Consider the following 72,089-nt stretch of genomic DNA (forward strand, 5'->3'; position numbering starts at 1 on the left):
GAAGGTCATTCTAATTACAAAAAGATAGCAATGACACTTGATAGGCTTCAAGAGCTATGATTTCTATTCTTAACTTGCTTATGATTAATGTATGTATATTAATGGATCCGCATATTTGAAGGTAGTTTAAATATGTTACAAAAATTTTGTTGTACACTAGGCCAACCCCACCACATTTCCGATGCGTATTAGGAATCCCGTTCCTAATATTTTGATCATTCCATCACATGTGTAACCCTTTCCTACAAAAGTGTCCAATTTAGTCAAAGTGAGTTTACCGAATTCAAACTCCATTTTGATACCGTAATTACTCAATAAACTTCCAATCATAATGTTTCCAGTCATATCGGGAACATATAAAACATTAATTAGGGTCAATTTCTTTCCATTTGTGAAGAACACATCAATGCAGTCCCTTCCAAGTACCTTGGATCTCTTTTCATTTACCATTTGGACTTCAAGTCTCACCTTTGTACTTTCAAAGGTTACAAAAAGAGTTTTATCATAGGATGCATGAATGGTAGCACAAGTATCATACCACCATCCTTGTACCTTTCCTTGGGTTGCATTAACTTCACTCAAGGTTGCAATGATCTCAACATCAATTGCATTAATATGTTCACCTTCTCTTAAGGTTGCAGTAGTCTCATCACTACATGCATGAACCGTGTCAATTCTCTTTAGGGTTATCATACATTCCTCATCGAATGCATTAAATTCAATTAAGGTCACAAAGATCTCATCATCAATTGTATTGACCTCAATCTCATTATGGTTAATTTTACAATTTCCATATCTAATATGATGATCAATGAATTTACAAACAAAATAAGTACATAAATAACCCTTGAATTGTTTATTAACATTCACCATTGTACTCTTAATATAAACAATAATCTCAAACTCACAAAAATATGGCAGCAAACACATTTCTTTCAAATTCTTGAAATCTACACATTTAGAAATAAGGAACTTGATAATGCCAATCTCCTTAAGCATGTAATCCCATTGAGTTGTCTCATCCTTTGTTGATGAAGACTTTGAATCCATATCCACATTCATGTAGAGCATTTCCAAATAGAACTTTCTTTGATCTTTCATGATTATGTGTCCAACACAAACCAAATCTTGAAACAAGGATTTGAAGGTTGTAGAGGATGAACCAATTTTCCTCATTGTTGATTATGCAAAACACAAAATGAAAGTAATTGGAATAGAGATTTTGATTGTTGGGAATATATGGATTTACTCTTTACAAATCAACAATGAATAATGATAATAATGCAATATTCCAAACCCTAGATGTTAATCAAGACTCAAATTTAAAGTATGAGTGCAATTCTTGATAATCAAATAAACATGTTCATGATATGAATATTGATCTTGAATATAACAAACTAAATGATTAAATGATGATAAGATGAACTTAGATATAGTTAGTCATCTATACTAACAATGAATAACAAAATACAAGATTAGGGTTAGAGAGACACAACATTTGTATTGAGCAACTTGAATCTTCAAACTTGGGGAACTTCTAATGCTTATACACAATATGAATATTGTTGTCCAAAATCTCTATTCCAAGCCTTCCCAATTGCTTGAAGCTTCAACTAAGTAGAATGAGATTTGGGATTTAACAAGTCTTGAAACTCATGCAAGTCAAGCAAGCTTAATGAGTTTCTTGGAGATACTTTGGTCTTGAGAGCTAGAGAGAGAATGAGTTTTAGAGAGAGAGTTAGAAAGTGTGATCAAGGCTTTTCAACTCTAATAACCCATATATATAGCGTAGGCATCATCATTAGTCTAACCAATAGGATTAGAGCATTTAAAACACATCATTTGGAGCATTTTACGTAAGTTGTACGACCCTAAAAGACCGACCAGGCGATGCATCGCCTGCATGTAGGAGATGTATCACCTCATAGGCGATACATTGCCTACTAGCAGGCGATGCATCGCCTGCTAGGGCTTTTGAAGCCTTTTGCATTTAGGTGATGCTACGACACTTAGGGAGCAATGTATCTCCACCCTCTCTAACTTTGTACCACTCCAATGGTCCTAAAATTGATCCAAATGCTACCAAATTTTTTGGGAATGTTTGGATACCTCATTGTATCACTTTAGATCTATAAAAGTGACTTTTAGATGCCTTCTACACAATCTCATGTTTTCACTTCTCTTTAAGTGAAAACCGTTAAGTGTTTTGCACCTCAACGTGGAAACAACTTAATCATTATATTTAACTAATATCAACATAACTTGCTTCACCCAAATCCTTCATCTGGAATTGAATGTTCAGCCAATTCTTCACATCTCATAATTTCATAACATTGTTTCCAATGAGTAAGATATCATCTACATAAAGAACCAAGAATACCATTATTTGATTTGCCTTCAGTTGGTAAACACAAGGCTCATCAAAATTTTGTTCAATGCCATAGGTTTTGATTATTTCATAAAACCTGAAGTTCTAGGAACGAGAAGCTTGCTTAAGTCCATAAATGGACCTATTCAACTTGCAAACTTTTCCTTCTTGTCCAGCTACTTTAAATCCTTTTGGTTGATCCATATAAATGGCTTAGTCAAACTTCCCGTTAAGAAAAGTTATTTTGACATCCATTTGTAAGATCTCATAGTCAAGAGCAGTTGTTATGGATAAGACGATGCGAATGGACTTGATCATGGCTACCGGACTAAAAGTTTCCTCATAGTGCACACCTTCTCTATGGGTATAACCCTTTGCCACTAATCGAGCTTTATAAGTTTCGATATTTCCATCAACACCTCATTTCTTCTTATAGATCCACTTGCACCCAATGACCCTAAAATCACTAGGTGCTTCCACAAGATCCCAGACAGAATTTGAGTACATGGACTCTATTTCCTGTTTCATGGCTTCAAGCCATAGTTTCTTTTTAGGGCTAGCCATTGCCTATTTGAAAGACAACAAATCATCGTCACTAGTGTCACCATCCAAACCTTAGCAAACTGGGTTCTTAGAAACCATATCACTACGTCGAGGCTCTGTGACTATTTGCTCAGGAACAGTGATACTTTATTCATCGACTTGCGTCGGTTGGACATGAAGAGTGGGAATTTCATCATACTCTTGCGTTGGTGATGATGGAATATTGTTTGTAGTCAATTCTTTAGCCATCTCCTCTAAAACTATTTTGCTGCGAGTTTGAAGTTTTGGACATAGTCATTTTCCATAAGTAAACACTTTCTTTTTTGAATGACTATAGAAAATTCCACCAAGAGTGCCTATAGGATAGCAAATAAACATACAGACTTTGGTTCGCGGTTCTAGCTTTCCTACCTTTTTCCTCAGGACGTGGGCGGGACACCCCATATTCTATAATGACGTAAAATAGGTTCACAACCATTCCAGCATTCTAAAGGTGTTTTGGGGATTGATTTTGACGGAACGACATTTAAAATTTCATTCACAGTATCAATTTCATGTCCCCGGAATGAAGTTGGCAGAGTTGAGTAACTAAGCATGCATCTAACCATTTCTAATAAAGTTTTGTTCGGGCATTCCGCTACACCATTTTGTTGCGGAGTACTCAGAGCAATAAGTTGTGATAAAATCCCAAGTTCAGTTAAATGATATTGGAACTGCATATCCAAATATTCTCCACCCCTATTAGATTGCAAGATCTTTAACGTTTGACCTAATTGGTTCTGAGGCATAGCTAGTTGTTCCTGAAACTTTGAAAATGTTTTTGATTTCCCATGCATTAGGTAAAGACATGAGTATCTAGAGTTATCACCAATGAAAGTGGCGAAATACTCAAAACCACCCCTGGCTTGTACATTCAAAGGTCCACAAACATCTTAATGAACAAGTCCAAGTGGTTCTTTAGCCCTATCACCCTTTGCAAAGAATGGACGCTAGGTCAATTTGCCTTCTAGACAAGATTCACATACAGGTAATTCACCTAAGGTGAGTTCCTTCAAAGACCCGTCCTTTGTAATTCTTTGAATTCTATCATAGCCAATGTGACTTAGTCTCAAATGTCATAAATACGTCATGTTATCGTTGTCGGTATTTTGTCGTTTATTGGTCCTAGGTTTAGCTACTTTGAATAAATCATTGTTAAGAGTAAGGGGTTCATTAGGTCGCAGAATACAAAACCCGTTTTCTAAACATACAATTCACAATTGTGATCCATTGAAAGAAATAGATATATTAGAACTTGTGAAATTCATAACAAATTGTTCTAATTGCAACATGGAAACTGAAATTAAATTTCTACTAAAATCTGGAATAAAAAATACATCTTTCAAAATTAAATATTTATTTCAGAACTTCAGGCGAGCTCTTCCTCTAGCTCGGACCGTAACGAACGCTCCGTTCCCAACTCTAAGCTTTAAGCCGCCTTCATCCACTTCCTCCCATGATCCAAGAAGTTGTAAAGAGTTACAAACATGGTTAGTAGATCCAGAATTAATAATCCAAACATATGTGTTCTAAGATAAATGAACTATAATCATTACATTTTTTTTTCACTGCTAGAAACTTGGAGCAATCTTGTTTCCAATGCCTCTTCTCTTTGCAGTGAAAACACTTACCTTTACCTTTCTTGTTTTGTATGTTTCTTCCCCTTAGGCGTCTGTGCACTGGGTTGTGCACTTGTCTTTGCAACCTTTGCAAACAGACATGTTATAATTGGATGGGCCTAATCATGTTACTATATGAGCAAGTCTATGAATTTATGCAAAAATACCACAATTTATTTCATTTGAAAAAATACCACAATTAATTTTCTAGAATTTATCCAAAATTTAAATTAATTAAATTTTGCAAAAATAAATAAGTCAATTTAAATTAAATTTATCAACAATTAACTAAAGTTAATTTAAACTTCATTTATCAACAATCAACTTAGTTTAGGTCATTTTGAAAAACATTAATTTAATTTAAATATGATTTATCAACAATTAACCAAAGTTAATTTAAATCTCATTTATTAAAAATATTTTATTAATTGGTTTGAAAAACGTGATATTTTAAAAAATTTAACCAGTTATAAATTTTTAAAACAAATATCATCTACTGTTTTTGAAAAAATATCTTAAATTCAAATATCTATAAAAATATCTAGTCAACAAATTTTCAAATTTCAAATTATTTAAATATTAAAATCCATAGAATAATCAGATATTATTATTTTCAAATATAAGATTTCAAAAATATCTTTAATATATGATAACTTAATTCTAATATTTTAATATATTAAATTATTTAAAATTAATTAGTTAACCTATTTTTAAATTTAAATTTGAATCTTTGTAGAAAATATCTATTTTTAAAAGATCAAACAACAAAAATATCGTATTTCAAAAAGATATTTTTTAATAATAGAAAAAATATGATATTTTTGTATTAACCCATTAAAAAATACATTCAAAATTCAAATTTTAAGAAAAAAATTATCGCAGGTCGCGGCCAGTGAAAGTGAGTGGCCGTGGCCATGGGACGATCTGCGCAAAAAAACGCGTGTTGGCTGCGACCAGGGGTTGATGGTGGTCGCTAACACTAGCCGCTGTTACATAGGCCATGGCCATAGCCTGAAAGAAAAAAAATTAATAAAATTTGTGTAATTTTCAACCCAAAAATATTCTAAATAATTTTTACCATGTTTTATATCAAATAAAACATTTATGAAAATTATTTGCAAATGAAATACAACAAAAGAACCCAAATTTGCTAATAATCATATAAGAATCAATATGCTTCATAAAAACATGAAATCCATCCAATTACTCAAGACATCAAATAATTCAATTTTTACAATGTTCATGCCTGAAAATAAAGATTAACAAAGGCTCTCAGGCCAGTTGTTGGGAACTTATACAGGATCTTAATTATTTTCATGTAAATCATATATTAAACACATTAATATAAGACAACCTAGAACATGTTTCTATAATTGAATTTAAATAGAGATAATGATAAGAACACTTACATTATACGTAGAAGAATGTATTAGTCATTCATTCAATTTCTCTAACCCTTGAATCCTTTTTGTCGCAGGATATCACCAAGAAACTGAACCGACCTTCAATTTTCGTCACAGTTTTCCAAAGTATCCTTAGAATCACCTAGACTAGAGTGGGTTATTCTCAACGCATGAGACAAGTACAAAGAGAAGAAGAATAGAAGAGAATATTGAGGCTTAGAAAATGACTTATGGTGCAGAGATAATCTAAAACCTAGAGCATCAAGAATAGATCTTCCGATCTTCTCAAAAACCAAGTATTTCAAAAATGTTATTTCAACTCTCACTTAGCATTCCTTTTATAGGCTCAATTATGTCATTTATTTTAATTAAAAATCAATAAAATAATATATTATATCAGCTATTAGGTTGTAATTATCATGGGCTTTAGGCCCGTGAAATTTCCCACTTAGTTATAAGCCCATTGGACATAAAATCAAGGTTTGTATTATTTTCTATTAATTTAATTAATTAAATAATTATTTAAATACTTTATCAAGTTAATTATTTATAATTTGAACATTAATTTAAACTTATTTATTGATTTAGACACCAATTTGTCTTAATTAATAAATCTGCCCTAAAATCTCTTTTCTTCTTTAAGTTGTATAATTCTGTGAAACTATCCGAAATTGACTTGGTCAACTTTGATAAATCTAATTGATAATTAAATTAATTAATTGAGACTATCTAGATGATTTTATCCAAGGTACAGTGGGGACCATGGGCCTATGAAATCAAGCTCAAATAAGTTATCATAAATTTAACAAATAAATTTACTAACTTATTAATTCCTCTTGACTCCACTAAAGACTCAGAATTCCACTCTTGAATTCATAGAAGGCTCTATAACAAATATAGATACTTTATTAATTTTCCATTGTTACAACCATAATTGTCACTCAATCCTCTATAGACGATCTACAATGAGATGAGACTAAAATACTGTTTTACCCTTGTAACGACCCAAAATCACTAATAAGGCTTAAGGGCCTTGATTAGTTTGCCAGGAAGGCATAAATGGCTTATGTGTAAATTTATTAACTTAATGCATGATTATATGATAAGCATGTTAGTATGGTTATATGAATGTAAATGTGAATATATGCTATAATTGTGAGAACCACATTATTATGTGGGTAAATTTGCAGCATGCGACTTGAGGCGATCCTAGGGAGCTAGTTAGCGGGGAAGTCACAACGAGGCTAAATACTTGACTTGGGGCAAGTCAAGGGATATTTCAGGTTTTGTATGGTCATTTAGGTTATCGGGTTATGGAAATAAATAATTGGAGACATATTTGAGGTTAGGAAGCTTAGGTGGGAATACTGGGGAATTTTACCATTTTTCCCTCAGGGACGTTTCCAGCACCCCAAGCCTCGGGATTAACTTAATTGCTTAAGGATATACTAAAGAAACTTTAGAAAATAGTAGAACACAAGTTAAACCGACCCTTCCCTCTTTCTCTCTTTCTCTCTCAATGAAAATCATTGAAAACTAAGAAGATTTGGCTGGGAATCCAGTGCATAGAGCTGAGGATTTGGAGGATTAACACAGTGGAAGATATGGAATCTAACTAGAAACTAAGGTAAGCATTGAATTACAATTTTTAATCAGTTGATTATGAAGTTTTGGGGCTGAATTTTAAGAGTTCTTAGGTTCTTAACTTCAAGGTTAAATTAAGGCATCAAGCTTGGGAATTAGCTCAGAATTTGCTTAGAGGAGTGGTTCTGCAGTGAAGGTAAGCTTGAATTTATGATTTAATGTTTGAATTCTAGTGTTTTCTTGACTGATTTTAGAGTTCTTGAGTGAGTGGATTTCAGAAATCAAAGTGGTGTTTTGATGAGTTTTTGGATTAGGTTTCTGTTGGCTTAAGATTTTGAAATCATGCATGAATGGTTGTGATAGTTGTGGTATATAATTGGGATGGTTTTGAGTGAGGTTTGAGAGTTAAAAATGGAGGTTTTTCTGGGTTCAAAGGGGTCGGGCCGCGACATAGTTCTTGGTGAGTCGCGGCCCTCTGAAGCTGGTGGGTGTTGGAGATGGAGGGCGGGTTGCGGCATGGTCTATGTAGGGCCGCGGCCCGTGTCTGGTTTTGAGCTTGGATGGGCTCTGTTTAGGGGCCATGTCGCGGCATGGGGGGCTTGAGCCACGGCCCTTAAGGGAATTTGGGATTTGGGGATTTTAAGCATGGGAATTTAACCTAGGGTGCTCGGGATTGAATCTACTATCGTGTTTGGTGGAATTCGATGTTCCGGAGACTGGAACCTTATTTAGAATCCCTTTTACAATTATTAATGGTATCCCTTATCTTGGTTGTGACTAGGTGTAAGCTAGGGGCCCGGGAAACGGATCGTGCTCAAGAGGCATCTCGCGTAACCAGTACACTTGGAAACTAAAGTTAAGAAAACTGCACCCTGTTGTGGATTTGTAATGGGACTAAGGGTATCCTGTTTTGTATGCTTTGTGAAGGATGGTATCATGCCATGTAAATAGTAAACAAACGGTCTAAGAGTGCTGAAGTTTACACTAGGGCACATGGCGTGGTTCGGCCACTGGTAACTGAGGACAGCTTATTATGTACTGAGCTCGGTTTAAGCGGGCCGGAGTCAGTAGGGTAAACAAAGGGTGAGACCTAATGTGTCGACCTTGATTATCATGCGATTTGATTGTTATTATTGATTGATGGATTTGTCATGCTGAATAGCCGAGTGTTGATTGGCTGAATCTTTGGTTGTATCTACGTGCTATGTGATTAATGTGGTATGTTAAGTGTATGATCATGCTTAAAGGGTTATTCAATTGTTGTCTCTGTTTGTTATATAATGTTATGTTTTCTTGCTGGGTCTTGGCTCACGGGTGCTACGTGGTGCAGGTAAAGGCAAGGGCAAGCTTGATCAACCCTAATTCAAAGAGCTCTGAGAGCAGAATATACATGATCAGCTTCTCAGCCACCACGGTTGAGGGGGAGACAGGAACAGGAAAACCATAAACGTCTGTTTTTCCCTTAGAGTGGCTAGTGGTTGTTTGTACTTTGGAAATTTTGTAAACTGACTTTTAAACGCTGTTCCTTTTGGGATCCCATGTGTAAAAATATTTAGTTATATGAAACGTATCTTTCAAGACCAAAATCTTTTAACCCTAGCACATTGATAGTTTCAGTGACACGATTTTAACTAAATGGCTTGATTAGCAAGTCCTGCACCTTTATAAGCACACAGTGTAGCAGTCTTGGCTATCCAGGGCGTTACAACCCCTCATTGTGTTTTATCCTTAAAGCACTTAGTTCCTTGTAAATGATATTTCAGTAAACTAATATTAATTACTGAAATGAGATCTCTATCATTTAGCACCTTGAACCAAACTAAAAGGAAACCATCATTTTACTTCTTCATCAGAAGCTATAGATGTTCATATCTATGATTAACACTCTCACTCAATTATACTACCGAGTTCTCAAGATGTAAGTATGGGCTAGTCCGTAGGGTAAGCTAGTAACGAACAAGTCAAAGGACTCAAATAATACAATCAGTTAGAATACTAACCACTCAGAATTGAGATTGAATTGACATATGATCAACTATATGATATGACTGGAATAGATAATAACAGTATGTTTACTTAGTCTATCTACTGTCAATATCGGTCCTATCTGATGTAACAAATACATCCGATCTTATGTTCTTTGCTAATGTTCTGGAAAGAACGTAACACTGCAATGTGTAAGTAGATTATATCGTAGATTGGCAAGTCAGCGTAAATCTTGTGCATTGACTAATCTTAGGACTAACTTATTTTGAACATATAATCATATTTATATTCCACTGTGATTATGTCACTATAAATACAATTAACTATATGCTCGGGATTTAATAGAAGTTTATATTAAACAAATAATCATAAAAATAAAACATGTGAGCAAAGTGATTGACCGAGTCAAAAAATGATTTCTATTCTTTTATTGATAATAAAATGAGATTACAAAGAAATTTGGTTTTAATTAGGGCATAAAACCCTAACAGAGGTGGCGCCTGAGATTGGGTGTTTTGAGAGGGCTAACTAGAGGATTACCCTGCCCCCTCAATTTATGGCCCAATCCTCACTCATAATCACGCCTCCCTCCCAGTACTTTTTGTAGGACAACTAAGGAAGAAACCATTCTCGTTCGATGCAGTAGTAGATGTCTGCTGACTTTGTGACATAAAATCAGCATTCAATTTTTCCTATTTTATTGAATTGTTAGTAGTATTAAAAATAAAAACTTCTAAGAATAACACAAATATAATTAGGTAAACTTACATAACACTACAATTAATTCGTCATTTACCTACCAATTTTATTTGTGGGTAAAAATGGTGCATTGGTAGGTAAATCCCTTTACCTACCAATTTTGACCAATAACTTATTGGTAGGTAATAGTTAGTCGAGAAATGTATTATTACCAACGATTAGTATATTGGTAGGTAAAAATCATGTGGACCCCAAAAAAAATGAGCCAACATCATTGGCCTAGTGTTTGACGTGGCAATTATGTATCCGGAAAGATGACATGGCGAATGATGTGTCTTCCGCCGTGACATGTGGCACGACAGATGATGTGGCACGTGCAGTAGCTTATTGGGCCACGTGGCAGTGTATTAGGTTCTGACATTTACCTACACTTAAATATGTGTAGGCAATAATATAATTTATTGGTAGGTATTACATATGGCAATAGCTTATTGGGCCACGTGGCAGTGTATTAGGTTCTCACATTTACCTACACTTAAATATGTGTAGGCAATAATATAATTTATTGGTAGGTATTATTGAATTATTATTTTGGAAAATATTTAAAATTAATTATTTATAGATGATAAATTAATTTAATTAATTAAAAAACAGACAACTATTATAAAATAAAATAAACATATATTATAAAATATTCAAACAAATAAACATAAAAGATAAAATGTCCATAATAATTTATCTTTAAAGTTTTGAATTAAAAACATAAAAAAAAACTGCGAATTATCGTGTTCCTCTAGAATTGAAGGGATGGGAGAATTTCCGACATTTGCATCAGAACATTGATCTGACGGAGGCGGTGGCATCATATTGTTTTTCCTTAGTCTTTCCAAAACAATACTTAGTTGGTCATTTGTAGAATCAAGTCAGTTGTTTGCTTCTTCAAGGCATTGGGCTAGCTCCCCATATGTTGGCTTATTTGACTCAGTTGGATTGCGTTGGAAAGTAGAAGTTGTACTTGAAAAAGATCGACCCCAACCTTTCAAGTGTGCAGAAGAGCGTCCAAGAATACACTCCATAATGTCTTTATCAGACATTTCTTTTGGAGTGTGTTGAGCCTTTAACGCCATCATTTTATCCTATATACTAATTTTATTTTCTAATTAATAATGATAATTATAAATAAGTTAAAAACTTACCATTTTGAAGTTACATTTTAAAATCAAATGAGTTGATCATTGAGAAAAAATTAAAAATTATAAAACATTAATATTTTATTTGATTACTTCATAAAAGCTTTTTTAATTGAAAAAAATATGAGTACATTAACTCCCAATTATTTTTATAAGAATGGAAAAACTAGCAAAATAAATAACTAAGTACCTAAAAAATTACTAACTGAATAGACAAAGATACAAAATTTATACAAGTATAAATAAATGTTCAAAATTTTATTCAAAAACAATAAACCAGATTTATATACACAAAGTAAGGTAAAAAACATTTCTCATCAAAATAAGAAATCATAGGGGAACTCTCTGAGCATAAACAAAACCCCAACACAAATTACATTTCAAAGATTAAGGACAATTAAAAAATTGAACCAGAATATAACAATGAAAACATAAACCAAATTACAGCAATGACACATAACTGAAAAGCTCTACACAAAATCACAGCTAAATAGCAATGAAACAATTCAGACCCGAAACACAGTAATCATCAAAACAGAATTTTCTCAAAGCATAACAATGAAAACATAAACCAGATTACAACAATGACACATAACTGAAAAACTCTAAACAAAATCACAACTAAATAACAGTGAAATAACTCAGACCTGAAACACAGCAATCATCAAAATAAAATTTTCTCAAAGCATAACAATCACAAAGCCTCAAAACAACAATAACAAAGCCTCAGAAAAATGAATCATCATTAATCTTTCAGATCAGTGGGGATTTAATAAAAAAAATCATAGATTTATACCTCAAAGCCACCAAGTCAATTTGTCTGAAACTCAAAGCCACCAAAAACCAAACTTCCAAAAAATTTACAACCACCAATCCAACGTAAAAGCCACCAGAAAAATCTCAAAGCCAGGACAATCCACCTAGAAATAATCACAACCTCTAAAGAAACTAAAACCAAATCTTAAACAAAAAATTAGAGACATTAATATCAGCAATCACAACCACTACAAGAAATATTGGTTTTAGAGGTGACACTATTAGGGGCGACTATATGTCGCCCCTAATATTCTAGAAATCAGGGGAGACACATCATTAGTCGCCCTTGATATTGGTATAAGTCGCCCCTGATGTTGAGAAATTTTCGCCATTTGTGAAAAATTTTAGGGGCGACACGTTGTCGCCCCTAATATCTAGAAATCAGGGGCGACACATCATTAGTCGCCCCTGATATTGGTAGAAGTCACCCCTGATGTTGATAAATTTTCGCCATTTTGTGAAAATTATTAGGGGCGATACGTCGCCCCTAATATTCTAGAAATCAAGGGCGACACATCATTAGTCGCCCCTGATATTGGTATAAAGTCGCCCCTGATGTTGAGAAATTTTCGCTATGTTGTGAAATTTATTAGGGGCGACACGTCGCCCCTAATATTCTAGAAATCAGGGGCGACACATCCTTAGTCACCCCTGATATTGGTATAAAGTCTCCCCTGATGTTGAGAAATTTTCGCCATTTGTGAAAATTATTAAGGGCGACACGTCGCCCCTAATATTCTAGAAATCAGGGGTGACACATCATTAGTCGCCCCTGATATTGGTATAAGTCGCCCCTTATGTTGAGAAATTTTTGCCATTTGTGAAAATTATTAGGGGCGACACGTCACCCCTAATATTCTAGAAATCAGGGGCGACACATCATTAGTCGCCCCTGATATTGGTATAAATCGCCCCTGATGTTGAGAAATTTTCCCCATTTCTGAAAATTATTAGGGGCGACGTGTCGCCCCTAATATTATAGAATGTCTCTCCTGATACATTTTATCATTTTCCTCCACTGTATAAAACCTAATTACACAGCCGCAGACCCTCATTTTCCTCTTTGCCTTATAGTTTCGATTTATTTATTGCCGCAGACCTCACCCTCACCCTCACTCTCACTCTCACTCTCGATCTCAGCCTCACCACCGCCGCTGCACCCTCACCCTCACTCTCGATCTCAGCCTCACCGCCACCGTCGCTGCACCCTCACCCTCACTATCACTCTCACTCTCGATCTCAGCCTCACCACCGCCGCACCGCCGCTGCACCCTCACCCTCACTCTCAATCTCAGCCTCACCGCCACCGTCGCCGCTGCACCCTCACCCTCACCCTCACCCTCACTATCACTCTCACTCTTGATCTCAGCCTCACCGCCGCAGCACCGCCGCTGCACCCTCACCCTCACCCTCACTCTCGATGTCAGCCTCACCACTACCGTCACCGCACCCTCACCCTCACTCTCGATCTCAGCCAGCTGATTTTAGCCGCACCGCCACTGTCCCCGCACCCTCACTCTCACTCACTACTACAAAACTGGGCTTTCCCGACACCCAACCACGACAGTCAACTCTGTTGACTGTCATAGTTGCTTAGTGTGACTCTACGCCGACAGTTAAAAATTGTAGGCATAGAGACCAACGCCGACAGCTAATAACTATCACCGTTGCTTTTGACTGTCGCTATTGACCCCAACGCCGACAGTTAATTCGAGACCAATGCCGACAGTTAAAATGTGTCGCTATTGACCCCAACGCCGACAGTTAATTCTAGACCAATGCTAATACTAGATTAAAATTAAAAAGGGGTTTTAGTTTTAATAGCTTAAAACATAAAATGAAATAAATATCAATGGTTGAATAACTAAGGATATAACGATATTAAAGAAATAGTCAAGAATTACTCTCCACCTTCAACAATCAATCTATCAACAATGATGAATAATATTTCCTATTCCCAATTAAACTATTAACCCCGCAGATAACACTTAAGCAGTCAATTATCCCAGTTTGCCTAATATAATTAATTAAAGCTAAGCACTCTTAATTAACCCTTTTTACCCAGCAATAAACCCATTAAGCATGAAATCTATTTAACCTAGTAAAAGCATTACACTTTGTGGAAACAGGTTAATCTAGGCAACAAATTCATTAAGCATGCAATTCATTTAACCTAGGTTCTATTTCTCATCACAATTAGAATACCCGTCACAATACCTTAATTGCAATTTATCACTTGTAATGCCCTGGATAGCCAAGACCGTTACACTGTGTGTTAATAAAGTGCCATAATTTCTAATCAAGTCAATAAATTGAAAGCGTGTCATCGAAACTATAAAAGAACTAGGGTTTAAAATGTTTTGGTCTCAAAAAGCCACATTTTCATTAAGAAACATTATTTGTTTACACGGGATCCCAAAAATATTAGTTTAAAGACCATTTACAAAAGTTATAAGGTTCAGATACAGTAACCAGCCATACAAAGGCAAAACAAGCAGTTAGGTAATCCCTGTCCTGACCCACTCCTCGACCATGGTGATCGAACAGCTGGCTATGTACATTCAACCCCGCAACTCTCCACCTCAGGATTGGTCCAGCTTGCCCTTGCCTTTAACTGCACCACGTAGCACCCGTGAGCCAAGGCCCAGCAAGAAAACACAACAACAACAGAGCATAAACAATTAGCAGACAAGTCAACATCTCACATTGCATCACATAATCTCAGCCATATAACTATTCAGTTTAATCAAGTATTCCACATATTACGCATGTCAACTCATATCATTTACAGTTCATAAATGATAACTAGGGCTAGCGCCCTCAGGCTGCCCCCTCCGTTATCCCACTGACCCCGGCCCGCTTAAACCGGGCTCAGTGATTACTAAGCTGTCCTCGGCTACCAGTGGCCAAGCCGCGCCCTGTGCGCTGATATTATGTACGGTACTCTTAGGCCGCTTTAACATGTCCCATGGCGTAATACCATCATTGACACGATACAATTCTCGGGAGCACTTAGTCTCATCACAACATATAGTCGGGTGCAGTTTTCTTACTTGTATCCCGAGCTTCCGATGCCCCAATGTCGCGAGCATGGTCCTCTACCCCGAGCCTCTCCAAAGACCTAGTCACAACACACATGAAACATCCTTTATCACTAACCAACCCAAAACTACTTCCCGGGACCAATCCCACACTCTCGGAATCCCCCAAATCCCTAAAACAATGCACCGAAGACATCCACCGAACCCCCGGAGCAAAGGCTCAAAATTGCAAAATCCCGTGCTCTGAAATTTATCTAGCGCCGCGGCGCTGCCCTAGAGGGCTGCGGCGCCCAGCAAGTCAGAGAGCTTGCCCTGCCCAGAATCAGCCTCGCGCCGCGGCTCCCAAGAACAGGGCTGCGGCGCTCCTTCGCGAGCCCAGAAATCTGGGGTTTTCCTTGCGTTTTTCCCGAGCCTAAACCATTCCAAATCATCCCAAACAAGTACCTAAGCCCAAAAAATCAATTCAAAACCCCAAATGAACCCTTTAACAACCTATAAACATCATAAACAACCCCAATCACACAAGCACAACCAAGATCCTATCTTGAGTTTCAAATTCCTAAAACTTAAACCATGGCTTCCAAAACTATAAATCATGCCTCTAGAGTCTTAAACCACACCAATTACGAAAATTAAACATGATAAACTCTTACCTCAGTCAAGAACCCAGCTTGAATTCTCCTCAACTCTAGCCTCAAGTCACCTTCCTTTTGATTATCCCAACTCTGAATTCCATGCAAAACCAGCCACTATCTTCTTTCAATTCATGCTTATTCTCTAAAAACCAGACTTGAAACTTAAACAAATCATAGAAAAATCCTTACCTCTGAGTAATCTTGGTTTATGCTCAACTTAGTTGCCTTGAACCATCAAAACTCTCCTCTTAGGTCTCCCAACTTCAGCTTTCCTCTTCTTCTCTTTTCTTCTAGATTTTCCTCAAATTTCAGCATGAATCAATTTCCAACTAAGTGTTATACGTGACCACCTTTTTCTTTCAGCTGAAGCTTATCTATCCTCAACCAATTGACCACTCTACCCTTCCTTTAATATCCCTTTCCTAACTAAACCTCAAAGGCCCTTTTGTCATTTCCTATCCATTACAATTCTACCATTTCTCCATCTAAACCTGTTACTCTCTATGGTTACTAACAATTACACAAGTTACCAAATTACCAGTTACCATTATCTCACAAGAACTAAATTACAAAATCCCCAAAATACCCTTAAGCTCCACCCCCACTAGGTATAAAATCCCGTTGTGACTTTTGAGTTATCTAGCTCTCTAGGACCGTCTCGGCACGTGCATCACATTGATATCACCACACCCACGTGGTACAAATCACATAACATAATTATCACGTTTATGCTCTCAACGGGCTAAAATTATCACATAACACAATACACATAGTCATGCATCTCAAATACTCAAATAGTCATATAACATGCTTTAAATCATAATCATGCATCTTAATCATTAAAACCACACATAATTCCCATCATGCCCTCCAAGCACACTAATCAAGACCCTTAAGCCTTATTAGCAAATTTGGGTCGTTACATCACTTTACTTAGAATCCTAAACTGTAACGCCCTACTTCCTTAGAGCCGTTACCAAGTGAGTTTTAAAAAAAACTTTGTGCAATTAACTCGCTAACCGAGGTTTTTAAAACAAAAGTGTGACTAAGCAAAAGTTAAGGCTGTAATCTTTTGAAAATGCTTTACTTCGTTGAAAACTTCAAGTATCTATCATTTGGGATCCCAAAATAAGGTTTGCAAAATATTTACAAGTTAAAATAAGTTTACAGCTGATTGACTATCAAAATTACAGGTTAATACAGACATTTTTAAAAATGCCCCCAACCAAAGCAGTCGGGCAGGCCAAACATGTACGCGTCGCTTCATGCTCTCCGTACTCATGGCTGGTTGACTTTATCTTTGCCCTTACCTGCAACATAGAGCACCCGTGAGCCGAAGCCCAGCAAGAAAACTCAAACAGCACATAGCATATGCATAATATATATAATCAACTTATCAGATAATGCACAGATAACCAAGTAGTCTATCAGACTAAACAAACACGGCCATGCCGTTCTAGAAGCATTACCCAAGTCTGGTATCTCGGTCCTCACCGTAAGGATATCCCGTGTATCCATTGGGGTCCCACCCTGACTATAAGCATTCCACGTGCTAAGTGTTACTTCCGGCCCTGCTGCCGTTCTCGGCCTTTCGCCGTTCTCGGCTCCGTTGCTGTTCTCGGCTTCTTGCCGTTCTCGGCTCCTTGCCGTTTTTGAATCCTTTGCCATTCTCGGCTCCTTTGCTGTTCTCGACACCTTTGCCGTTCTCGGCACCTTTGCCGTTCTCGACTCATTTTCCGTTCTCTTTACTATAATCACATATAGTACAATTCAAATAACATTCAAATATAAAACAATTCAATCAAAACTATACCATAACATGTAATATAATTTAGGGTCGTGCCCTGCATTAACACTATGGGTCCATGCCCTGTCCTACGGGTGCTACAGTTTTCTTACCTGTATCCCGAGCTTCACAGTGCACCAAAGTCAAGAACACAGTCCTCTAACTTGAGCCTCACCGAAACCCTAGTCACAACACATATAAAACACTCTTTAATACTAACCAATTCCAAAACCACTTTCCGGTACCAATCTCGTACTCTCGGGACCTCCAAACTCCTAAAACAATGCATCGGAAACATCCCCCGAGCCCCCGGAACAAATGCCCAAAAATGCAAAATTTCCCATCCTGAAAATAACCTAGCGCCGCGGCGCTACCCGCAAGGGCCACGGCGCCCAGAGAAGTCAGAAAGTTCCCCCCCCCCCCCCCCTTACTCAGCCTCGCGTCGCGGCGCCGAAGAACAGGGCCGCGACGCCCCTATGCGAACCCGGAAATTCTGGGTTTTTCTCCTGCAATTCCATCATCCAAAACACCTCTAAACCAACCCAAACACATATCTAAACCCCAAAACCAATTTGAAACCTCAAATGAACCATCTAACAACCTATACACACTAGCATCAAGATCATACACACAATCATACTCAAAATCCACCCATTTGATTTCAACTTCAGAAATTTAAACCCATAAACCAAAAACTTAAACCATGTTTCAAATTTCTTAAACCACAACAGGAAAAAATCTTAAAATTTCATAGAATCCTTACCTCAAGTGGAGAATTCACCCTTAAGCTTCCTTGATTCATCTCCTAAGTCTCCAAATTTCAGCTCCTTCTACTCCTCTTCTTCTTCTTCTTCTTCTTGCCCTAGGTTTCCTTCTAACTTTTCTTCTCTCAATTTTTAACAAAACCACCAAATGGCTAAGTGCTAAACTGTGCACCCCTTTTTCCCAGCTGAAAATTATCTAATCCCCTGCCAAATGACCATTTTACCCCTCATAGAAAACCTTTCCTAACTAAACCTTAAAGGGCACTCTAGTCCTTTCTCCTATATTACAATTTTACCATTTTTCATCTAAACTTGTTACTCACAGCAGTTACAAATGGTTACACAGGTTACTGAATCACCAATAACTATAACCACTAGTTCTTAACTCAACCATGAAATTCCCAAAGTACCCCCCTAGGCTCCTCCCGAGTTGGGTATAAAAAATCTTGTTGTGACTTTAAAGTTAACTAGCTCTCTAGGACTGTCTCGGCGCGTGCATCACAATAATATCACCACACTCACGTGGTACAAATCACATAATACAATTATCACATTTATGCCCTCAGTGGGCTACAATTACCAATTTACCCCTATCATACAAACGGGGTTAACATGCATATTTATTTCACCTAAACATGCATTCAAACCACATATTCATTAAATTCACATAAATTAATGCAGTATAACAATTATTGCCCTCCAGGCACACTAATCAAGGCTCCAAGCCTTATTAGCAAATTAGGTCGTTACATAAACTATTAGGTGAATAGAAATCCTAAGATGATAGTAGAACAATGCAAAACCTTAATCAGTGGCCATCTAAACAAGATTTTACAAGATCCATGACATTCAAATAGAAAAATAGAAGCAATTTAATATAAGGGAATAAAAAAAAAAAATTCATCAATGCATTCAACATATCATGTCTAGGGTTTTGAAATAATCCTTAACTATAAAGAAAACTACTCCATAATCATATTCATATTCATAAACATAAATATTCAATGAAAATAAAAGTGTTTTGAGAAGAAAGAAAAACTAGATTGAAGAATATAGATGATGATGTTTTTTCCTCCTCCTCTGCTGCTCTAGCCTCTAAAAATCGCAATCCAAAGTTATGATAAAAGTTAACCCTAATACCTTTTATAGCCCCCAATAATTACATTTAAAATTTAAATTTTAAAGAAAAATTTGTCGCACGGCCGCGGCCAGTGATTCTTGATGGCCGCGGCCACGGGTCATATTCTGGGCCATGTTCGCGCGGAGGCCGCGGCCAGGAGATCATGTTGGCCGTGGCCAATACTCCTTGTCTCCCAGGCCATGGCCAGTAAATGCTGGTGGCCGCGGCCACTGATCATTTTCTGCTCCTATATTTTTTTCTTCATAATCTCCAACTTAGGCTCAATCATCGGGTTTAGGGACTTCGAAAACACTTCAATCTCGCTCAAAACTTCATTTTCTCGAGTCATATCATTGCACTTTCATTTTTAACCACAAAATTGTATCAAATTCATCAATAATACCTTATAAAATATTTTATGACTTAAAAATAAAAAAACTCGTAAAACAAAGCTAAGAACACCTAAAAACACTTTAAAGGAACATTATCTAAATGCCAAAGGATAAAATATATAAAATCCAAAATACCCTTATCAAATTCCCCCACACTTGTAAGAAACATTGTCCTCAATGCAAATAAAATGAAAGAAAAGAAAGAAAAAGATAAAGAAAAACTCCCTCAACCGAAGTGAATGTTTATTAATTAGGCATCTCCTTGATCATCTTCAGCTTCCTCCTGATTTTCATCATCTTGCATCATGGAAATAGGTGGTGGATATGGTTGAATCCACTGTGGTGCAGGTGGGTAGTTTGTCATGTCCAAGCCAAGGTGTATGGCATTCATCCTGAAACAAACATCTTGATAACTAGCCCACTCAATCATGCGCTGCTGATGTGCTTGGAATTCAGTATGGTGAGCATGTAACTCTTGAGATGTAGTGTACAGAGATTCCTCCACAAGTGTCATACGGTCTACCAAGGTCATATTTTTTATAGATGGCGGTGGTCTAGTCTGAGTATGAGAAGATGAGCTAGCCCCTGCAGTGTCAGTGACCTTAAAGCGAGTAATGGAGGATTTATTCAGTATATGCATGGGTTGCAGCAAAGGATCTAAGGGATCCCATTTCACGCCAGCTTAAGCACACATAGCAGTAATGAGATGGGGATGATAGAACCCCTTAGAAACATTTCTGAAACTGCTCTGAATGGAAGACTTAATAATGCGTCCCACATCAATTGTTTTCCCCTTCAAGATAGCATATAGAAGTATAGCAGTATCCACACTCACATCACTAACATGTTTAGTGGGAAATAATTTTGCATTAATAAACTTATGCCATGCTTTCTCAATAACTCCCATCGCCTCTCTCTTAAATTTAATAGGATGACCTGTTTCAGTTAACTTCCATTGGGTATTTGGCTTACACAGAAATTTGATAATCTCATTCAAGTCAGGATTATCAACGATTTGGCTGTACTCATCATTGTCAATGCTAGGAAGCCCATAAAATTGATTTATGGCTGCACTTGAGAAGTTCACATTAACTCCTCGCACTGTAGCCATGGCTGTAAATTGAGAAATTCCATTAGCATAGAACTCTCTAACAATAGGGATTACTGCAGCATCTGGTTGTGAACAAAATTTCGTCCAATGTCTTTTCTCAATCTGTTCTACAGTAGATGGATACCCATGACGAATCTCTATATTGAACCCCCTTTCTTCAATCATCGTTTTCTGTTTCACTACCGCATCTTGAGAGCGTTTGAATGCCTCCTCAGAAATAAATTTGGTGGCATCAAACTCAACCTCAGATGAGGAAACACCTTTAGCATTCTTTCGAAATCTCTTTGGAGCCATTCGTCAGTTCAAGACTCAAAGATAACCTTCGTTAAACACAAATAATTAAGCACTAAAAGAATAATTCAAAATACCCCAAAATATAAATTCAAAATCCTCTAATTATTCCCAACAAACTTCTGTTAAACCAATAAACACTTCCTCTTCAAAAATATTGCATTAATTCCCCTTAAAACTGAAACATACTCCTCTAAGAACTTTCATCAAACACTTAGTGGGCAAAGACTAACCAATAGTGAAAAAGTATGTTATAGTGTTTCAATCTTCCCAAAATTTGAATTATTACTAATATAACAACATAATCACTTAATCTAAGCCAATTATTACAATATATAAATATTTCATCCACCAAAAACCAATTAATACAAAATACCCAAAATCATATTCTTGAATACTCAAAACCCAATAATCAAAGAATCAAGAAAATGTACTTACTTGTAATTGACTATAGATTTTGAAAGGAAATTTGTGTAGACAATGAGGATTTTGATGATAATGTGTGAAAAGTTGTAAAAAGATTGAAGATTGATGATAGGATTTAATGATTTTTTTTTTGGAAATAATTGGAGTAAAAATGAGAGAGAAATGATGAAATGATATGAAAAATATGAGAGTGATTTTTCGGTTTTGGGTCTTTGTGTGGGGAGTGAATTTTTAAATTTTTTTTTTCTGAAAACGTGAAGTGGCCGCGGCCACTACTCTCGGATCTCCAGGCCGCGGCCAGTGATTCTTGATGGCCGCGGCCACGGGTCATATTCTGGGCCATGTTCGCGCGGAGGCCGCGGCCATCAAGAATCACTGGCCGCGGCCTGGAGATCCGAGAGTAGTGGCCGCGGCCACCAATAAGCTCAGGTCGCAACCACTGATCATTTCTGCTCCTATATTTTCTGTTACGCACGAAACCAAAATAAAAACCCCCCAATTTTTTTTTCCTCAAACCTGAAACCTCTCTCTTCTCTTCTCTCAGACCCATACCCCAAACCCCAATCTCTCATCTCTTCTCTCAGACCCATACCCCAAACCTCAATGCAAGCTTCCACTCAACCTCTCCCTTAGATCTCACTCTCTCCTCCAGGTAAGTAAGAGACCTGTCTTTTTTTTTTCTTTCTGTTTTCTTCTTTCTCCAAATGTATTTCAAACCCCAAACCCCAATCTCTCAATCATGAAATTCATAAAAATGCTCTTCCCTAAAAACGTTTTCTGGCTTTTCTAATTTTATTTTTAAGAACCCTAAAAATGCTCTTCCCTTTCAAGTAGCAGCCGAGCACTCCAATCTCTACCACTCCATTGCAGAGTACCTCATAGACAACCACGCTATTGCCGATATCCATCTGAGTAAGCTCTTTCTCTTTCTCTCTGTTCTACATTTGATTTTTTTTTTCTTGGAATGTTTGGTTGTAAAGACTTGGACTTTGAATATTTCTGCTCTTGGTTTGAGTTTGAATGATTGAATATTGAAAGAGAAATAAATTTTGAATGCATCTGAGTTTGAATGTTTTTGCTCTTGATTTTAGTTTATTCACTTGCTCTGTCCATGGTTTACTAGCTCAGTTTGGATACGTGAGAAAATTATAGTAGGAGATTGAGAAAAACTGTATATAGATATATGAATGTATGTATATATGTGAGACCCATTGCCTCTGTGTGAACTCATTGAGATCCTTCTTCCCTCATAACCAATTTTTTTGTCTGGGTTTAAGTTAATTGACCTCAACAACTCTATTTATAGTTTTGAGTTGACTGACCTCAAGAGGGCTTGTTATGTTGTGATTGAAAATAAAAATGAAATATCAACTGGAAATTGATTGTGATTAGAATTAATTATCCTTTGTTATGAGCGTTCTTGCACTAGTTTTGGGTGCCCCTGCGCTATGCAGGGGATTTTTTGAGGGGCCTCTGCCTAGTTGGGCGCCCTTTCCCTATGGTCAATTCAATCATGTCATTTTTAGGGTTTGGGAAGAGCATGAGGGCTCTTGGGGACGATTCCACCACCCTGTTTGGTGGAGTTGGAGGTCCCAAGAGCATGGGATTGGTCCCGAACTCAGTATTTGGATTTAATTCTTAACGGGATTACTGTTTATGGTTGTGACTAGGTTTACCGCAAGGCTCGGGGGAAAAAGGATTGCGCTCGGGGTCGTACCATTATTCGCACAGGACTTGAGGTAAGAAAACTAGTATATGCACATAGAGCTAATCGGTTGGTATGCTCATTAGCATTGAATTATCTGTGAATATGTGGTATAATCTCTATGTACTTGTTTAATTATTATTCTATTAGAAAATGAAATTGGCAGCTAGCTTATTGCATTTTAGTATCATTTCTTTTTATATCTTTTATGTATCGTTTATATATTTTTTTTATTAGTAATGGACAATTCATAATTTTTTCTATAATTTGATTTGTTTGTTTTGTAATCTGTTTTCTCGGCATGCATTAAATATTTTTAGTATCTACAACTACAACTACAACCATCTTTCTTTCTCTATACATAAAACCACTACGTGTATATGTTGTAGAAATTAATGTTGCTAGACTTTTAACTTGCTAAAATATAATAATATTATTATTAGTTTGATTATACAAACACTATAAGCCAATTCCTCCCCTTCTGATACTTATTAATACCCAAAATTTAGTTGATGATATTAGTTATTTATAGATTTTATTGTTTGGCAAAAAAGTCGTGTTGAAATTAATCAACTACTCATCACTCTATTTGTTTGTTTTATTGTTAATATTGTAAACTTAATTTTATATATATATATATATTGTTTTGTGAGCAGTGTAGTCTCGGCTAGACGCATAGACTGTGATTTTGTCTAGATCTTTGGCGTATTTTACCATTGTACTCAGAGTGCTTCAGTGTATGGGGTAAGTCAGTGTTTTGAGAACTGAATAAGTTCTTGTATGAGCTAATTGGTTCTTGTATAAGTTTTTTCTGTTTGCTTTAAGTTTTTCTTGATGGTTTTGTCCTCTTGATTGTTCTGTTTTGTGTGGTAATCTTAATATCAGGATTAAAAAATATATGCTTTTACTGTTTGCTCTGTGTTTTCTGTTAAGTGTTCCGAATCTTGAGCTTATTTTATAGCAATCAAAGAATAGCTTAAGCTCTGTTTTTTCTGTGAAATCTCTGAATCTCATTAGTTGTTTTTTTTATGCAATCAATATTTATGGACTTTGTATCTTGAGGTATTCTTTTGGTTCTTTTATATGTTTAGGATTAATTAGGTGCCCATTTTGTTATTAGTTTGTGTATATGTGTGTTTAAATCAATTTCTTATCCTGTTTAGAGTATGATTTATGGTTTATTTTAAAGAGTGTTATTAGTTGGTGTGTTGAAATTTTTAGTTAGAAATTTATACTTGTTTGAACTTTTTGAGTTGTCCTTAGTTTTTGAGTTGTGATTCATTACTTTGATTCACAATCATATCTTTTTCATAAGGAGATTGATTAACTCTGTATGTTTGGGCTTTGGCTATAGTCAAATATATTTTCTGGAATATCTTTCTGTTTGATGCTCAATTCTTTGCTTGTACTGCTTTGTTAGATCATAATTTGCTTTAGTTCAAAGTTTTGAATACTTTTTGTTAAAAGAAATTGGATTTTGATTTTTTTGCTTTTAGACATTATTGGTGTTTTTGAGAGTTATATTCTTATTTATGTATAGAGTACTCTCGATCTCTCTGTCGTCGCACCCTCACCTCGCCCTCACTCTCGGTCTGCTCTCCGATCTCTCCCCGATCTCTCAGACGCCGAAGCCCAGGTAAGCTGAAACCCAACTCAGAATATATATATATAGTTGCTTTTATATATATTTATATATATATATATTAAGTTGATTTAATTTTGTTTAAATTTAATTATTTGGGTTGATTTTGTGTAGAAATTGAAGGAGTATCTCTTGGAAATTCGGTCACTGGTATAATATAATTTTGTGGCATCAAGGTATTTATTTTTTAATTATGTTATTGGTTTAATTAATATAATTAATATGTGAATGTGTGTACAAAGTGAGATGTGTTTAGTGATATATTTATATATGTGTATAAAATTGTAGTATGTGTTAGTATTTAAATTTGATTAATAATATGTATATTGTGAATGTTCTAGGAATTTTCTGAGTGTTTTTTGTAGGGTTTTAAATTTTTGGGATATGTTATAATGGAGATGTTATGCTGTCAAAATTTTGGTAGAGTTAGAGGACTAAATAAATAATAATATAATAAATAAGACATTAAATACTTAGAATTAACAAAATAAATTAAAATATTAGATAAATAATTTAATTTAATATTAACAATTTAATAATTTTAAAATAAAGTGAAAAATTATAATTTAATATTAACAAATTTAGTAATTTAAAAATAAATTAAATAATTAAATATATAATTTAAAAATAAATTAAAAGTTAGATAAATAATTTAAAAATAAATTACAAAATTATAATTTAATTTAATATCAACAAATTTAGTAATTTAAAAATAAATTAAAAGTTAGATAAATAATTTCAAAATAAATTACAAATTTAGATAAATGAATTAAAAAATTATAATTTTATTTAATATTAACAAATTTAGTAATTTAAAAATAAATTAAAAGTTAGATAAATAATTTCAAAATAAATTACAAAATTATAATTTAATATCATAAGATTTTATAAGACATCATAAAACATCTAGTGTTAAAAAATATTTCTTTTTTTGTTGCTTTTCTTTGGTGATAAAATTTGATCACCAAAGATTGGATAGACGTTTTATATATTATCACTTAGTTATAATGTTTTATTAATTATTTTCAATCACGAAAAGCCTTAGACCCGTTCGGTGAAGCTGAGTCAGTAAGAACTCTTAAATATGCTTCTCCAAATTATCCAGGACGGTATGTGTCCGCATGGATAGTTTGGATTTGTTGTGTACCTATAATTTGATCTAGTACTCATTTTATTGTTTCGTTAATAGAGATTTCAATATGTGTCTCCTTATTTGTTCTCGTAAGTGGGCAAACTTAATTTTAGTCTGCCCACTTATGAGAACTATAGGGGGGTGCTGCCGAAATTTTTACATAAACGAAACAATTTTAAGAGTGTAGATTAAATTATATGTATACTACAAATCTGAATGGGATAGGTTCTTTACCCTTATAGAAGTGGAGTGAAAAAGTGGATTAGGGCACACACACATAGTCAATAAGTTTTAATTATTGTTTATTCTTGTATCGTAGATGCCGATCGATAAGAGTTGGACGGCATTAAGGAAGCGTAACTGTGATGCTTATTGGAACGGTCTCCAAGCCTTCTTGAGAATGGCAAAATAACACGTAGACTGCGACAGGAGAATTTTATGCCCGTGTGTGAGGTGCCTGAATGTTAAACTACAAACTATAGATACAGTGAAGGCTCATGTCTTTGACAAGGGTTTTCAACAGAGTTATCAAAAGTGGGTTTACCACGGTGAGGTGGAAGCTAGTGTCGCCAATGAGGTAGTTGAGGAGAATGAAGATGTAGACGAGATGGTTGACGCCGTTGATGATTTCCTCTTACCGAAAAATGCAGAGGAAGCAGATCGTGTGTCTGGCAGTCGAATGGGACAGTATTATGACGAGTTGTTCGACGAGATTGAAGCTAAGTTGTATCCGGGTTGTGATTGGATATCATCCTTAAACTTTTTGGCGAAGTTGATGCATTTGAAAGTTAGAGGGAAGTGGCCAAATAACTCTTTCGATGAATTGTTGAAGTTACTAAAATTTGCATTTCCGAAAGATAATAAAATTCCCCCAACACACTATGAGGCAAAAAAGAAGCTGAGTAAGTTAGGGTTGGGATATCAATCAATCCATGTGTGTAAATATGATTGTTCGTTATTTTATAATGAGCATGCAAGCAAAGATTCATGTCATGTGTGTGGGAGTAACCGATGGGTCAATGAAAAGAAGAAGGGGAAAAAGGTTCCACACAAGGTGATGCGTTAATTTCCGTTGACTCCCAGATTAAAGCGAATGTACAGTTCAAGACATACAGCTAATGACATGTTATGGCATCATACTGGGAGATCAATAGAAGATGGGGTGATGCGTCATCCGGTTGACGGGTTTGCATGGAAAGACTTTGATGCCACCCATCCTGATTTTGCAAAAGATCCTAGAAATGTTCGTCTAGGCTTGGCTGCTGATGGGTTTAATCCTTTTGGCAACATGAGCTTATCATACAGCATGTGGCCTGTGATTTTGACGAACTACAATCTCCCCCCTTGGCTATGTATGAAGGAAGAGTATTTTATGCTAACTCTACTTATTCCTGGGGCAAAATCACCGGGTAAAGACATGGATGTATTTCTAAGACCCTTGGTGGATGAGTTAAAACAATTGTGGATTAACGGGGTCGACACAAGAGATGGCACAAGGAATGAATTGTTCAAGATGCGTGCAGCCCTTCTGTGGACAATTAACGATTTCCCTGCTCATAGTAGCTTGTCTGGTTGGAGTGGGCAAGGGTATAAAGCATGTCCAACGTGTAATGAAGACACCACTTCCATTCGAGTGATTGGTAAGACATCGTATGTCGGTCATAGGCGATTCTTGAGGAGTAATCATAAGTATAGAAGGGACAAGGAATTTGATGGCAAAGTTGAGAAAAGAAATCCTCCACAATAGTTTACTTTTCAACAAGTTTTAGATCAAGTCAATGCTTTACCGCTTCAAGTGTCTGGTAAACATGACAGATTTGGGGGGGTGAAGTGCAAGCGAGGTGCAGGGGAAAGTAATTGGAGGAAAAAAAGTATTTTCTATGAACTTGATTACTGGAGTTCAAATCAGTTAAAACACAACCTAGATGTGATGCATGTTGAGAAGAATGTGTGCGATAGTATCCTTGGGACTTTGTTAGATAATGATAAATCTAAGGACACAACTAATGCAAGACATGATTTAAAGAATATGGGGGTTAGGAAATCGTTGTGGATTTACGAGGATGCCAATAAAAGGTTAATGAAACCGCATGCTCCATACGTGTTCACTTCTGAACACAGGCGAGATTTTTGTCAATTTTTGAAAGGAGTGAAGTTGCCCGATGGTTTTTGTTCTAATCTAAAGAAAAAAGTCACAGACAATGACTCAAACATTTTTGGGTTGAAGTCCCATGATTGTCATGTGATAATGCAACGATTACTTGCAGTAGGTGTTCGCAAGTTTTTACCAGAATCTATATCCACTACCATCACTGAATTGTGTAATTTCTTCAAACAATTGTGCTCTAGGACACTGAACGTTTTTGATATGGAGAAAGCTAAGGATGACTTAATTGTTTTTTTATGCAAGATGGAGTTGATTTTCCCTCCAGCATTCTTTGACATAATGATCCATCTGGTTTTGCACTTGCCTAATGAAGCAATATTGGGAGGACCTGTATTTATGAGGTGGATGTATCCTTTTGAAAGATACATGAAAAAATTAAAAAACTATGTCAGGAATAAAGCTCGTCCTGAAGGATCTATAGCAAAAGGATATGTTGCAGATGAGGCTTTGACATTTTGTTCAATGTATTTCAAAGGCGTGGAAACAAAATTTAATTAGCCTGATCGTAACGAAGATGCACCGTATGTGAATTGACACCTCACAGTGTTTGAATCTCAATGTCGTCCTCTTAGTAAGGGAATTCCCGTGCCCCTCGATGAAAATACTCGGAATAAAGCTGAGTGGTTCATTTTGGATAATTCTCAAGAAACTGAAGTGTATTTAGAGTAAGTACATAATTAATATTCATTTTATTCTTTGTTCAATCTACTCTTTAATTAACAATATTGACATTGTTAATTAATTAACAGGGAACACCTAACTGAGGTGCAACAAAGAGATATGGCTGCCAATCATAAATTGATACATAAGAAAGAGTTTTGTTCATGGTTTCATAAGAAGGTAACTTGTATTTAGCAAATTGCATACTACAAATTACATTCTCATTCTAATATATTTCATTATTATTAGATATATGAGTTGCACCAGCTTGGGTCATTAGAGCATGCTGATGAATTACTAGCGTTAGCATCTAGGTCAGATCTATTGGCTTACTCCTACCAAGCATGTATAGAGAACGGAGTTCGATTTGTCTCATACAATCGAGATCAGAATCGAATTACACAAAATAGTGGAGTGTGTGTTGCTGGAACAGAAGGTTTTAACTATTACGGGCAACTTGAAGAAATACTCCAACTGTCTTTTACTGGTTCTTATTCGGTGGTATTATTTCGATGTAAATGGTTCAATACAGATCCGAAAAAAAAAGAAAACCATCACTGTAAATATTATTACTAGTATCAATGTTAGCGGTGAATGGTATAAAGATGAACCGTTCATACTAGCTAGTCAAGCAAAACAAGTATTCTACATCGATGATCTCGTTAGAGGACGAGATTGGAAAGTTGTCCAAGAAGTGAATCATCGGCAAGTTTGGGACTTTCCAGATTCTTCAGATATGATTGCTGATGTTGATGTTGTACATGACACCAACTCATCAAATTTTGTTTTGACTGTGGATCTCGGAGAGTTGGTTGTTCAGCAATCTGATGTACCAGCGACTCAAGTCAACACGACCCATCGACCTTCTTTAGTTGTTCAAGAAGATGATGGATTTATTAATGAGAATGAAGATGATATGGAAGACAGTGTAGAAGAAGCAGAAGATGAGGATGAATTAATTGTCGACCTTAGTGATGATAATACTGATGATGTGTGCCCGATAGATGTTGATGTAATTAGTGAGGATAGTGACTATTCTACTTAGTTTTGTATCTAGTGTTCAATGTATTATACATATTGAGAAATAAAAAGTTCGTTTCCAAATAGCATGTTTCAAATTACCTAATCAATTGAAATAATACTCAATAAATTAATTATAAATAATAATTAAATATTAAAATAGATAGGTTAAATTACTGTCGTGTTAGTAGATGTTAGCAGATGTGGCTAGAGCTCACGGTGGAGACGCTGGCGGTGATCCTCCACCGGATCCTACTAGGATCCCGACTACATGCGACTCAGGTAATTTTTTTGTTATTTTATTTACTCACATATGTTTATTATGTATATACTAATATTCTATGTATTATTAATAAAAAAAAAATACAGGAATCACAACTAAGAAAAAGGGTCGTGGCGCAGCTATTGGAAAAGATCTAGAGGAGAGGCAGCGTAAAAATGGAAAACCACTGGAAGTAACGTTTTTCCCACGAACGTACAAGGTTGTTGGGGGCGAGCACGCTGCTTTTGTCCGCCTTGTGGTAACCCAAATTAAAATGAAAGTTCCCGGACATTACGGTTCATGGGAATTAGTGCCTAAACAATACAAGGATCAGGTCCTTGGCATAATTCAGGTAAAAATAGTATTAAATATATTTGTTAAAAATATGTCTTTAATATAGTACATATATTATTAATATGTTTAATTTTCAATTTAGTACTATTATCAAATAGCGGGCCGCGAGGATTTCTTAAAGTGTTTAGATGGTATCGATCGAGAGATGAAAGACCGATACCGTAATAGGAAAATACTAAGACACGAACACTTTGAGAAACACTACAATGGACCGGAGGATTGGGATAAGGTTCTAAACAACCCAACCAATGATGTTAACAAGGAGGAGTGGAAACAGATCTGTCAGTTATTTACAAGTTCACAATTTATTGCGCGCTCCGTAAAGAATAAGGAAAATCGGAAGAAACAAAAGTATTCTACAACGCAGGGTACAAAATCGCTGGCAGCCATCCGTTTTGAAAAGGTAAGTAAAAGATAAAATATTATCAAAATTATGTTCTTTTAAATTATATGTTCTTTAACATTTGGGTTATATTTTTTAGACGAACCCGGACCTCATTGAGTCATGGAAGGATTATCATTGGAAGAAAGCAACAAATGATTTCGTGAACGATGATGCTCGCCAAGATTATGTAAGTTTGAATTATATTTTTTAATATTAATAAATTTATATTTAATGTTAGTGTCTAACATTTTTTGAAAACAGGAAAAACTGAAGGCTGATTTTGAGTTACAAACTCAGCAAACATCCATTGATGCTTCTAATAATGATAGTCTGTCATCAGTTGATCAGGTGGAGGTGTTACAAAAAGTATTAGGCAAAAGGCGTGGACATGTGCGAGGAGTGGGCCGCAAATTGAAGGGGTCGGGGTCATCATCTACCCAACACTCTCACTTCAGCGAGTCTCAAGTTCCTCCTCATCATTCAAGAGAATATATAGAAAAATTGGAGAATAATCTATAGAAATTGACTGATCAAGTTAATTTCTTAACTCAATATTTTGTACCTTCATTTCGTCCACCAAACGTTCAGATGCCGCCTGTGCCTGATAGTGACAATATTTATAGGGCTTCGTCTTCTCAACCTCCAGCTCCAACTCATCCTTCTATGTACGAGGCAGCGCCGTCTCAACATATGGTACCTCCATATATGTACGGAGCAACACCTTATCCGTGTCCGATTCCACCGTCCTCCCAGCCATCGTATCCCTACATGTATGGAGCTGGATCATCCACATTACCTCCCCAATATCGTTGGTCGATGCCGTCACCGCAGCAATCACAACCACAGCCACCACAATAACCACAACAAGAAGACAATAGGGAGGAGGACGATGCAGCTGATTTAGGAGACTAGGTTTATTTTATTATTAATTATTGTTAAATTTTATGAACAATATGAATATTTGCTATGTTAATGTATTATGAATATGTACAATTGTTATTTTAATAAACTAATTTGAATATTTAATATAATACTTTTATTTTTAATATATTTATTTTCAATTATTTAAATTTTAAATAATAATTTCGATAAATAATTAATTAAAATTGTATTTAATTAATTAATTTTATTATTTTTTTATAAATAAAATAGTATCTGGGGCGACAATGTCGCCCCTGATAATATGCCACGTGCAACCATTTGGGGCGACATAGTATAGTATTAGGGGCGACACGCCGCCCCTAATAATTGAGTATTAGGGGCTACTAATGGAGTATCAGGGGCGACATATCGACAAAAATAATTCAAAATTTTCAAATTTTTTAGGCGACATTTCAAGTTTTAGGGGCGACTGTGTTGCCCCTGATAATATGCCACGTGCAACCATTTGGGGCGACATAGTATAGTATTAGGGGCGACACGTCACCCCTAATAATTAAGTATTAGGGGCGACTAATGGAGTATCAAGGGCGACATATCGACAAAAATAATTCAAAATTTTCAAATTTTTTAGGCGACATTTCAAGTGTTAGGGGCGACTATGTCGCCTCTAATATTTGAATATCAGGAGCGACCCTCGAGTCGCCCCTAATGTACCCTTCAGGGACATTTTTCCACGGGCGACTAATCAGGGGCGACTTTTCGAGTTATTAGGGGCGACATGCGTCGCCCCTAAAGCTCATTTTTGTTGTAGTGAACACAATATACACAGATTTGAAATTAAAAATTACCCAAAAAAACTGAACAACAATGGGTGAGGCATAGAGATGGAGGCGGCTAAGAACTCAAGAAGAATGGCAGCGGTCCAGAAATGAACACAATGGTGTGAAGGACGATGGTGGCGGCTCAGAAATTCGAAGAAAATTGACAGCAGCTCTGGGATTCGGAGGCGATGGTGGAAGCTCGAAGATTTGAAGAAAAATGGCATCGCCTCAGAGATTGAAGCAATCATACACCACAGAAACTGGTTTGAAATGGGAGAGCTATTGAGAAGGAGCCTGAAAAAGAGAGCTTTCTAGGGAGAAGCGGTCTGAAAATGGGAGTAACCTATTGAGAGGGAATCGGAAATGGGGAAGACGAGAGCAGAGTGGGGGAGGCAGCTCATGAGAGTTAGATAGGTTAGTGATGTTATGGTTATTAGAGTTAGGTTTATATAAATATATATTAATTTAATAATAATTCAATTAAAATTAATTTTAATTTATACAATTTTTTTTAAATATAATGTTAGTGCCACGTGTCACTTAGTAATATGTCCACTTGTATTACTTACTTGACATGTCACTATATTTCTCACATATAAGCAGCCACATTTTTTTTATTATGCAAAAAACAGAGGGAAAAATAAGCAAGAATCAACAAAATATTTCCCTCCAAACATAATCGTAGGTAAATCTTTTACCTACAAATACTAATGGTAGGTAATAATAAAATTGATAGCCCATCCCTTTTTATTGGAGAATCTCCTACCAATAGTCACTACGAAAATATAATCGTAGCTAAAAGAACTCTTTAGCTACCAATAAATATATGCAGGTAAAAATTTAGTAGGTAAATGCTGAATTTCTTGTAGTGACTCTATGTGATTTTAAGGATACTTTGGAAGACTATGAAGAAAATTGAAGATCGATCCAGTTTCTTGGTGATACCCTGTTACAGAAAGGATTCAAGGGTTACAGAAACTGAAGGAATGACTAATACATTCCGCTGCATATAATGTAAGTGTTCTTATCATTATCTCTGTTTAAATTCAATTATAGAAACATGTTATAGGTTGTCTTATATTAATGTGTTTAATATATGATTTACATGAAAATAATTAAGATCATGTATAAGTTTTCCCACCATCATCAACAATCACCTTGTGAATACGAGGCAATACTCTTGTATTAAATATTATTATAATAATGATATTTTATAATATTTAAATTTATATTAATATAATTAATAAATATCTATTTTTTAATAACTTTTAAAGATATATTTTATTAAATATTTGTAATATTTCGTTAAAGTTAACAAAAAAAAATCCATTAAAATTAAGAATTTCATGTGTAAACACTTTTTATATAGGGAGAGATAGAAGAGATATATACACACATTTTTCCAACTCGAGAGCTAGTTAATCAAAGAAAACTCACGCCACTGCTAATTACTATATGTTATGTGGTAATTAATTACGAAACAAAAGTACAGATGATACATGATGATCCATTTTAATAAGATTGGATTATTAGATAGTTAGAAATATATTTATTATATGTAATATTGATTGTATCTATATATATAGACTTAGAAATATAATAATTACTCTCCATGTATACTCAACAATCTTTTAGATTGTTATTTAATTACGCTTGACTATATACTCAACATAATGGTTACATATTATTTTTTAAATTTCAAAGTGTTCCCACAAACATAATAAAAATAATATAATAATGAAAAATGCCAAAATGTAAATCAATGCCTGTGCATGAGAGAGTAGCAGCTAACCATCAATGCATGTGCTATCCACCAGTGAGTTTGGTATTATAATAAGAAAGTGAGTAATTCACTGAAATTTCAATATAGTTTTCAAAATAGAAACCAAATCAATAATGGTCTTATTATATGTTATATTTGTTTGAAATTTCTTCTGACATTATTTGTATTCAAAGTTTTATTTTGTCTTTATTTTTTTTCCGTTTTGGATGAAAGTCTTGTACAATAAGTACGTATATTTTATTGGATTTTACTTTTGGAGTTTTATTAGAGCTTGGCTATGAATTACATATAATATTTATTGTTTGCAGTATGCTATGTTATCTTTATATAATTCAAGTATGTTTGGTTATTTAGTATTTACCCTTTTTAGATGATTTTTGTACTCTTGTTAATATAATTCAATTGATTAGAAATTATATGAATTGATTATTTCCTTATTTGTTGGGATAAAAAAATGGGTAGCACACTCCTTTTATATATTTTATTTTTGTGAGTACTGCATGTATTTTTATACTTCTATTTTCTCTCCATTTCAAATATAAGTTTTTGCCGACTTAAAGAGCTAGCATCTACATTGGAGTGTTTAAAAAGTAGTGTACTGTTATATTTTATTATTATTTAAATAATAACTACTACAATAATTCTAAAATGTGGGTTTAATTTAACACAAAACGTACAATATAAATTTTTTTTTTATTTATTGTCATTAATTATCATGATTTATTAATTGACATACTAATTTTTTTGAGCACACATAGAAAACATATTAGAGTCCATAATTTGGACAATAATTTTTTTTCTTTCATATTCTCACTAACTATTATGGACTTAATTGTAAATATTTTTCATTTGGAGATATTCTTTTTATACTTGACATTGTAGAGAGAGGAGCAACAATTAGGGATGTTCATCAGACCGCCCACACTGCACAAATTGCACCATAATTTGCAGTATTTGGAACCTTTCGCGGTACGGTTGAGGTTTGCATTTTTTAATTTTATAAATGCGGTTCAACTACACCAAACCACATCGTTATATATATATATTTTTTTTCTCAATTTTACTTCATTTAAACTTAATACATATATACATATATTTATATAGTATAATATACACAATATCGAAAAATTATTATGTTTCATAGGATACTAAAGATATTCACCCTTAATCTCTTATTACTTCAATATCACATTTTTTTCTTTATTATTTTTTTATTATTTTACTTAAGGTATATTAGTTTATTGTATATTTATTATTTTATTAAACAATTTTTAGTTATGAGTTTTATTATGAATTTTTATTAATTATAATATTTAATTGTTAAATTATTTGATGATAGGTATAAACCGGCCACACTTCACAATATTTTTGCGGTGTGATTTATGCAGTTTGAAGTTTATGCGATGCGGATTGCAGTTTGAAAAATTACTCAAACCGCATAACACTCCAATTTAATAAATTAGAAAAAAACCGCATCGTCCATCCACGAACACCCCAGCCAGCAATAGTAGTAGTTAGAGCTGTAAATACGGACCGGGCTTTCTAGCACAGCATGAAATCGGTACGAGCACGACACAACACGAAAAAATATGGGCTTAGGTCAAGCACGACACGAATTGAAAATTGACACGACACGACATAGGTCTGAGCATGGCACGACACGACACGAAAGTACGAACAAATTAGCCCGAAAGCACGACACGATAAAAAGTCCGATATTTTGACATTAATAATGATAATAAATTTTTATTTGTCAATTATCTATAAATTAAAATGATAATAAAAGTCTATTATTTTTCTTAATTTTATATTTTTATAATTATTTTAAGATTTGTGAGTTAAAATTTTAAGTATTTATTATTAGGTATTCAAATTCTAATAATTATCTTTGATATAATTTTGTGCAAAATATTGTTAAAAAGTATATAAAAATATCTAAAACTATAATTTAAACAAAAAAATGTATTTAGATTGGTAGTGAGTCTATTAATTGTTAAAAAAGAGGTGAAATGTTCAATTCTATATTCTTATATTTTTTTGTAATAATAAAATAGGTCTAAAAATAAGCCCGAATAAAAAAAGTGGGTCAGCTTAACCCGGCACGAATTGAAATACGAGTCCGACCCGACCCGAATTGTTTGAAAGTACACAAAATATGAGCCGAGCCGGGCCGCATAAGTTTACATCTCTAGTAGTAGTGTAATGTAGGGTAATTGGTATAGGAAGAATTGTAGTTTAAAATATGGGGAGACAGTCGTTAATGACTTGACATAAAGGCGTAAACTTTTGTCACCATTCATTTGGAAAAGCACCTATAGCACTGATGACATGTCATCTGAACCGAACACGTGGCGGCTTCACATTGCATTGTATGAACAATAATCATCTCTTCTCTCTCCAGTCTCTATACGGTTCCTTGTGAAGCAGGGCACAGGCAAGGCAAGGGCAAGGGCAAGGGCAAAGCACCCCATGCATGTATAGAAATTTTTGCAGAAACAGCGGGCGGACTATGTGAACCAAAAACCAAAACCAAAACCACTTAATAGGTCTCTCTCTATATATATATATATCTGAATAGGCAGAGAGGGAGAGAGAGAGATCTAGAGAGAGAGAGTACGTGGTTTTTCATTTGGAGTTGGACCCCATCGACATCAATATTGTACACATAGACGCTACACACTTATTTGTTTTTTTCTTGGCTGTAAACGAAGGCCGGACTTGTATTATGTCTCTATTTATAAACACAGTTCATTTCGATTCTTTTTCTGAAGGTGACCGACGTTGACGTTTATGTCTCTCTCTCCCTCTCTCTCTCTCTATATATATATATATATATATAAAATGAATTATTAATCCAAATAAGTAGATTTATAATATCCTATAATAATTGAATGGATTATATCTATTAGGGCTGTCAACAAATTTTGCAACTGGCCTAACTCAAATAAATTATTCATACCAACTCAAAAAAACTGAAAAAAAAATGCAATTCAGAAAATTCGAGTTAAATTAAACCCGCCAAATGTGTTAATTGTTACGGGTTGAAAAATAGGTTCAACCCGCCTAATTAAAACAGATCCACCTAATTAAATTTTTATTTTTAAAAATATTTTTTAAAAATATTTTTTTGGACTTTAAATTTTAATATTTTCTTTTTATTTTAAGAATAAATATTTATTTAACACTTTAATGTTGATTCAATTAATATTTTAAAAGCTACAAAAAGTTTTGAAATTTTGAAGCTTGATATATAATAATTACACTAACAACGTATTGTAAAAAAAAAAATTATAACGGTTTGGGCCGGTTAACCCGACCAACCGGCCCAAACTGTTGGATGGGTTTAAAAAAATTCCTTATTTGGGAAAAATATAAATTAGGTAACCCAAACTAATTATGACATAAACCGATTTAAAATTCTTATAATACGCCCAATGCTCAACCCTAATATTTATTGGGGAATTTTATTGCAGGGGCTTCAAAAAGAGTCTCACTAGTGGGGCTAGGCATGCAAATGGGGCGAGTCTGCCCCGCCCTGGCTGAATCATGGTGGGTCTGCCCTGACTCGTTTAATTTTTTTATTAAAATAAAATTTGAATTATAATTAAATTAGATCAAAAGTAAGAAATGAAATTCTAAATAGTATATAATGTATACATTATATGGCTCCATTTCAATAAAAAAAAGTTTCAAAATATATAATTATCACATTTGTAAAATCACAATATACCTGAATATTTATAATCCATTTTTCTTAACTAAAGATAAAAAAAAAATATATACTAAAATAAAATGGTACAATACATATAAAGACACCTCACTATTGTAGAACCAATACTAAGATATCCTATAAATAATAATGTTAAGAAAAATATATAATAGTTGTATGTATCTCAAAATAATCTTTTTTTAATATTGGGTTTGAGTATAGAAAAAAAAAAGTTTTCACGGCGAGGTAGCCCGCCTTGAATTCCGCCCCGTTTTTACTGGTGCAAAACGCTCCGTTGGGTCGGGGTCCTGCCCTGTTGCGCCTCACCGCCCCATTTTGCCATGCCTAGGTGGGGCTCTCATGTAATCCTGACCAGTGAACAGTTTTTGACACAATTGTTTAATATGACTGTATATATTGTAGTTATTTAAAGCATTCTGCAAATTTTCGAAAAATTCCGAATAATTTACAATGCCGAAAACTAGGCTCAAACATGTTGTTTTCCACACGCATAAAAATATTAGTCACGCATGCAATAACCTATTTTGAACTTAGTTTTCGGCACTGTAAATTATTCAGAATTTTATGAAAAGTTACAGAATACTTTAAATAACTACAAAAATACACGATTATAATAATTAAAAATCACACCAAAAACTATTCACAAGTCGATAATACACAAAAGCTATTTTTGTAGCCCGTATAGTAGAATCTCCCCTTACTTATTATAGAGAACAATTTTGTGTCACGCACATGTTGAATATAATATATATAATTCAAATCTTGTTTAGGCCCGTTGAAAATGATATGTTTTTTATTATTTGAGCTTATGCATGTATGGTAGTATAATTTTATTACCACATATTAATGTATATTTTGGTTATTCTGTACTTTAACGATCGATAATTGCATGTCATATATTTTTGGTGCCGTATGGTGCCAAATTCATCCAAATTTTGGTTATATTTTCTGAATCAAATACTTTGGAGTTTTTTGATAATAAGAATCTTTACTACTAAATTAAATGTAAATATAAAAATAAAAAATAAGAGAGAAAATGACTTGTATATCTTGTATGATATACAAGACTGGTTGTGTCATCACTTTTCCAAGTAAGAGGCTGACAGCTTGTGTTTCCACCTCGGAACTAGTTAGTGATAATTATATATACAAATATTAATTATTATTTATAGTTTTCAAACAGATAATTAATCCAGGAATCAACGTTTTTTTAATTAATTGACTATGCTCTCTAAACACTAAATTTTGTAAGAGATTTTCCTATATTCCTTGAGCAAGTCAAAATTATAGAAACTTATTTTGAGTGTGACAAAACTCTATAAATATATATATACATATTAGGTAAAATTATTGTATAATGCACGTTTGTTTAGTTTTAAAATTATAAATATTATCTATAATTTTAATAAAAATTGGTTCAAATACAACAAAATAGGTTATTACCAGCGAAGCCTTCCGCCGGTAATAACCATTATCGGCGGGGTCCCGCCAGTAATAACTCGCCGGTAATAGTTGGTCAGTAATTATGGTTATTACCGGCGAACTGTCACTCTGCCAGTAATATATTAATACCGGCGGATTATTACGGGCGGACTCCGCCGGTGTACAAAGTAGTCAACAACGCATTTGACTCATTTAATATTGGTGGACCCCGCCCCTATTAATCCGCCAGTAATTAATTAATAATTTTTAAAATAAAATAAAACATAATAATTCATTTGAATTTATTTAATAATAAATAAATTATAATAATTATTTAAATATAATTAAATTTAACATAAATTAAAATTAATTATTAATAACACAATTAATATTCATAAAACAAAACTACATATAAACTAATTATAAAATAAACATAATAAAATATCAATTGTCTTAATTTAATTAAAAAAAACGTAAACTAATTATTATTGTTTGGATCGAGCCAACCGAGAGAGAAATATTCATTAACATTGAGGTAAATATCTTCACCAATGTTAGGATGCGACAATGGTGGTGAAGCAAACTGTGGTGCTAGTGGTGAAGGGTAATAAGCATGTGGAGACTACTGCGGAGATGATCCAAATGAGTCCCCAAACTCACGATGTCTAGGATGTGACGTATGAGATCCTGCTGGAACGTTATTATTTAATAAACAAAATAATAATTTTTCTTAAACTAATTTATGAAATTAATTATTATTAACTTTTATTAAATATAATTATCAATTTCTATACTCAACTAATTTATAACAATTTAATATTATATAATGTTATTTAATAAACAAATTAATAATTTTTCTTAAACTAATTTATTATTTATTTAATTAATTATTATTAATTTTTTAAACGTTTATTCAATAAAATTATAAAATTCTACATTAAAATAATTTATAACTATTTAATATTAGATAATCTTATTCAATAAACATATTAATAGCTTTTCTTAAAATATTTTATTATCTATTTAATTAAATTATTAAAAATAAATTATTAATTATTTATTTATTCATAATTTTTTTAATTTGTAATAATAATAATTTTACAAATTAATTATTATTTAAATTTTAGACTAATTTTTTTTAATAATTACATAAATTTTATTAATTTTTTTCATTCATTATTTTATTAATTATATTTTAAACTTATTAATTTGATAATTACTGATAAATTTTAAAATTAAATTAGTAATTACTTAACTTAAATAATTATAAAATTATATCATAAGTTAATCAAATTATTATAACAACTTACACTAAACTTTTTAAATTATTTATTTAATGACAGAAAACAAATCAAAACTTAAAAAATAAAGTAATTTCTATTTAACTACTAATATATTTGTTTAATGATTTTTAATTAATTACAAAAATACTTATTAACTCTAATTATATAATATTCATTACAATTTAAATTTCTCTATGTGTTGACATAACATATAACAAAAAAAAATTTTAATTAGTTTACTTAGTTAAATTTCATGAAAAATTCGGCAACATAACAGTTTAATACGACCATTTCAAAAATTTTTAAATCAAGCACTCAGAAAATCCCAGAACATTTATAATAACACATATAATATTTATAACTAACCAATTTCTATTATTTAAATTGTTTCTATTTTAAATTTGAAAAACTCAAACATATATAAAATTGCTAACACATAATCAAGATTTTCTAACGCATACACAAAATAATATATACATAAATTACATAAAAATATACTTTTCCACTCATTTCACAGCGGAGCAACGAACCTTAGATACAAAAATAGAATATGTTAGAAATTTAAACAAAAATTTTAAAACACATACCGTGGGGGGTGTGGGGTTCCGTGGGTGTGGAGGGGCTCGGATGAGGTTGTCTTGGGTGTGGGGGGGCTCGAGAGGGGGTGCCATGGATGTGGAGGGGCTTGGGTGGGGTGGGGTTCATGGATGTGGAGGGGCTCAGGTTCAAGAGGGTGGGCAGATGATGGAGAATGGGGCGAAGAACAGGGGCTTGGGGGCAGAGAAGACAGGGAGAAATGGAAGAAATGGGAAAAGGGAAACTGATGAAAGGGGCGTTGGGATCTCTTATATAGAAGATTATTAGAGGCGTGAATCCTCTGCTAATAATGGGTTCTCGCTGCTAATAATGAGTTCCCATTATTAGCGGCGGACCCCGCCGTTATTAAAAAAATGGTCATAATTACACATTATTAGCGGCGGGAAGTCCACCGCTAATAATGTGTTAGACCCGCCGCTATAGTGTATTAGCGACAGGCAGTGCACCGGTAATAATTTGTGAGTCCGCCGCTAATACCCATTCAAATGAATGCTCGGGAAAATTCCCGCATTTTTCTTCTTCTTTATTAGCAGCGAACCCTCCGCTGCTAATATTTTTTGTCCGCCACTAATGCTTTTTTTAAATAAAAAAAATTAAAAAAACTTGATTAACAACGGACTGCTGGGTCTGTCGCTAATAGCCCTCTTATTAGAAGTGGATTCATGTCCACCTCTAATGCATCCGCCCCTAATATTGACATTTCTTGTAGTTATTTAAATATATATATAATAAAATGACTTCTAGTTCTATGGTATATATAAATATTTATATCAATAATCTCTACATATATGACTTCTAAACACAGCGCATACACATATATTTACATGACTACGTGACATATATAAAATATAATAATATTTAAAAAAAATTAATAATAGAAAAAATCATAGTATAGATAGCACTATACATGCATAAATTATTTTTAGTTTCTAATGTACTCACAATGTCTATTGGTGAATTTGATGGAGATAAATAGCTCCAATTACTTGATAAAAAATAAACTATCATACAAATTTATAAGATAAAAAATGATATGTATGCATTTATTATTTTTAAATAAATATGATTTAATTATTTAAATTATCATAAAATATTTTTAAAATATCATATTTTAATTAATTAATTTATTTATTTTTGTTTAAGTTTATGTTTGTTCTAGTTTTTGAATTTGACAGTGACAATAAAAAATTTATATATTATATATTTAATATAATATTAAGTTTAAGTTTAATGAAATTTTATTTAAGTTATAAAATATCTAGTTTAATTATTTTTAAATAATTATCATTATAAAATATCTTAAAAACATCTTTTTTTTAATTTTTTTTAATTGATTATTTATTTAATTTTATTTAAGTATAAATCAGGTTTACAATTTACTATTAAATATAAAAATATTCTGTTAAATATAAAAATATTTTGTTAAAATTAACAAAAAAAAATAATAATAAAAACATGTTAAAACTAAAAATTTATTATATTTCCACATTTTTTATATAATAGAGCTGTATATGTATAACATATAAATATTGGAACTTAAATTACATCACATTGAATATTACAAAAAAGAAAAAAAAATTCTATATATCATTGGATCTTACATACGTTAAAAAAAAAAAAAGATTCCAGTCAGTTGTTGATGACGATCGAAAGTGCATGAGTTCATGAAAGCTGCCAGGATATCAAGCCAACTTAACTTGTCTTTTCTTGAACCCAAATGCCTAAATTCAATTAATTTAACCCAGATTTACTCAATTTAATTAATTACACTATGTAAATTTATACAGTTAATTAATCATTAATTACGAAATTATATGGTCTTCAGTCTTCACATCTAATCAATTTAATTAACATTGGTGGGGGAAGCAATCACATTATGGAATATCAGCATAATGTTTTGGAGAACAAAATAGGCGATGATTATGGGCATTGGGTCCATCTCCTTATTAGGGTTTTTAATATAAAAAAAAAATGTCTTCATGTAAAAGGTTCACAAAAGGGTTATCGTTCTTGATGATCAGGTTCACTGATAACCCATATAAATCTACATTTTGATGGTGATGATGATGATTATGAGTGTGATAATCGTTGCTTTGAACCTAAACAAAACTCCAAACTGCATAGGCCTAGACATAGAGAGGCCTAGAGAAAGGATTTTGTGACATCTATGTCCATACTACACCCTGCAGTGTGCACATTTGTGGGGCCAACTTGAAGTTGACATTGTATAAAGATTTTTTTTTTTAACAAATAAAGTGAAAAGAAAAAAATTAAAGGGGAAACAAAAACAAAAAAACAAAAAACAAAGCTAGCTAGTCTAATAATCTTATTGTATAAAGCAAAAGGCAAACTTGATTGTGAAACATGTCCATCTTGGTTTTGTGCAGCTCCAACTCTGTGTGCTTGATCACATAATGACAGCCTTTTATGAACCCTACCTTTTTCCATTAGGGAAATAATATACAAGGACAACAAACCCTCCAACTTACTGTTGTGTGTACATGAACAAAGTCCTTGTTTTCTCACTTATATTGGTGAGATTGTGTTCTTGGACTCTTCAAAAAGGTTGTATTATAAATATTCATATAAAATTATAAATGTGTGTGTTCTCTCAACTTATAAAGAAAGGCATGCATATATATAGTCTAAGGCCTTTTACCTTGAGGTATATAAATATAATAAGACATATGATGAAGGAATATGCATGGGTTTTGGAAAGTAAGACCAGAAAAAGTTACCTAAGAAGAAATACCTTTTGTCATCATAAAGAAGAAGAAAATTCTTCTCACAAGTAATAATTATGTGCCACTTTCTTATGAAATAGACCTAATTTGTACAACAAATTAATACACTCCACTTACCTTTTTTTTTTTTTTCTTTCTTTCTTTCTTTACTTTCTCATACTCCCAACTAACCTCCTTTTGTTGGGAGACAAATAGGAGAAGGGAAAATGAAGGAGATTATTTTTAAAAAAAAAAAATTAAGAGCTTTTTCTTTTCAGAGATCTAAGATAGATTTTTTCATTTTTAATTGAAGAAAAAGGATAAGAGTTAAGAGGGGAAAATTTTCTTTATTACTCTTATTGTTTTACCTGAAAAGTTTTCCCCTTTACTTTTGTCATTACTACGCTAGTAACATAAAAACAAAATGAGTTTATTTTTACTAAGAGCCCTTCTAATGGAAGAAGTAAAATATTTTATTCTTTATAATATAAAGAAAAAATAGTTAAATAGTATTTCAATGGGTGATGTCAACTTATATTTTTTTTTACCTAAATAATAGTATTTCTTTATATGTAGTGAAATACTATTCATCATGCTATAAATATTTTATTATTTTTTATAAACTTTTGTATATATATAAGTGTGATACTATTATATTTAATTATTTTATTTCTTAAAATGAATAAAATATTTTTAAAAAATATAATATTTAAATGACGTAGAGAAAAAATAGAGAAACTGATGTAAAAGTTTGAGGTAAATTATAAAAAAATATGTTTTTGTGATGTATTTTGTAATATAAAATAGAGTACCCATTGGGAGTGCTCTAAGAAAACTTAGGAGAGGGAAAAATAATTGTAGCTAATCATAATACAATATTCAAATTCTAAAGATAATTATTTGTTAGTTGATTTAATTTCATTTAAAACCTAAATGAATTATTATATTAATTTAAACAAAAGATTTATCTAAATAATTATCCAATTATCTATTCATCTAGATAAAACTTATGACAACACCATTAATTATCCTATTTTGACTCCATATATTATAGTTTCGCACTTTTCAGAAAAGTACTTATATAATAAATTCAAAATTAATACATAAATCTAATATTAAAAAAATAGTTAATCAAATTCCAAAACAAAACATTATGGAGTCATCAAATCTCTTATTTTAACTTTTAACACAATATAATTAAATAAATATAGTAAATTGCATCATAAATAAGTTAATTTTAGGTTAACTTGTTTATGACTAGTTTGTTAATTTTGTACATAATCATGTTAAGTGGATCTTATTTGGTGTTGTTTTTTTGTTGTTGTGTTGTGGCTAATATTGTCGTCTCTAAATGAAATGATTAAGAAACATTAAATTTTATTTTACAAAAATGCTTCAATTTCCCAGAATAATTAAATTTAGTTTATAGCCTAACTACCTCCCTTATATCGTCGTTATTTTTCGGTGAGGTCATAAGTATATCTGCCTATAAAAGTATTTTTGTGGTTAATATTTTGTTAGATTCTTGCTGTTGCCGGAGAAAATGATTAAAATAAGTCATTTTTGTACCATAATTCAAAAATAACTTTTTAGTTTCTTTTTTTATTTGGTTAACCAAAGTTAATTATAATTCAAACAAAAATTCAATATGTCACAAAAATATATATTTTTCTATGTTTTAAAAGTAATTTTTCTACTTGTTAACCAAATACTAAATGTAATTCAAATGTAAATTTCACGAATTACCAAAAAAAATATTATATTATTATAAATTTAAAAGTTACTTTATAGTATCCTAAACAAACTAAAAAGTTATTTTATTTTAGAAAATGTTTCGAAGTAACTTTTTAAAGGAGATTGTTTAGGAAATTATTTGGTAAGTTTTAAATTGTGTAATAACCTAAAACTTAAACCATATTGTAGAGGGTTACCAATTAGTATCTTAAGTTGTCTTTAAGGTAATCAAATAGTTGCTTCTTAAAAGCTATCATCTTTCGAACTTCCTTTTTTATTTTCCGCAATGGATTCGCAAATAACTATATTTTAAAGATTCAGGCTCACATTTTGTGAGATGTATAATGAAATGGGAAACTTAAAAAGTTGAGGGCTTTTTTTTTTCTTTCAAAAAATTATTATAGACAAAGTGAAATTTTTACATAGTGGTATAAATCAACTTTATTTTTATAATAGGTATTATGTAAAAAAATTTTGAAGGTATACTAATAAAAAAAAATTCCTTACTCTATTGGATGATATTTTCTAGGTTTAAATTATAAAATCTAAAAGCAAACAAAATAATATTTTGAAATTCTCAATCTCATTCCCATGATTACCTCATCCTAAAACGGATGGCCAATGAGTTAGTGTTCTTTGGGCCTATATTCTCGAACTTCAAGCTGGGCCTCAAGAATGATCCTCAATAACTTATATTTAGGCTTGCAAACTGGGCCTTAAACATTTTAATATCAATTTTTCTGAATACTTCATCATTTTCATTCCCAACGGTTTTTTTTTAATATATGTATCTTTATAATTTTGAGAGGAAATTACATTTTATAAGAGATTTTTAATAGAGTATAAAAAAATATGACTTTTAAAAAATAAAAAAAAGTTAATTTATGGCTTTTTTTAAGATTTTTCACTTTTATGAGTTTATTTTCCCATATTTTTGTATAAAAGTTGGTTTATGCCATAATTTTACTCTTAATCAAGTTTTATTAATTTGGAAGGGTATGTTTGTAATTTAATTATTTTTTTTAGCTTATTTGCTTTTTTTATATTATTTTTATATGACTAATTTTATATTAAATTTTTCTTTGGTTGTTTTGCAAAAAAAAAAAAACTTTTTTTTGTGATATGAATTGTGTTTATTATTTTTTTTATTTATTATAAACATTTCTTTCCTTATTTTTATATTTTATGTTTTTTTCTTTCAAATCCTAGAGCTAAGTTAAATAATATGCACCAGGAGTAGTAACCAGTTACCCTGAGGAAAGTAACATTCTGCCATAAGAGGGGTAATCAGTTACCAGAAGAGGGGTGACGGGTTACTTATATTAAATATGAAAAGAAACATCAAATCTGAATGAAAAAGAGGAAGAACACTTCATTAAAAAAATGAAGAAGTAACTATGATTTTAGTAACACAGGTAACCAGTTACCATAAATAACCCAGAAATTTACACACACATCATAACGTGAAGGTAACTAGTTACCCCCAGAAATATACACACAAAAAACATGAATGTAACCAGTTACCTCCATAAATATACACACAAATAACAGGAAGGTAACCAATTTCGTCAAATTTGAAGATAGAAAAAAAAAATCAGATCCACCCCCTTTCCCTTCTCTCTCATCTTCTTCATATAATTTTTTTTTTATAGATTTGAATGTTCCCATCAGGGTAACTGGTTACACATTCACGTTTTCATATTTTTATTAGTTTTCTTTCCAAACTTTTGTGTTCCTATAAGAGTTACATCAAAAAGAAAATGCTGAAAAATTGATTTGATTTTTTTTACATATAGTGGTGTTATCCCCGTTTTGTCCCGGAACACGTGGCACGACATATTGGGTCTGGGGGCTCTTTCGTAAAGATCAAAGGCCCAGCCCAAGCCCAATGAACAGGGAGGACAAGGGGCCTAGTGACCCAAATGTCAATGGGCCCAAAACTGTTCAATGGGCGGCACCATAACGAGGGAATTGGGACGAAGGTTCGGGCCCAACTCATCTTCCTAGTCCCAATTCAATGGCATCATCCAGGACGCGAATAAGGGTGAAGTTCGACCGTCCGAATGGATTGAGACATCGGTAAACAAACCCGAGATTTAGAAAATGAATTGGGGCCCTAGTAAACGAACTGGGACATTAGTAAATGAATCCGAACCTTGCATCTGGGTTGGCAGGATTGAACTTCCCTGACTCTGACACATTCCCGAGAAACACGGAGTTTGGTCTCCCCAACTAACTTGCAGAAGAGGTTACATACGGAATATACGCTGATATTGGGGAACAATACTGCTACTACTTGGACAGATCTTGTCCCTATGATCTCCTTATAAGCCCACGTGGACCAGACTGAAGCTGCGTACTATTGTTAGTTGTACAACGTGGTTATGCTCTAGCCGACCCAATGGGCCCTCATTAAAGTGTATTATTTTGCAAAGTTCTTTGTATTAAGCTTCCATTAGCGAGTGAACCATGATTATATCCCTATTGGGCCCAGATTAGTCTGACCCAAGTCCATTACACCCAACTGCCTATAAATAGGATCAGTTGTGCTATGTAGAGGGGATTGCAAAATTTTCTCTTGTAAGCAATTACTCTGCTCAAACTTCAGAAAACCCCATTGTTAAAACTCTAATACAATAGACTCGTGGACGAATGTTCTTTAACGCCCCAACCACGTAAAAAACCATTGTGTGATTATCTTTAAATCTTTTCTTTTTCTCTCTTATCTTCCATAATCCTAGTTTCCAAAAAATTCTGTAAACAAGTGGATAAAACTGTAAAAAAATTACAATAATAAAATATAATATATAAAAAAATAGTAAAATAATTATGTAATGTTAAAATATGTGTGAAAAAAGAGAAAAAATGAAATGAGAAAAGAATAAGTACAAAAAAAGAAGAAAAAAAAACTTAGGAAAGAAAACAAAAAGAATATGAAAAAAATAAAACAAAAGAAATGATGAAGGAAAAAAATAGATAAATGAATAAAAATGAAAAGAAGAAGAAGAAAAATAATGGAAAAATAGAAAGAAAAAAATTGTAGAAAAAATGAAAAAAAAATGGAAGAAAAAAAAAGCTCATATGTGTGAAAAAAGAAAAAAAAATGGGAGGAGAAAATAATAAATAATAAAATGAAGAAAAAATAGAAGGAAAAAATGAAAAAAAAAAAAAAGAAAAAATATGAAAAAAAACAATACAAATGAAATAAAAAAATAGATGAATTAATAAAAATAAAGTAGAAGAAGAAGAAGGAGAACGGAAAAATTGAAAGAGAAAAAAAGCTAAAGGAAAAAATTGGATGAAAAAAAAAAGAAAAAGGAAAAAATGGAAGAAAAAACAACTGAAAAAATAATTAAAAAATGAAAGAAAAATAAAAAATTGAAAAAAAAAAAACAAAATCACATTCAATATCAAAGAAAATATAACTATGATAAAAAATGTAGCATTTCTATATTTTAGTTAGCTATTAATTGTGTTTCTCATACTTTAATTTTGTCTTTAATAATTTTTTCCATACAAATTAAGAAAAGTATAATTCTTATATTTTTGCATATTGATGGTATAGAAGCCATATTTTTTTTTTAAATTCCCTAATTTTTATGATAAAATAGTTTGTTTATCAAAATGCATTACCTTATTTTTTATTCTTTTGAAAATTTTGTTATATTTTAACACAACTTAGGAAAACGTTTTGAAATCAGAAAACATTTGCAAAATGTAGTAACTACGATCCATAACCACTTTTAAAGTCCTAATGATTTTTACTACTACAATTTGTAAAAAAAAAAATTAATTTTTATGTATATGTGGTTTACTAAGAATTCAAAATCCTTATAAAAAAATAGTGTAGTTTTCTAGTTTCCATAGGATTGATTATTAAAAGAAAAAAGTTGTATTTGTGAAAATCCAAAAAAAAAAAAAGAACATTGACAAAACTTGTGTGATGAACCTTCACGGAGTTAAATAAACTCTTTATGTTGACTATTCTCTTGGATTATTTATTTATATATTTTTGGATAAATTACACATTAGAAATTTAAAAAATACAGAATTTTATAAAAATTACAAAAATATGGATAACAGTTTATTACAGTTCTGTAATGGCATATTACAAATTTTCATTTAACATGTAAATGTTGTTTACAAAAAAAAAAAAAAACTCTATATTTATGATTATGTCACTCCATATTCTTATAATTTTTTTTTACATATTCTATATTTTTAATATTTTTTTTAAACCTTAGATATGTAATACAAATTACCATTTTTTTCAATTGACATAAATCAGCCCAAAATAGTCCACCAACTATGGGCCATAGCAGGCTTAACAAATAGGTCCTAATGAAGACGCTGCTGCCTTCTAAAAGTCTTGACGTTTTTAAGAAGGGTTTATTCATTTTTGAACCTGTGTTTTTTCCGATTATTTGTTTAGACTCTGTGTTTTAAAAAATTTATTTTTGGACCTTATATTTTGTAAAATTATTTAAATAGACCTCTAAACTCAATTTTAATAAAGAAAAAATTGAATATAACGACACAGTTTTTATGCTGAATGATTTTATTTTTGTTCTGAATTGTTAGTTTGGTAAATTATTTGTGATTTCATTTGAAAAACTTTGACTAAAATCGAGTTTAGGGTTCTATTTGAATCATTTTACAAAACATAGGGTTCAAAAAGTAATTTGTCAAAACACAGAGTTCAAACAGGTAATGAGACAAAACACATGGTCCAAAAAAATATAAACCCTTTTAAAAATAAAGAAATTGGTGGGTTCTCACTAGGATATTGAATATTCATTAGTTGGACATTAAATTATTGAGTTCTCCTTGTAATATTTTCATACTCTAGAAATTGAATCCAAGGAAAATTTAGTAAGAACTTTTCAATAATATTAGTTTATATATGCACTGCACTTTCTGTGATGTGTTAAAGGTGCAAAAGTAAAAAATATAACGATCATTATTATTATTATTATTATTATTATTATTAAGGAATGTTACAATATGTATTCAAAATTTAGAGTTGATCAAATGAACTAGTCAAGTCTACATAAAACCTTGACTTTGAAGTTTTTTCTTTTTGAATTTATGTGTACACGCATATATAAATATAGATTATCGATGACTTTCTGCAATGTTGTGATTATATCAAGTCATTGACCATCCAAAATCTTGAATAGAAGAATTGGAATTCATAATTGAAGATGATGTACCATAAATTCTCAAGCACACTATATATATTCCATTAAAAAAATTAAAATGGTCACAGGCTAAATAAATAATGGACCATTGTCCAATCCATTGATGATAAGTCAAAAGATCCATTCCTGAACCCCTACCCAAGCCATACGTATCAATAAAGACTATTCTGTTTTTTTTTTTCTTTCTAATATATATTTATATATAAAATGAATTATCATATACCTAAACAATTGGTACCATTATAAATTAATATATACATAATCATAATCGTAGTCATACTCAGGTAGACCTATTCAAATTTTCTATGTTGTTAATTTATATTTATATAATGAAGAATTCTTGGGTCTTTGATCTCAACACAGAATTAAAGTTGATGAATCAAAGCAAATTAAGCCATATTTTATTTTAAATGACTTAATTAATTAGTACTTAATCAGTGGCAAGTGGAGGCTAATAGCTTCTATGATGATGATATTTTTATTTAAGGGAAAGAATATATAAAAGGACATACGACATTGAATTTGTTTACTTATTACTTTATAAGGAGTGCAACTGGTAGAGTACAACTGAAATGGAACTATTTTCTTTGAACATTATTTTTTAATAACAGTTAATCTTTTGGATTTGTTAATCATTTAATTTTATACTAAACTGCCACTTTTACCAAGTCAAACTATATATTTCTTCTATAAAAAAAGTGTGTAGATAATGAATTTTTTTTAGTTTTAACTGTTTGTTTTGTTAGCTTTTGTTATGAAAATTTAGCTGATTTAAATACGCAAGTACACGTAATCATAGAAGTAATACAGTGATAAGTAAATCGTCTTCACAGGGATTGTAAAATAGAAAAATAGACAAAACAATTACTAAACAACTTAAATGTATTAACAATTAAATGAGTTGTTTGTAAGCTAAACTAAATATTAAAAAGATGAAAATATTGAAAATAAAACTGAACTAAACAAATTATTTAGAAAGAAAAATGTGGATTGTAGAATTGACTTGAATTATTAAATCTCCCTATGTCAATTATACTGAATAGATTGCGACACCAATATTTTAGCAAAACTCTCAGGTTAACAAGAAATCAATAAAAACTCATAAAACTTTCCCAAATTCTGTGATATTAATTTTTTTTACCAAATTAAACATATTCCTGTCAAAACAGATTTAAGAATACAATTTCAAGGTTCAATTCTAAAAAATTACACAAGGCAAATAACACAACCCCATGTTATTCACTAACATAACCTAACACAGATTATGAACTTGTGTCATCCAAGTTCTTTCCATTATATTTAATCATTCCAGCATCAAACATAACTAAACATCTTGTCATTGATGGCCAAACAACAACAAGAACTTAACATAAAACACATTTGAATGAACAAGAGAGATTTCACTAAAATAAAGTGCAAGAAATTACTACATTATGACATAGGGTTCATCAACAATTCAAGCCACAAAAGTTAGTTCATAGCTATTTAAAGGGCATAAATACACTTTCAATTATGCGCACGAGTATCAAAGTAGAAATTAGAATAGAAAATACAAGATGAAGTTTAGAAACAAGAGAAGACAGCAAATCAAATTGATGATGAATGTTCTTTTCTTCTTTCTCCTCTTCTTCCTCCTTGTTTCTTTGGTTTTTCTTTTCTGTCATTTTTCTTCTTTTCTCCCAAAAATGGCAGACTCCTCTCTTGTGCGGATGGCCCTCCCCTTGTACCTCTAGGTTTCCCAATTTAGTCATCTAAGTACAAAATTTCCCCTCATTTGATTCACACGTGGGCTTCTTTCTTTCTCTTCTCTGATAATTGCTTCCAAATTGACTCATGCCCTATGTACTTGCCACCTCAGCCATTAATCCAACTCGCTTAATGAATTGCCAAGCACACATAAATTTCCAATTGCAATCTAATCAATCAGCAAAATCTGCTTTGCTACCACAAACTTGCTATTTCAGCATCCAAATTTAGCTTAGATAATTTCACAATTCTAGTTTCATTCTTTGTACAAATATCTATCCACGAAACTATTGTTTTCAACCCATTAGCTCTTAAAAACTACAAAAACAATTAAACTAACTAAGATCATAAAAACACAAAAGTTAGTTACAATAGTTAATAATAAACTAACACCACCCTCGATTTTTCCACATTTATAAGTTCAAAAGCACAAGAAATAACTCTTTATTCAAGAGTTATCAACTTTAACAGAATATTCTAAATATTTAACAGAATATATCATTAAAACTAACTAAAAATAGATATTTATTAGTTATATTAATATACACTCAAATATTATAAAATATTATTATTATAATATTTAGTATAAGACTATATATATAATAATTATATTAATATAAATTTAAGTATTATGAAATATTATTATTATGATGATAATGTGTAATCCTAATTTTTTAATAATTATATTAATATGAATTCAAATATTATAATAATATTTAATACAATATATTAATATATATTTAAATATTATAAAATATAATTATTATAATAATATATAATACATAACCTTAATTTTTATTAAAAAGATTATCATTTATGTTTAAAAAAGTTATTATATGTTTCCCTTATATTAGCATGATGATGTGGCACATTAAAAAGGCATGTGAACAACACGTGATCGATCATTAATGAAGGTCTGGTCGACCTACGACCAGGTTATCAGAAGAAACTGTGCTGCTCGTTAGACGCAATGAATATGATGAGCAGCAGGAAAAGAAGATGGACATAAACATGCGACCAAAACTGCTCGTGGGACCGAGACAAACGCTCAAATGTGGTTATAAGTTAGATATTTCAGAGATATTTTCTAATTTAAATGTAAACAATATTATTTAAATTATTATTTTATTATGCTTGTAACGCAAGTTAAGGACGACCCATGACATATGTACATCCATGAGCCTATAAATAGGACTCATATGATTCATTTTTGGGATACGCTATAATTTGTACTCAGAGAGAACTAAAGTGCTTATATACATGATCTTTGTATCCATCTTCAGAGCTTGAGAGACTCAGTGAGCCCTAGTTCGCTGAACGCAGGTTTTGGAGTCTTTACATTAATAAAAATACTAAGTGGACGTAGGTCATTACCGATCATCGGGGCCGAACCACTATAAAATCTTGGTGTCGTTTGTCTTATTTTGTTCAACTCATACTTTGTACATCGTTTTCGTGACTCCATGTCGTTGACCAAATCTAGGGTCAACATTTTGGTACCTTCATTGAGAGATGAACTCAAGGATATCAAGATAAAAAAAAGGCTAAGAACACTAGGAAGACGGGTCAAGATGAACATACTTTGGAGAATCCACAAAATCTACCTCCTTCACCAGGCGTGATGGAGGAGGAACCACATGTGGAACTGGAAGAGGAAGAGGAGAAGATGGACGCTGGAACCCTGCGGACAGCCTTGGGAATGTTGCAGGACGAGTTAGCCACCTTATAAGCTAACCAAGAGAACGTGGTCGAGACAATGGTGATGCAACAGATCGAGCTCGACCGACAATGGCGAGAATTAAACAAGGGACATGAGGACATGGATCGTCGACAAAGAGACGTGATGGTGGCCTTAGAAGCGGTTATACAATTGGCTTGAGGACTGCCACCTGCACAAAACCCCCAGCAGGACTTACCACAGAATCCTCATCTTCCTCAAAACCCACGATTAGAGCATTGCCAATATCCTCTAAACCCACAAAACCCGAGAAATCCACAGCAGTTGGAATAACACCAAGCTGCCCAGCAGGAAAGACAACCTAAAAATCCTGGTAGATATAACGAGTAGCGTCAGCCCTCTCATGCTGGATAAGGTAGTGAATAGCAACACAGGCAGGATAGAGACGAACAACGTCCTAGAAGCCCTAGACATCTTGTAAAAGACAAGTAGTCTTACCTGACAAGGACATGTTCCCTTAGAAATCAGGAGGCAATCAGACTTAGGCTCTGCAGTCTAGGATCCCCCACAATAGGACAATATCCCGGGACCCAAATCTAGCGTGACTCCTCCTGTTTACCGAGATGATTTGGGGAGAAGAGAGGGGGATAATGCATATAGCAGGTCGCGTACCCACATGTCGCAGTTCAGAAACGACCATAATTATAATGAAGGGGACTCCGGTTATCATAGAAGAAATGTTGGTCAGCAACAAGAGAAAAGGTTCAGGCAGCAAAATCCTCCTCCAATGGACAATCGACCAGCAAGCCAGAATGCAGGGGGCAGCCCAGACAACCTAACGTCTTTAATCGGCTAGGAGCAAGCGAGCAGAGATGAAGAGATAAGGATTTAAGGGATATACTCAATGACTGAAGAGAAAGACACGACGAGCATGTCCTACCTGTTGTGGTTGCTCTTGCCCCTGCTATACCAGTTGTTGTTCAGGCTAAAATAGACGCTCTAAACTAGGCAGTACAACAGCTGGTCAGGAATAAAACTTCCCATATAGATTACGACCGGAGAAAGGGCACCCCATTCATCAATATAATTGATATGGCCAAAATCCCAAGCAAGTTCAAAATTCCAGTGCTGCCCAACTAAATTGGAAAAGAAGACCCAGTATCTAATGTGAACAAATTTGAGATACAGATGGACATCCAGAAAGTGTCCAAAGATGCTCGATGCAGGATCTTTCCTGTTAGTTTATCTGATGTTTCTCAGGGGTGGTACTTTAAATTTCCACCTGCCAGCATAGTTTCATAGGAAATGTTCGTAAAGGAATTTTATGGACAATTTTATGCTGCTCGGATACATCCAACAAAGGCCAACCAACTGGTCGATATAAGGCAAAAAAAAGGAGAACCAATAAAAGAGTACATCCAGAGGTTCATGCGAGCAGCTGCTTGGGCCAAATCAATTAGAGATGAGGGAAATATGATGGTCATTACCACAAGGGTGCAACGCCAATCTCCACTCTGGAGTAGCCTAAGAAAAAATGGAGTCAAAAGTACTCAAGAATTCTTGGATCGAGCAGACAAATACATAAAGTTGGAGGAGGCTATCGCCAATGAAGGAAAGTCTCCAAAGGCCGACCAGGGAAAAAAGGAAGAGTCGACCAAGGCTGCTAGTGGGTCTAGAAAACCCAACAATAATAAAGGCAAAAATAATAACAAAACAGAGGGAAAAGGGCAAACACTGAGAATACGACGTCTAATAACAAGCACCCTAAGAAAAATAGGTACGAGCCAAGGTTTATTAGGAAAAAATAGATTGCCTCAATGGAAATGGTAAGAAAATACAACTCTATGCAATATATTACAAATAAATAATGATTGATTAAAAGGAGTGTTGCAACTCTATAACTGAAAATACAAATAAAAGGAGAAGGAGATGTAAGATGATAGAAATAGAAAGTACAACTCTATTACAAAAGATACAAATAAACTAAAAGTGTTTGAACAAAGGAAATAAAAGGATTACAACTCTTAAACAAAAGTATAAGTAAATAAAACAAGAAGAAAAAAAAAAAAGCAATAGAAGAAAATAAGAACAAGAACAAGAACAAGAACAAGAACAAAAACAAAAACAATAAACTCTCACTCACACAACCAAAGTGAAGAGTGTTGGGGATCACCAACTTGAACAAGGTTTGAAACCTTTGTCCAAAAGCTTATTTCCCCCAAACTCAAGCACTAAGGGATCTCTCTCAGATATTGGAAATGCTTTATGGAATTATCAAGCCTCAAGGTGTTTCTAGCCAAGTGCTCTAATGGATAGAAATGTTGTGTCTTTCAAGTGAGCTATAGGCTCCCATTTATAGAGTTTAGAGACACCCTTTGAATTTCAAATTCCACCAACCCCCATGGCTGTTACCAATGTTTAATTGGATTAATATGGAATTAAAAATGAAATTTGGGAGTTATTTGGGTTTTTTGAGCCGTTCAACAAAGATTGAAAAAATGGTCAGCTTTTGGCCTATGGCCGCGGCCAGAGACATTAGTGGCTGCGGCCACTACTCTCTGTCCCACTGGCCGCGGCCACTGACCATTTTTAGCACAAAATTTTGTGCTGTTTTTCCAAACGGTTCCAAACCCTCCCAAATGATTTTGTAACCCCCAAAACATATTATTGGGGTTAAAATCATATCTCTAACAGACATTTCTCAAATGGCTTTATGAAATTCATCTCAATATTGTGTAACACCAAATTTACACAATAAAGGGTAATATTTGGAAGTTACAAATTTGTAACACCAAATATGTTACATTATTTGGATATATCTTATATATCTAAATATTGTAACTCTCTATTATATGTTACAATATGTGACACTCTTTGTCACATTTATTTAATCTAAAACATTTATTATAATATAATATAATATTACATTATATTATAAAATAATATAACATTCCCCCACTAGATTAAATAGTTATCTATTGTAACACTTATTTAATCAATCATTATATTTTAAAATATAACATATCCCCCACTTGATTAAATAAGAACTCTCTCTTATAGGAGTCATTGCATTAGTGCATAAAGCAAAGTGTTTTTCAACTTGAACTTTACTATAGTGTAATTATCACAATATTTGTCGAAAATTTGGTTGCACTAGGCATTGAACCATCTTTTCATGATAACAAATCAGTGATGACACACACACCTTTGCGATGTTCACTTGAGACCTTTATGTCTCACTTTGCACCGTTAATGGCCATGTGCACTTTCCATTCGTGGACGTTCTTGAGAATACTCCCAATTCTCATGAGAGGCGGCACCACCCCTAGGTCCTTATAGGTAGAATTCTTATAGTATTTTGTTACCAAAAATACTTGTCTTCACAAGACTGAATTCTTTTAAAAAACCTTTCGGTTTTAACCCTCAACTTGGTAACACACAAGTACTCAATTTCTCAGATGGGACTTGTTTTGAGTACAACTAATATTCACTTGATTGATTTGTTGTTACTTATTAAACCTAACACTAATTGAATAACTAGTGTTAAGAAAGGTTACCATCAATCGTGAATCTCTTTAGGGAGTTTAAGTCTCATCCCTCGAGATGATGCAGCCACTAAATCCCTCGTTAGTGGCTTAGTGAAAGGATCTGCTAGATTTTCACTTGTTCTCACATAGGATATTGAGATGACTCCTCTTTAAATCAATTCTCTTACATATCCATGTCTTAGACTAATATGCCTAGACTTCCCATTATACACTCCGCTGTATGCTCTAACCAATGTCGCTTGGCTATCACAATGCATCAATATAGTAGATATATTCTCTTTGATTAGGGGAATCTCTATCAACAGACCCCTTAACCATTCGGCCCCTTTGCCGGTAGCAGCTAGAGCTATGAACTCTGCTTCCATAGTGGAATGAGATATACAGGTTTGTTTCTTGGAACCCCAAGAAATTGCACCTCCACCAAGTGTAAATACCCAACCAGCTGTGGATAAATTGTCTCCAAGATTGGATATCTAACTTGCATCTGTATATCCTTCTAAAATTGAAGGAAATTTGGAGCAGTGAAGGCTTAGTCCTTTGGTTTTCTTGAGATAACCTAGGACTCTTCCAATTGCCTTCCAGTGATCCACACTTGGATTACTTGTAAACCTACTAAGTTTACTTACCGCAAATGCTATATCAGGTCTAGTACATTGGGCAGCGTACATTAGACTCCCTATAGCACTAGCGTACTCCAATTGAGCCACCGCTCTTCCTTCATTCTTCTCTAGTTTTACACTATGATTGAATGGAGTATTGGCATCTTTAACCTTGAGATGGTTAAATTTGTTCAATTCTTTCTCAACATAGTGGGCTTGCCCTAACGCGAAACCCCCACTATGTTTCTTTACTTTGATACCAAATATGGTGTCAACTTCTCCAAGATCTTTCATCTTGAAGGTTGATGATAGAAACATCTTCGTTTCTTCTATCCTTTTCATGCTATTACTTAGAATAAGCATGTAATCCACATATAAGCAAACAATGATCACATATCCCTTACAAATTTTGGAATACAAACACTTGTCTCCATTGTTATGTCTAAACCCATTAGACATGATGGCTTGATCAAATTTCTCATGCCATTGCTTAGGAGCTTGTTTCAATCCATATAAGGATTTTACAAGTCTACAAACTTTATGTTTATATTTTGGCAGGACAAACCCTTCGGGTTGTTCCATATAGACCTTCTCATTGAGGTCACCATTAAGGAATGTCGTTTTGACATCCATTTGATGAACATATAAGTTGTGTATAGATGCTAAAGCGAACAAAATTCTTATAGAAGTTGTTCTTGCAACAGACACATAAGTATCGAAATAATCGATACCCTCTTTTTGCCTAAACCCTTTAGCTACTAATCTAGCTTTAAAGGTTTGGATAGTGCCGTCAGTGTGGTATTTTCTCCTAAATATCCACTTACACCCAATTGGCTTAGACCCCGGTGGGAGGTCTACCAATTCCCAAGTGTTATTGGAAAGAATGGAATCCATCTTATCATTGATGGCTTCTTTCCAAAATGCACTATCTCTCAATTGCATATCTTCTCTATAAGTCTTAGGATCATCCTCAATGAGAAGTACAATATGAATTTTCCTAATAACTTCCTCTCTATTTCCTTTTACCATGTAGAATGAAATTCGTTGAGAATCTATCTCATCCACTACTAGACTTTTATGATATTTAAGCCTTTGACTTCTTCTAGGTTCAAAGGGTTGCTTTACATCCTTTTGAGAATTCTCCTCTTGAGAATCAACTTTGGATGTAGAAGCTTGAGAATTGTTCTCATATAACAAATTCTCCTTTAGAGATGTTGAAGCTTGAGAATTGTTGTCACATAGCATATTCTCAAAAAATTCAACTTCTCTAGATTCAATCACAATATTAAGTCTAATAGCCTATAAGATTTACTATTGTTGGCATAACCAACAAAAGCACACTTTATGGCTCTTGAACCTAACTTTGTTCTATTAGGTTCGTTTTTCTTGCAATATATAAGACACCCCCACACTTTGAAGTACCCTATGTTGGGTTTTCTTCCTTTCCATAACTCATATGGAGATATCTCATTTTTCTTCATCGGTATTCGATTAAGAATGTGACAAGCAATTAAAAGCGCTTCACCCCATAAGTTGAAGTTCAACTTAGAAAACACCAACATAGAATTTATCATCTCTAGATAATTCCTATTTTTCCTTTCGGCAACACCATTGTGTTGTGGTGTATAAGGTGCAATGCACTCATGAATTATACCATTTTCTTCACAAAATGTATTGAATTCATTAGAGAAGTACTCTCCTCTTCTATCACTTCTTAGCACCTTAATCTTTTTATTTAGTTGATTTTCAACTTCTAATTTATACAATTTAAAAGCATCAAAAGTTTCATCTTTATGCTTTAAAAGAAACACATAGGTATATCTACTAAAATCATCTATAAAAGTAAGAAAATACCTTTTACCACCTCTAGTTAAAACACCATTTAATTCACAAAGATCGCTATGGATTAAATCTAGTAAATTAGATGATCTTTCTACACTAGGAAATGGTTTCTTAATCATTTTCGCCTTAACACATGTTTCACATTTACCATAGTTTTTAATATTGCATGCAATCATACCACATTTTACTACTCTTTTCATGGTAGAAAAACCTATATGCGATAGTCTAAGATGCCACAAAAATAAAGAATCATACTCAACAATATAGGCAGAATTAGCATTTTTATTGATAACATTGAAAATTGCATCATTGGTGCACAATTTAACCATACCCTCACAAGAGTACCCCTTTACCAAAAATACATTTGATTTGGTAAGTATAAGTTTACCGGACTCAAAAACGGCTCAAATGTCGTTTTTACACTTACCAAGAAAATCACCACTTACCAAGTTTCTACTCATTTCAGGAACATAAAGTACATTCACTAATGTAACTTTCTTGCTGGAGGTGAAAAAGACTTCAATGGTACCTTTGCCAAGTACATTGGATTTACCCTCATTGCCCATTTGAATCTCATGGTTGCCCTTTGACTCTTGAAAGGTCTTGAACAATAATTTGTCATAGGTGACATGGACAGTGGAACATGTATCATACCACCACCCTTTCACCTTGCCTTGGACCGCATTCACCTCACTAAGGGTAGCAACTATGTTTTCCTCTTGAGTTGCGTTCACCTTAGGTCCTTGTTGGTCTTTTCTATGCATGCACTCTTTAGCATAGTGACCCTTTTTCCCACACACAAAGCAAGGACCTTTCTCGCCCTTAAACTTGTTTGGGTTGGTTTTTGGACCCAAAGGTTTCTCGTTACCCTTTTTCCCTTTGTTTTTGGGATGTTTTGGTTGTGACACCACATTTGCTTTGGAAGTCTCTCCATTAGACCCCTCCACAAGTTTATCTCTACATATCGATTCCTCTTCGATTTGAATATGCTTTTGTATTTCCTCCAAAGAATAATCCTCATTTTTATGAAGGATTCTTTTCCTATAGCTCTTCCAAGTTGGTGGTAATTTAGCCACTATAGCACCAACTCGAAAGGCCTCGGGAAGCTCAATCTTTAAAACTTTCAGTTTGTTAACAATTATTTGCAATTCATGAATTTGAGGAAGAATAGGTTTATCACCAAAAAATTTGAAATCAAAGTATTGAGATATCAAAAACTTTTTGGTACCTTCCTCTTCCGCCTTGAACTTTTTCTCAAGTGCATCCCATATCTCCTTGGCTGATTTGGTCTCAGTGTAGAGGTCATAGAGCTTATCAGAAAGGGCATTGAGGATATGACCCCTACAAAGGAGATTATCCTCCTCCCTCTTCCTTATTTTCTCCACCTCCACTGGAGTGTCCTTGTCGGATGGCGTTGGGAGAGGTTCTAGAGTGGAGTCTAGAATGTAGGCGATTTTGAGAGTGGTCAAAAGGAATCTCACCTTGTCTTGCCACCTAGTGAAATTGGACCCATCAAACCTATCCAACCTCACTAGGTCTTGATTCATGATTTTGATGGTCTCACCTTCCATTGAAACAAACAAAGGGATAAGCTTTTGAATGTTAGGAAAAAATAGATTACCTCAATGGAAATGGTAAGAAAATACAACTCTATGCAATATATTACAAATAAATAATGATTGATTAAAAGGAGTGTTACAACTCTATAACTGAACATACAAATAAAAGGAGAAGGAAATGTAAGATGATAGAAATAGAAAGTACAACTCTATTACAAAAGATACAAATAAACTAGAAGTGTTTGAACAAAGGAAATAAAAGGATTACAACTCTTAAACAAAAGTACAAGTAAATAGAACAAGAAGAAAAAAAAAGAAAAGCAATAGAAGAAAATAAGAACAAGAACAAAAACAATAAACTCTCACTCACACAACCAAAGTAAAGAGTGTTGGGGATCACCAACTTGAACAAGGTTTTAAAATTTTGTCCAAAAGCTTATTTCCCCCTAACTCAAGCACTAAGGGATCTCTCTCAGATATTGGAAATGCTGTATGAAATTATCAAGCCTCACGGTGTTTCTAGCCAAGTGCTCTAATGGATAGAAATGTTGTGTCTTTCAAGTGAGCTATACGCTCCTATTTATAAAGTTTAGAGACACCCTTTGAATTTCAAATTCCACCAACCCCCATGACTGTTACCAATGTTTAATTGGATTAATATGGAATTAAAAATGAGATTTGGGAGTTATTTGAGTTTTTTGAGCTGTTCAACAAAGATTGAAAAAACTGAAAAAATGGTCAGTTTTTGGCCTGTGGCCGCGGCCAGAGACATTAGTGGCCGTGACCACTACTCTCTGTCCCACTGGCCGCGGCCACTGACCATTTTCAGCACAAAATTTTGTGCTGTTTTTCCAAACGGTTCCAAACCCTCCCAAATGATTTTGCAACCCCCAAAACATATTATTGGCATTAAAATCATATCTCTAACAGCCATTTCTCAAATAGCTTTATGAAATTCATCTTAATATTGTGTAACACCAAATTTACACAATAAAGAGTAATATTTGGAAGTTACAAATTTGTAACACCAAATATGTGGCATTATTTGGATATATCTTATATATCTAAATATTGTAACTCTATATTATATGTTACAATATGTGACACTCTTTGTCACATTTATTTAATCTAAAACGTTATATTATAATATAATATAATATTACATTATATTATAAAATAATATAACAAGGTTTACCGACTACACAACCCTGGTCGACAACCGAGAAGAAGTGTATGAGGCCACCCATAACATTGTCCCTTTCAGGCGACCGACCCTAATCAGGAAGGACATTTCCAAATGAGACACAACAAAGTTTTGTCACTTCCACAACGATTACGACCATGATAAAAATGAATGTAACCAGCTGAAAGACGAGAATGAGTTCCTTATATGACAAGGACATCTAAGGAGATATGTACGAACAGGGGGAATCCCCAGCAAGGGACTAACGAATGCAACGAGTAGACACATGTATGCTGAGATTTGATAAATATAATGGTTAAGATGTTTAGACGTTGAGGTGCAAAACACTTAACAGTTTTCACTTAAAGAGAAGTGAAAACATGAGATTGTGTAGAAGGTATCTAAAAGTGAATTTTATGGGTCTAAAGAGATATAATGAGGTAAACAATCAATCTCAAAAAGTTTGGTAGCTTTTGGAGCAATTTTAGGACCATTAGAGGTGTCCAAAATCAGAGAAGCTGGCGATGCGTCGCCCCCTAAGTGGCATAGCATCGCCAAAATGCGAAGGGCTTCAAAAGCCCTAGCAGACGATGCATCGTCTACAAGTAGGCGACGTATCGCCTGACAGGCAATACATCACCTGCATGTAGGCGATACATCGCCTGGGCGGTCTTTTAGGGTTGTACAATTTACGTAAAATGCTCCAAAAGATGTGTTTTAAATGCTTTAATCATATTGTTTAGAATAATGATGATGCCTACACTATATATATGGGTTATTAGAGTTGAAAAGCCTTGATCACACTTTCCAACTCTCTCTCTAACCTCGTTCTCTCTCTAGCTTTCTAAGACCAAGGTTTTCTCCAAAAGCTCATCAAGCATTGCTTGAATCACATGAGTTTTAAGGCTTATTCAATCCCAAATCTCATTCTACTTAGTTGAAGCTTCAAGCAATTGGGAAGGCTTAGAATAGAGATTTTGGACAACAATATCATTATTGTGTATAAGCCTTAGAAGTTCCCTAAGTTTGAATATTCAAGTTGCTCGATACAAAGGTTGTATCTCTCAAACCCTAATCTTGTATTTTGTAATTCTATTATGTTTTTCATTGTTTGTATTGATGATTAAATGTATCTAGTTTCATCTTATCATCATTTAGTTCTTTATATTAAAGATTAACATTCATATCATGAATGTGTTTCTTTGATTATCAAGAATTGCATTCATACTTTGAATTTGAATCCTGATCAACATCTAGGGTTTGGAATATTGCATTATTATCATTATTCATTGTTGATTTGTAAAGAGTAAAGCCATATATTCCCAACAATGTACGCCAGTACTCGTCTCCTCTGCAGCCAGCCCCGGTTGCTGGTATTTTGCTCACTATCTGTGGGGGACCACACTTAGCTGGTGATAGTGGTAAGGCAAGAGAAAGATATGCCCGGACCCTACGTCACGAGCTAAACGTTGAGGAGCGAGCTTGTAATGTCCCAGATTCCTTAATGTGGCTTAATGCCTGGATTAGGGGGCCATAATTGATTTAATATACAATTATGTGATTTTATGCATGACTATATGAATTATATTATGATATGATGATAATTGCATGCATGTGGGCCCACTTCTTATTAGAAGGGCATTTTCGTAATTTTGACTCATTAAAGGCATAATTGTATATTTATGTGCATGTTTGTGATTTATGGGTGAGACCACATTATTATGTGGATATGTTCGAGCTATTAGGCATGAGACGATCCTAGGATGCAAGTTAGCGGTTTGGTTATAACGAAGTTAATTACCAGGCTCAAGGTGAGTATGGGGGTAATTTGATGCTTAGTACATTACCGAGAATGAACGGGTAATGGAATATGATTTAATAATTATTTGAGAATATTGGAAGTAACGGGAATTGGAGGGCGTTAATTCTGGTTAACATGATAGGTGGGAAATGGCAATTTTTCCCTTGGGTGGCTTTGGAGGTTTTAATGACCCTAGGGGTATTTTGGTCATTTTGACCATTAGATAGGCTTAAGTTTGGCTAGCTGTAGAAAGGTTAAGGGAGCAAAACAGAGGTTCTCTTCCTATCTCACTCTCGATTATCTCTCTCTCTCCTCCCGTTGGAGTGTTGAAGCAAATTAGGATTGAAGTTTGAGGGTTTAAGGCTTGGGAGTTTAGGATTGGATTGCAACAACTGAAGGGTTCAATTCTGTGTTTGAGGTAAGGTTTCCAGCTGAAATTTCAAGGTTTTGCTCTGTTTTTATGTTGATTAAAGTCTTGAGAGTTTTGATCTTAGAATGGGTTATTTGGTGTGGTTTTAAGTATTTCAAAGCTTGGGTTTTATGGTTTGTGTAATCCCTAAAATATCCAGGGATGATGTGGCAAATGAGAAAGCGGCACGTGGCATCATAAATTAGGGAAAAATGACGAAATATTGAAAAAAGACAGATGAGCAAAAAAGATAGGTCCAGGACCTATAGGGAAGTCAACCAGGCTTAAACCCCCTAGGGGTGGTCGGCCTGGCCCTAGCCCCTAGGGGTGGTCGACCTGGCCCTAACCCCTAGGGGTGGTCGGCTTGACCCCAACCCCTAGGGGTGGTCGGCCCAAGCATGTTCAAGAGCCCCTCGGGGTGGTCGGCCCACCCTATCCTCCATAGGGTGGTCGACGTACACTCCCGAAAACAGGTTAAACTCACGCTCGTTCAGACTGAGATCGACAGACCTGGCATCCAGAAGATCAACAGGCCTAGCACTCAGAAGATCACAGGCCTAGCATCCAGAGGACCAGCGAGCCTAACACCCAAGCTCTAAAGGGTCGTCGAGCCTAGCACCTAAGTCTCATAGACCAATCTAAACTTAGCATTTTCCCAGAGGTTTCAATTGTGCATTCTCTACCACGTTCCAGAGAAACAACGAGAAGACCCACGATCTCATAATCATGGGGAGGTGGATACTGTCTCCACTTTTTAATAATTGTGTACCAAACCACGATCCCAGTACTACTGATCATGTAACAACCCCTGGGTACTATAAATAAAGGACTCAGGGCTTCATTGAAGGAGATTGGGGAATATTTGGGGAGAAACTCTGGGCAAATTACCAATGAGTGAATACTTTTGTTCATTAGTGTAATTGTCCATCGAGTGATTCAATACTAAAAGCTAAGTGGATTAGGTTATTACTGTTCATCAGAACAGGGCTGAACCACTATAAATTTTATGTGTGTTTGTTTGAGATATTTGTACTCTGTCGTTTATTATATTTATTTCGTTCAAAAGGTATCATATACTATACATTCGACCATTGGCCAATTTCACAGGTCAACATTTTGGTGCTTTCATTGAGAGTAAGAAATCAAGAAACACACTTTCATCAATTTTAAAATGCCTCCAAAACCTAACCAGATAAAGAAGACGGCTCCCAGGGATTCCACCACTTAGGATCCCATCAACCTCGTTAACTAACCTCAGGTGGAGGTTGGAGAACAACCTGATGCAGAAGATCTACAGGATGCCCACCAGGAGGAGATGGCACAATTTCTCGCGAGGCAGGAGGCCTTTGCTGTAGAAATTGCCCTCCAGAGGGCGACTATGGAATGACAACGACGAGAGATAGATCAGCAAGTCCAGAGGGAACATGAAGTTGACCGGAGGCACCAGGAGGCTGTTGTGGCCCTTGAGGCAGCAACCCAATTAGCCCGAGCTAACGCTGAAGCCGCTGCTTAGGCGGTGAGGGAGGCTCGGGCCAAAGCAGTAGGAATGCGAGACAGCAGTAACAGGTAGTCCTAGGGGAGGAGTTGAAGCCCAAGGATGCTCTCAGAGCCACTTTCCCAGAGACAGGTCGAAGAGGCACTGTCCAAGACTACCTCCTCCATGACTAAGAAGAATAACACTTCATCTCGGAGTAAGAGTGTTACCAACCCGAAGGCCCCTCCAAGGGGGATAGACGAAATAACACAAGACATGAGGGTCAAACATCTGAGAGGCATGACTGGAATGGGAATGGCCACTCAAAATCTCAAAGTCATGTAGGAGGAGAGGCTCGGGAGTAGGGTCGCACCAACAAGGGCAAGGCAGACCTACCACCCCTACACCCTCAGTCTCGCAAGGGAAAGGAACTGATGAACAACACCAATACTGTGTTCGATAGGCTTGGGAAAGATGCACAACCTCAGGATCTGAGGGAGGTCATCAACAGGAGGACCAGCGCTCAGGAGGGGGTACCAGGGATGTCTACCCCACCTGGAGCAGCGATCCCATCGGCAGTGCAAGCTCAAATAGATGCACTCGTCATGGCTGTCCAAGGTCTGACATAGAAACCTTCCGATATCGAGCTAGCTCATAGAAGTGGGAGTCCCTTCAGTGCTAATATCCAAGTTGCTCAACCAACACCGAAATACAAGACCCCGAAACTCCCAACATACACTGGGAAGGAGGACCCAGTACGACACATTGGAAAGTTCGAGGATCAGATGGAGTTACTCGGTGTGAAGTATGATTATAAGTGTAGGGTATTCCCTACCACTCTCTCTGACTCAACTCAAGAATGGTAATGGAAATTCAAACCTGGATCCATCATTTCCTGGGAGCAATTCAGGAAGGAATTTTGCAAGGTATTTAGTGCCGGATGGATTCAACCAGTTTATGCCAATCAGCTAGCTGACATCAAGTAAGGGAAGGGACTATATCCAGAGATTCATGATAGAGGTAAACCGAGCGTCCACAGTAGGAGATGAAGGGAAGTTCGTTGCCTCCTTGGCAGGAATAATTTATCGTAGTCCCTTATGGGATAACATACACAGGAACCCCATCAACACCTTACAGGAGTTCCTGGACCGAGCAGACAAATACATGAAGCTAGATGACATTATCATGAAGGAAGAAAAAGGCATAAACCATCCAACCACTGTCAAGGCAGATAAGAACGGCGCAAACCCTTAGGGAGGAAATGGGGGCAACGGTAAGAGGAGGAATACCTTAGGGGCTGAGCAGGGTGGAGAAAAGAAAGCTAAGTCAGCACCCGCTGACAAAATACCTAAGCATCAACCCTATCAGCCCAGGTTCACCAATTATATCATCCTGACTACATCGAGGGCTGAGATTTACTTGGCAACATATCAGGAGGTACCATATCGAAAGCCACCACCCTTGCGTTTAGAAGGAAAGAGGTACAAGAATAAGTTTTGTTGTTTCCATAATGGTTATGGGCACGATACAAATGAGTGCAAACAATTGAAGGATGAGATAGAGTTTCTTCTCCGATCAGGAAAACTCTCGAGGTACCGAGTCAAGACTGAAACTGTTAGAGATATTTGTATTGTCTCAATGGAAAATAAGAAATACTATTACAACTCTATGCAAAAATACAATAGACAAGGTAATTAATTAAATAAGATTACAACTTAATAATCAAAATACAAGTAAATGTAGAAATAAGAGGAAGAAGAAAATTATAAGAACTACAACTCTAAAATAAAGGATACAAATAAATATGTAAATAGAAAATAGAAGAAGGGAAGACAAAATCAATAGTAGAAAAAATAACAAGAACAAAAAAGTAAAATACCCTCACTCACACAACAAAAGTGAAGAGCATTGGGGATCACCAACTTGAACAAGGTTTACAACCTTTGCCCAAAAGCTTATTTCCTCTATCTCAAGAACTAAGAGATTCTCTCAATATTGGAAATAACTCTTTGGAATAATCAAGCCTTTTAATGTATTTCTAGCCAAGTGCTCTAGTGGATAGAAATAGAGTAATCTTACAAGAGAGCATTAGGCTCCTATTTATAGAGTTTTGAGATACCCTTTGAATTTAAAATTCCACTAACCCCCATGGTTGTTACCAATGTTTAATAGGATGTTTATGGAATTAAATTGGAGATTTGAGAATTACTTGGGATGATAGAACCATTCAAATTGGAAAAAACTGAAAAAACAATTTGGCTGTCAGCCTCACTGGCTGCGGCCACCGGCCTCTGCCCCCCAGGCTGCGGCCAGGGAAAGTTAGTGGGCGCGGCCACATGCCACTTTTAGCACAAAATGTCATTTTTCCAAAACGTCCCAAATCCTTTTCCACATGATTTTGTAACCTCCAAACACCTAATGGGAGTTAAAAACATGTCTCCAACAACCATATTTCATAATGGCTTTGTGAAATCCAATCTCAAATGTGTAACATACAATATACACATAATTGGGTAATATTTGGGAGATACAAATTTGTAACTGATTTTTTTAACTCCAAAATATGTCACATTTTGGCACACATGTGTCCAATTTTTGTGACTCTCAATAATATGTTACAAGGTGTGACAAATAACATTTTGTCACATTATTTAATCTAACATTATATTATATGAAATAATATAACAGAAACCTCGAGCAGGAATCCAGAATTTCGAAGGTAGAGGAGTCCACCACTGGAGACAACGACCGTAGACTTCACACTGGATACCATATGTGGGGGGGCCCACATAGCAGGTAACAGTAACAATGCTCGTGAGCGATATGCAAGGACCCTAAGACATGAGGTAGAGGAGTCTTCCTAGTGCATGGCTGTCGAGGTGCAGTCTCCAAAGAATCCAAAGTATGAAAGTGAAATTCTCAATTTTACGGAGGATGAAGTCAGGCATGTGAGGTACCCCCACAATGACCCTCTGGTCCTTACCATTCAAATCGCCAATGCCCGAGTGAAGAGATGCTTGGTGGATACAGGAAGCTCAGTAGATATCATCTACAAAACATCCCTCGAGAAGATGAAACGCATGGTCAAGGACCTGACACCGTGTTCCCAAGTGATATATGGGTTCACGGGAGAATGCCTAGCACCAACAGGAACTATCAGACTACCGGTCACAGTGGGGGATGCCCCCAGGCACGAGACTAAGATGACATAGTTCTTTGTGGTAGATTTCTCATCAGTTTACAATGTAGTGCTCGGGAGACCCCTCCTGATGGCTTTACACGCAACAATATCTATATGGAATCTGTCTTTGAAGTTCCTCACAAGCGCAGGGCAAGGATGCGTACAGAGTAACCAAAGGGAGGCATGAGAATGCTATAATGCGTCCGTGGTCAAGGAAAAGAAAGGACCATGTGTGAACAACATGGTAGTAACCTACTACGAAGAGAAGGAAGGAACCAATGAGGTTGTAAACATGGAAGTTGACGTTGAAAGAAACACTCTACTGGAGCCGAGGGCTCCTTTTAATGAATATTTGTTATTATAGCAAGTTTCCCAAAGCAAGGGAAAAAAAATCGATCCTCGCTTTGGGGATTACGTCATGGGGGTAGGACCAGTCAAAGATTTGGATGAAGTCCTACTAGATGAGGAGGACCCGACTAGAGAAATTAAAGTTGGGAAGGAGCTAAAGATGGAAATTAAGGCACGATTGGTAGAATTTTTGAAGAAGAACCAGGACGTCTTTGCCTGGTCACATAAGGATATGGTTGGAATTTCTCCATCCATGATAAGCCATGTCCTCAATGTGGACAAGAACTACTCACCGGTGCAACAAAAGAGGAGACTGCTTGACAAAGACCGATCTTAAGCCCTGAAGGAGGAGGTCGAACGGCTCAAGGAAAATAGTTTTATAAGGGAGGCCTACTGCCCACATTGGGTATCAAACCCCGTGCTGGTCCCAAATCCAAACGGGAAGTGGAGAACATGCGTGGACTTGCTTCCCACTACCCAGAATAGACCAACTGGTCAATGGAACAATAGGACATGAAATACTCTCTTTCATGGATGCGTATTCTAGGTATAATCAAATAAGTATGCACCCTCCCGAAGAGGAATATACCATCTTCCAGACAGACAAGGGATTGTACTGTTATAAGGTGATGCCATTCGGCTTGAAGAACGCAGGAGCCACCTACCAGCGTTTAGTGAATGGCATGTTCCGAGACTTAATCAGAAAAATATGGAGGTATACGTCGATGTCATGTTGGTCAAGTCCAAAGAAGCTGGAGGGCATGTTCGAGACTTGGAGGGATGCTTTGCAATACTTAGAAAGTATAACATGAAGTTAAACCTCTTAAATGCTCGTTTGGAGTTAGTTCTGGTAAGTTTCTTGGATACATAGTCAATTCATGTGGAATCGAGGCTAACCCCGAGAAGATCAAAGCATTGATCGACATGACGTCACCTACCACAATCAAAGAAGTGCAAAGCTTAACCAGGAGAGTAGCTACCCTCAGTAGGTTCATATCAAAGTCTACGGACAAGTGTGTCCCTTTCTTTAACTTACTGAGGGGTAGCAAGAAAATCCAATGGACTGAGTAATGTGAGGAAGCTTTCCAAGCCTTGAAGGAGGATCTCGCTCAACCTCCCGTCTTAGTGAAGCCAATATATGGTGAAATACTATTCATCTATTTGGTAATCACTGAGCATGCAATCAGCGTTACTTTGGTAAAAGAAGAGAACAGGGTTCAACACCCTGTGTACTATATCAGTAAAAGGCTAGTAGGTGCAAAGGCTGGGTATCCCCCTCTTGAAAAGCTAGCCTACTATTTAGCAATCGCCTCTCGAAAGTTGCGTCCATATTTCCAAGCTCACTTGATGAGTCCCGACTGATCAACCGCTGAGACAAGTTCTTCAGAAACCAGAGGCCTCGGGA

The 72,089-nt window shown here is 34.4% G+C and overlaps 1 long non-coding RNA gene across 1 annotated transcript; it reads left to right on the forward strand.

Annotated features, from left to right (window-relative positions):
- The first annotated feature begins 24,841 nt into the window (after positions 1 to 24,841).
- LOC133789490 (uncharacterized) lies at positions 24,842 to 31,915 on the forward strand. The gene is made up of 4 exons (XR_009873572.1): positions 24,842 to 25,154; positions 25,275 to 25,336; positions 31,238 to 31,327; positions 31,402 to 31,915. It is a non-coding gene; the product is annotated as an uncharacterized LOC133789490 (long non-coding RNA).
- The last annotated feature ends 40,174 nt before the right edge of the window (positions 31,916 to 72,089 follow it).

This window comes from Humulus lupulus, chromosome 7 (genome assembly GCF_963169125.1).
Source record: "Humulus lupulus chromosome 7, drHumLupu1.1, whole genome shotgun sequence".
Classification (NCBI taxonomy): Eukaryota; Viridiplantae; Streptophyta; class Magnoliopsida; order Rosales; family Cannabaceae; genus Humulus; species Humulus lupulus.